Here is a 72,089-nt window from a genome sequence, read left to right on the forward strand (position 1 = left end):
CAATGAGAAACGTTATACTTTTCATGGTGGGGCAATGTTTTTAACGTTAGCAACGTAACAGAGACGCGAAAAAGTCTCACGCTAAAACTTGCAGCTGGTGTGGCCCCTTTAATGTTATCGTAAGATCTATACTGTTCTTCAGGAGGGCTCTATCTGTTAACATGGGCTGCGGGATGGTCCTGGCGGTTGGCTGGCGACGTGGGTGTCCGTCCCTTATCGTAGGGCCTTCCAACTTAACACAGTTCTGCTCTCGGCTTCTGTTCTCGTTTCTCCCCTCGGAACTGCGTCTGTTTCAAGGTGGGAAGGTATGACATGCGTTTAGGCATTCTTGTGTTAGTCTGTGGTATTCCATTTGCTCACTCGTTAATCGTATTACTTTGGTTAATTTAATGTCACGATTTATTCGGAGCTATGTGACACACTGCTGGATTTGCTTATCATGTCAGGGTTTTCATGTAAGGTATTGGATATGCCTGACACCTTACACATTTTATAACGACAGATACTGTATTGCTGTTTCATCAACAAAAATGGCTCAAATGGCTCTGAGCACTATGGGACTTAAAATCTGTGGTCATCAGGCCCCTAGAACTTAGAACTACTTAAACCTAACTAACCTAAAGACATCACACATATCCATGCCCGAGGCAGGATTCGAACCTGCGACCGTAGCAGTCGCGCGGTTCCGGACTAAGCGCCTAGAACCGCTCGGCCACCGCGGCCGACTGTTTCATCAACATCGCTTAAGCAGTACCGTCGCCACGTCTTTAAACGGGATGAGGACAGTCGTCTTTCAGGTTCCAGTTGAAATGATTGTATAAAATCGAGTAGGGAAAAAAAGAGAGAGAGAGAGGAGTATGAGCAGTTTGGAGAGGGTGATAAAATATGTGTGTGGAAGTTTTCTGTCGAATGGTAGGGCAACAGCAGATGGGGGGGGGGGGGGAGGATGCATTATTACACACGAGATCATTGGACAAATCTCTATCGTCATCCTTGGTTAATAGGAGCCGTTAGAGGGCTATAATATTATTTGAACAATTATTAAGGCTGCCGTGAATTGTTACAACGTGATTGTTTAATCTGCACAGCAGTACAGCGACAACTGAAAGTGAATGTAACTTCTAATATTGAAAGTGATCTGTTTTATTCCGCTTTCATTTTTCTCAATTTTTTTCCTCGTTGTTAAGTTTGTGAGTTACACAGATGTTTTCTGTGCTATTTGATAAAGTTCTTCGGAAGGGAATACGTATGGAGCGAACACGCTTAATTCATTTTGATAAACAGTAACCTGTTTCCATCCTCACCTTATCCCTGAATGGTATCCGCAGTTGCGAATGTGTGAGCGAACGAGTTTCAGGTATTTTGGTTATGGGGTAGAGTAGTGCCAAGTCCTTAGAGCTCCTGCACTCTGTACTGCATAACAGTGATCACTCGATCGTAAGATTTCCCGCTGTAGTCGTCTGTACAGCTCGTGAAAGAACCAGCTATGTGCGTGACGTCCTTCAGAAGGTGGCTTGGATGATTTCATTTGGGCCAGTTTAACGGTTATTTTCTGTTAGGGATTCATAAAGGTATTTCAGTCCCACGTTTGAATATGTTTTAGATTTTATTCACGGTGTGGTGTAATTCCTGAACATTTACTGTAAAATTAGTGTACGTAACATTGTCCCTTGTACTGATTTGACACAGGCAAGTGCCTCCATCACTTGTACCTGTTACCCTGAATCTCTTCGTGTGTATCTAAGAAGTAATATCTCTCAACTCGCTAGCGTTATATTCCGTTGGATCAACTATTTTAAATTGTATTTTCAGGATGTGAGTAAGTTAGTGACGTTAAGTGATGAATTCCAGTGTACGCTCGCTGTGTAAAGATTGTGATTGCTTAGTTGGGACCGGCCGCTCTGGCCGAGCGGTTCTAGGCGCTTTAGTCCGGAACCGCGGTGCTGCTACGGTCGCAGGTTCGAATTCTGCCTCGGGCATGGATGTGTGTGCTGTCCTTACCTTAGTTACGTTTAAGTAGATCAGTCAAGGGGACTGACGACCTCAGATGTTAAGTCCCATAGTGCTTAGAGCCATTTGAACCATTTGCTTAGTTGGGTAATCGCCTCGAGTGATTACAATTTTATCGTGGATTTTGTATTCGTTTCCTGTGGGTTGGTGTTTCAACCTTCATGAGACATGATCACCACGTGTGATGAATTTGCGGATTTTGAGGTTTATAGGCCACGATAATGAATAGAACAGAGTATTCTACGCAGAGAAAACCCCGTTTTTGTGGCGGGAACCCATTTTAAATGAAGTTATTCAATTTACTGACTTTCTTAGGAAAGCTCGGATGTCTAATTCTATGTCAGTATTGTTCAGACTCCTTTTTTTAATCTGTATGGTTCCATGGTATTGGAATGAGATGTTACAATTCTTAAATCCTTCGTGTGGTGTTTGATTACGAGTATGCAAGACAGAAGTGTTTAGCCTTCTATGACATACCCTAGTTTTCCTATCCACACCCTCACATATCACGTATGTCAACACTCCCACTGAGACTCGGCAGTGTATTATTATTACCATCTTAAGTGAACATTTTTCTTTCAGTGTTGAATCAATAATGTTTGATGTGCATTTTGTGGGTATTCATAATATTTTAATAAACTTCCTTTTTGATCCTAACAGATTTGTATATGTTGGAGCCAGTCACAATTTCCATATCCTAATGACCAACAACACATGCTTTTCAAGAGATAAAATAGTAAATTACCACATATTTGTCAGCATGAGTGATACAGATTACGTGATGTGTATATCGTGTCCGTGTGTTCGTACCGTATCTGTAGCGTCCCTCTGTTGCCCAATCTAAATTCAGACCATAATATAGAAGTACCAGGAAGATACGGCCTTGGACGCACGGTAGAGGGTATTGACGCAGGAAAAAGGTAAATTACTAGCTAAACACGCTTCGAGTGCAGGGATAGCAAAAAGTCCATGGGTAAACAGCAAAAAGTGGATCTTCTAAGGTGACGGCTAGTTAGACAGCTATAACTGATAGAATATATGATAGGAAAACGAATAGGCAGTTTTCACTTACCGATACTTCCCAGGACTACTTGAAATAAAAACTAGTTGACTGCCTTTAACATGAGCATGGCTGGACATAACCATCGATATGACGACTGTTACTCGAAAGCTTAATGAATGAAGTAAAAAAATGATTCAAATGGCTTTGAGCACTATGGGACTTAACAGCGGAGGTCATCAGTCCCCTAGAACTTAAAACTACTACAACCTAACTAACCTAAGGGCATCACAAACATCCATGACCGAGGCAGGATTCGAACCTGCGACTGTAGCAGTCGCACGGTTCCAGACTGAAGCGCCTAGAACCGCAGGGCCACCCTGGCCGGCGCCGGTTTCCTTGGCCCAGTATTCTTCTAAGTGACCTGTCTCCGAAGTGTTATTGGATGCAGGAGACAATAGTTATGCAGAGATGAAGAGAGGTGTAGATTATGGTCGGGAGCTATATCAAACTAATTCCGGCACTGATGACAACAACGTGACTGTATCCACCTGATTCAATACCATTATTTATATATATAATTTCCAATAGCCATAATAATCACTCGTATCACTGCACAACAAATCTGAAAGTCACATACTTACGCGTGACAGGACACGAACCAACCACCTCCACGAAACAAGGCAGCCTCGCTACGTCGACAGCACAGAAACAGACAACGTAATATTTAGGGGTAATTAGTGCTGGGGAACAAGTAGCTGTCCACCCTTCTGCGCGGTATCTTCCACTAGGGACCCAAGTGAGCGGGCAGACCGGCGGCGCTCGTGTGAATGTGAGCAGAGAGAGAGCTGGTGGTGTGGTGGTGGTGGTCGCCCGCTGCCGCCGCCGCCGCCGCTGTGCGGGCAAACAGCCGCCCGGCCGCTGTTTACTCAGCATTTCATAGTTGCGGGCCCGAATAAAGCAACTCAATTTCCGCTTGTTTTAATACATCGATTCCTGGTGCGGCCGTGCGCGGCTGGGCGCTGGATGGCCAAACAGCACGGGAGCGGCGGGCGAGCCGAGCCGCTCGTGCGTCCACTGCCCGCGGTGTGGCGTGACGGCCGCGCGCCGACGGCGAAAGAAGCGCGACGGCCCGGCGGGCCGCGGCAAGCCTGCCGCCTGCTGCCTCGCGGTGCCCGCCTCTCAAAATGCGTGGCACCACTCACACGATGCCGGATAATACCTTTAAAAACCACTGCGGTGCTACGCCCATACCCACTAGCCTCCACATACGACCTCTGTTTGATAAGTCTGGAAAAAAAGTAAGAAATAAATGTTTATTTCATAAACAACTCACCTTACTTCTCGACATAGTCTCCTTTGAGAGGTATACACTCGATTCAGGAGCATACAAGATGACTTGGACAGGTTTTGTGAGTGGTGTAAAGAATGGCAGCTAACTCTAAATACAGGGTGTCACAAAAAGGTACGGCCAAACTTTCAGGAGACATTCCTCACACACAAATAAAGAAAAGATGTTATGTCGACATGTGTCCGGAAACGCTTAATTTCCATGTTAGGGCTCATTTTGGTTTCGTCAGTATGTACTGTACTTCCTCGATTCACCGCCAGTTGGCCCAATTGAAGGAAGGTAATGTTGACTTCGGTTCTTGTGTTGAAATGCGACTCATTGCTCTACAGCACATCAGTACGTAGCATCAACAGGTTAGTGTTCATCACGAACGTGGTTTTGCAGTCAGTGCAATGTTTACAAATGCTGAGTTGGCAGATGCCCATTTGATGTATGGATTAGCACGGGGCAATAGCCGTGGCGCGGTACGTTTGTATCGAGACAGATTTCCAGAACGAAGGTGTCCCGACAGGAAGACGTTCGAAGCAATTGATCGGCGTCTTAGGGAGCACGGAACATTCCAGCCTATGACTCGCGACTGGGGAAGACCTAGAACGACGAGGACACCTGCAATGGACGAGGCAACTCTTCGTGCAGTTGACGATAACCCTAATGTCAGCGTCAGAGAAGTTGCTGCTGTACAAGGTATCGTTGACCACGTCACTGTATGGATAGTGCTACGGGAGAACACTAATACGACCTATTCTTGAGTACTGATGGCGCGTTTGGGATCCGTATCAGGTCGGATTGACGGAGGACATAGAAGCAATTCAGAGGCGGGCTGCTAGATTTGTTACTGGTAGGTTTGATCATCACGCGAGTGTTACGGAAATGCTTCAGGAACTCGGGTGGGAGTCTCTAGAGGAAAGGAGGCGTTCTTTTCGTGAATCGCTACTGAGGAAATTTAGAGAACCAGCATTTGAGGCTGACTGCAGTACAATTTTACTGCCGCCAACTTACATTTCGCGGAAAGACCGCAAAGATAAGATAAGAGAGATTAGGGCTCGTACAGAGGCATATAAGCAGTCATTTTTCCCTCGTTCTGTTTGGCACTGGAACAGGGAGAGAAGATGCTAGTTGTGGTACGTGGTACCCTCCGCCACGCACCGTACGGTGGATTGCGGAATATGTATGTAGATGTAGATGTAGATCCTACAGCTTTTTCATACCATCGGGGAAACACGTTCTGTCAAACTCTGTACAATACTCGTTCTTCCCATCAAGCCAAAGTTTCAAGTTAAGTAACAGGAAGAAGTCAGATGGCGTAAATCCGGTGAATATTGGAACCAGTTCAAAACCCAATTCCTGCGCTTTCGCTATTGTTATCGATGAAGTGTGAGATGGTGCATTATCCTCGTGAAAGAGCACTATTTTGCCAGCCAACATTGTTCTTTTATCAACCAGCACAAGTTTAAAACGATCCAAAAATGAAGCACAATAGGACCCAACAACGAAGCACAATAGGAGCCTAAGCCGTGGCAGTCTCACGTTGATGCCGTTTGTTCTTTGGCAGTTTGTCGCAATCGAGTGGTGTATTATTTCTCCCTGACTTACTACCATAACGAGTTGCTGACTTGCCTCCGTCAGCGGCAGCAGCAGCTCTTATCGATACTAGTACTGCTGTACCATCTGTGGTGTAACCGCATATTTCCATGTGGTGGTGTGTGTGGCAGTCAGTCGGTTGTGACAGAGCAGTTAGGAAGTCTCCATGGCGCGAGGTCAGGCAGGGACCGCTGGCCGGCCGCTGTGGTCCAGCGGTTCTAGGCGCTCAGGCCGGAACCGCGCGACTGCTACGGTCGCAGGTTCGAAGCCTGCCTCGGGCATGGATGTGTGTGATGTCCTTAGGTTACTTAGGTTTAAGTAGTTCTAAGTTCTAGGGGACTGATGACCACAGATGTTAAGTCCCATAGTGCTCAGAGCCATTTGAACCATTTTTGAACCGCTGGCAGGGTCGACGAGCGGTTGGATTGTGAGGCACTAGCTGCGAAAGCTACAAAGTTCATTCCCCACCGAACCTGGACACTGAAGTTGAGTGATCAGTTAACCTGTTATGAAACTTCAACTGCTGTGACATCTCTTCGTTTATTGTCGGTTGCTGCTTCCTGGGCCGTTCCGGCTAGCAGCAACGTATTGTGTGTTGTAGTCGGCGAAATTTTGCAGCCGTCTTCCTATGTGGTCTTTAACTATTACATTGGTTGTTGTATGATTATATGATAGCGGAACAAACACTGGTACCAGTTACTTCTATAAAATATCTGGGAGAATGCGTGCAGAACGATTTGAAGAATGTAAAATTAATTGTTAGTAAGGGGGGGTGCCAGGTTGAGATTCATTGGGAGAGTCCTTAGAAAATGTAGTCCATCAACAAAGGAGGTGGCTTACAAACACTCGTTCGACCTATACTTGAGTACTGCTCATCAGTGTGGGATTCGTACCAGGTCGGGTTGACAGAGGAGATAGAGAAGATCCAAAGAAGAGCGGCGCGTTTCGTCACAGGGTAATTTGGTAAGCGTGATAGCTTTACGGAGATGTTTAGCAAACTCAAGTGGCAGACTCTGCAAGAGAGGCCCTCTGCATCGCCGTGTAGCTTGCTGTCCAGGCTTCGAGAGGGTGCGTTTCTGGATGAGGTATCGAATATATTGCTTCCCCCTACTTATACCTCCCGAGAAGATCACGAATGTAAAATTATAGAGATTCGAGCGCGCACGGAGGCTTCCCGGCAGTCGTTCTTCCCGCCAACCATACGCGACTGGAACAGGAAAGGGAGATAATGTCAGTGGCACGTAAAGTGCCCTCCGCCACACACCGTTGTGTGGCTTGCGGAGTATAAATGTAGATGTAGTAGATGTAGATGTACTTACCAGTGAAGTGCACCATCGGTATTTTCTGCCTTGAGGCCGTTAACACCCCAGTTACCTGCCCTGGTCGTTAGCGTAGTTTTCCGGCAGAGTGTTTTTCCTCGCTGTGCTGATGCTGTCCGTCACAGCGTGTAGTTCGACAGCCTTTCAGTTGTTTGTTCATAATTTTTTTCTTAAGAGTGGTTATTGTGCCTTGGCTGTTTTTAGACGCCAATTGTGAATACACAGTGCGGCTGGTATCTTCGTCTTTGGCTGATATTTTCCGTTGTCGTACCATTAGTTGGGCAGAAGGGAATTTATTAGGTTGTTGATCGGTCCTTCAGCCATCTCTGGGTCGGGTTGCCATCCGATTATTTAACCTTACTGTTGGCTGCCTGTCTCACCTCACCTTACGTTACAGCTACCTCCTCAGGCTGACCCTTGCAACACTTCTGAGCACCACTGTTCTGTTGGTTTTAGATTGTGATTTTCATTTTAGTTTGATGTACTGTGTAAGGGCTTCACCCATCTATTAATCTAGTTTGTTTTAATTTTAAGATAAGGCCTTCAGCTGACTTAAAATTAAAGTTTGAAGATTGATTTGGTTAATAACTACAATTTTGAAAGTTTGTTCTATCTGAAATGCTTGTTATTCAGGCCATAAGTCCTGAGTTGTTCAGTGTCCAGTGTGTGGCTTTCAGCAGAGCTTTTATGTTAAATATTTTTAAGATAGGGCCTTCAGCCGTCTTAAATTAAAATTTTGTAAATTGATTTGTTTAAAACTAATTTTTAAAAACATTTGCACTGTCTTAAATTCTTGCTATCCTGGCCCTAAGCCCTGAGTTGTTCAATGTCTTGTGTGTAGCTTTCAGCCGAGTATTTACGTGAATTTTTTTTAAGTAAGGCCTTCAGCCGCGTGTATTCTTTAAAGCAATTTTTATGCTCAGGCCTTCAGCCATTCTAGTTTTTGGTGTGGTTTTGGGCCTTCAGCCCAGGAGGTATAGCAAGTTTTCTTAACTATACCATCAGCCGTATTGTTTTATTTTGATCCTTTTAAGGCAATGTGTAATTAAGTGGTTCTTAAGAAAATAAATGTTTGTGTGTTTTGTGCAACTAACAGTAACTGATTACAGCCCCCTCCACAACCCCAACCTGATCCGCTCTGTCCTGTAAAACCACATCTAGTTGTGGTTCTGCTTTTTTTCAATTGATGTATGACGATTATTCCTTGGGAAGCTTCCCACCCCCCCCCCCAAAAAAAAAACAATGGTCATCACTTTACCAAGTCACAAAATGGTCTTTGCCTTCTTTGGAGCACTTTCACCAGCCTTTGTCCATTGTTTTGACTGCCTATTTGGCTCTGGCAGATAATGATAGATCTAGGTTTCATCAACAGTCACATACAAGCGCAAAAAGTCTTGCGGATTGCGATGACACATCGCGAGACATTGTGTTGAAACGTTGCTCCGGCTGTGCTTTTGGTCGACTGTGAGCAATCGCGGCACCCAACTAGCACATTGCTCCTTATAGCCAATTTTTCTATGCAGCATATTATGCACTCACTCGCTTGGGATGCAAGGAGTGTTAGCAATCGAAACTAAACTCCTCCCGAACAGGCCATGAATGCCCCACGGTACCGACCGGCCACCGAGTCATCCTCAACCTATAGGCGTCACTGGATGTGGATATGGAGGGGCATGAGATCAGCACACTGCTCTCCCGGCCGTATGTCAGTTTACGAGACCGGAGCCGCTACTTCTCAGTCAAGTAGCTCCTCAGTTCGCCTCAACAGGGCTGAGTGCAGCCCGCTTGCCAACAACGCTCGGCAGACAGGATGGTCACCCATCCAAGTGATAGCCCAGCCCGACAGCGCTTAACTTCGGTGATCTGACGGGAACCGGTGTTACCACTGCGGCAAGGTGGAGTGTTAGCATTTTCACGAATTTTTGTTCTACGGTCTTGCGTTACTGTGGATTTTGTCAATAGTTCCCTTTGTGGTGCCTCAAACAAACGGAATGACCGTGCTTCATCTTCGGTGATTGTCTGCCCACGTGAAATTCATTAATTCAAATGTAAATGTTCTTCAATGAAGATGCAGATTCCGAGTAAACTTCATGCAGTTCTGTTATGATTTATGTGACAGTCCAACCCTTCAAATGAAAATGTTTATTAGCAGCACGAATTTCTCCATTTTTAATTGCGGTCGACACACTAAGCAATTCAGATGTCTGCCAACAATGAACATTGTCCAGATTCTTTATACGATCCTTGTAAGCTTATCAACCATGAAGGAGTAACACAATTCTTTCATAGAAATGTATCAGACTTGTCAAACCACCCTCGTAGTTCCATGTTCGCATTAAAAGTTATGATGTAGAATTTGTCAGTTGATATACGATTGCAGAAGCGTATACATTGCCCGACAAACCGACGAAATACCCAGAATAGAAGGAGTTAACGATATAGAACTTTACTGGTAGGGAGCATATCTTACTGTAGTGAGTACAAAAATGAGTGAAAATTACAAGGAACTTGGCATATGATCTCACATATCAGTATGATACTGAACCACTTCTGGCCTAGATGCATGGGATGATTCGGATGGCAGAGGTTTCATAAATATGTTGTATCGTCTCCCTAGGTAGCTGGTCCGTGACTGTTGTAACTGATCCTTGGTATCTTAAATACTGCCGCTGGGACACAATTAACGTCTGAGTTGGTCCTGCATGTATCCAATCACGGACAGATCAAGCGATCTTACTGGTTACAGGAGAACCATGTGTGGACGAGCATTGTCTTATTGAAAATCTATATGAATATTAAAACACTTGCAGCATCACTTTTTATACAGCAGGTTACGGTGTTCCATTACACCGTCTTCAGGCCCCTTGCGCAGCTGGTCGCATAAATAAATTAAATTCGAAGGTGATGGCTTCAAGTATTTTAATATCTATTTCATATTGAAGAGCCTAAGTCCTGGTAACCATCCATTAAAAGGATGGACGTATGAAGAATCGTTGAAAAATGGCACCTCATGAGAGGTATCACATGAAGACATAGGATGTCTGTGGCATGCCATTGTGCCGCCAGAGTTCCCTCATTCAATACTATAAATGACCTGATATCATACTCTAAGGCTGCCCTCACCATGATACCGTGAGTAACACTGTTGTGCCTCTCTAAAACATTCAAAAAATGGTCCTCTTCCCAGATCTGCAGAATACTCACCGACGATGGTCATCCAGGTAGTGCAGAACTGCGATTGATTTCTGAACATAATGTAGCACCATTCAACAGAAGACGTGGTTCCTGGTCATGGCATATCTTGGTGTTAATGGCAGTGTACGCACAAGATGGTAAATCTGTTGTCCAATTCCTGTAGTCTCTGACCAATGGTATAGGATGGCACAGAATTTTGCAGCCTTTTATTTGTTATTGGATGGCAGGCACAGATGTCAGAAGTGTGGTAAGGGCAGCACAGGTGCAATTTTAATATCAAATTGATATTCAAATTAATTAAATTGAACAATTAATTACCCCCACCCCTGAATGACATCGTGTATTTTCCCCAGCCAGCACGTGGGTCCCTGCCCACTCCCTATCTCCACCCCACCCCTACCCGCTCTCCCACCTACCCTATAGGTGGGAATTTTGAATTTAGGTGGGAATTCTGAATTTTCGTGGCAAAATCGAATTTTCCCTGTAAACTGTCAGTTCAGAGGACATAATATGAAAATTGTTGATGGAGATTGTTTATAAAATGGGAATAGTTGGTAGAAATCTAAGAAATTCAGAGGACAGGAAAACGCAGAATTATTCATTGCAGATGACATAATTTGCGTTTCGTATGACAGGTATATTCTTATTAATCTTCTGATGGCATTGTATACTGCTGTCGCTCCACAAGGTGCTGCATAGGATGCCTGTACCCGCGTATTTAAGAGGCAGCGCACTGTGCAATGCAGTCGTAGCTGTCTGGCAAGGAGTATCGCTCACACAGTGATCTGTTACTGAATGAGTAGTCATGCGCGCCATACCACGCACACCATTTGGCGTAGTATCTGCTGCTCTGCACCAGAACCAAGGCCGGGTCATCTCACAAAACATTATCAGATCACACACACTAGTCCCACCTCCCACATCTGGGCAGCACCACCTGCCTGCTCACACTAGCCAGCCTCCTTACATTCCACCACCTCTCAGCACTGCATGGGGACCTTCTTGAGATCTGTGAGATGTGTCAATGGCTCCACAACAATTCCGGCGAGGGTAAAATGCTGGAATGGGTGCGTGAGATGGCAGTTGCTGGAAGACAATGCCATCTCACCCTTTTGGATGAGGAGGAGGAAAAACTTGATTGGATGGGCGAACTAGCAGAAAGACTGACAGAGCCGCTCAATCTGGGGCTCAGGGTGTAAAAGGTGCGTCGTCATTACAGCATATTATTATTATTATTATTTTCAATTATTCCCTTTTGAGAGAGCGAAGTCATGATTTCTTCTTCTTTCTTCGTTCTTCCCAAATTCTCTCCATACGTTCACTGTGTTCTCTCTTGCGTTCTTCCGACCATCTTTTTCCCGTTATGTTCTTTGTATGTTCTTGTTTAACTATGTGTTTCTCTGTGATGTTTCTAAACTGTTCTCAGTTGTTTATGTTGTCTTGTGTGATCCCCAGTTCTTTAATGTCTTCTTCTGCTTCAGTGATCCACTTTGTCTTGGTTTTGCTCTTGTTTACTATCTCAAAGATTTGTCTAGTGAGCCTGCTTTTATTCATCCTTCTGATATGTCCATAAAATTTCATTCTTCTCTTTCTAATGGTGTCTGTTATTTTTTCTATGTCTTTGTAAATCTCTCTAGTTGGCCTCTTCATCCAAATTCCTTCCCGAAACACTGGTCCATATATTTTCCTCAGAATTTTCTTCGTATAACCATGAATCACTGTGGTTCCTGCAGCATAAAGTGCTTCTGGTAGGACTACTGTGTTATAATGACATAGTTTTGCATTGACAGAAATATATTTCTTATTATAATGATTCCAAGTGAGCTTATATGCTTTTTGTAATCTGGAGATTCTGTCTTTATTGGCTATTGAGTTCAGTCCTGATGGTTGGATATCTCTCCCTGATATCTGAAGTGGGCAATTTGTGCCACTTTCCGGTATTGAGAAGTAATGGGGACATTATCTGCAGGTTTGTTTTCCATATACTGTGTTTTCTCGTACGAGATTTGTAGCCCAGTTTTTTCCAATGCAAGTTTGGCTTCCTCTCTATTGTTCGTTACAATGGCAAGAGCGTCTGTGAAAGCCAGACACTTCACCCTAGTTCTCTGCTCTTTTTTAACCCCAAGCTGAATTGCTCTTATTTCCTTTTCCCATATCCTAACATTTTTTTCCAGAACCATGTTAAACAAAAGGGGGGACATTCCATCTCCTTGGTGAACACCAGTATGGATATGAAATGCTTCTGATGTTTCTCCCATAAATTTAACTTTGGAGGTCGTATCTGTTAATGCCTGTTGAATAAGTGATCTTGTTTTTCTGTCAATCCTGAACTCTAAAGTGTGAAATAATGTTTGTCTATCTATTGAATCGTAAGCCTTTTTAAAATCGACAAAAGTTAAAACAGTATTTCTACATCTTCTCACTTGCAAAATTGTTTTTTAGTTCCATATCTGCTCGATGCAAGATCGAACTTTGCGAAACCCTCCTGATACTCCCCTATTAACTGGTCCGCTTGTTCTTCTAGCCTGTTTAATAGGGCCTTTGAAACAATTTTGTATATTACAGGAAGTAGTGAAATTCCTCTGTAATTATTTGGATCGGTTTTTGCACCTTTTTTTCTATGTCTGAATGTGAATAACTTATTCAGGCTCGCCATGATGCAGCCACTGCCGGTTGGTGGGTTTCAACGGGTACCCAAAAAAAAGAATTACAGTTATTAGGTGAAAAAATAATGGGTCTGGTGGCTGACTCTTGTGTAGGTTTTGTGTAAGAGGAAGACCTCAGAAATGACGAGCGGCTTGCTGTTATGTCCAGAGCAACAAGTCCCATGAGTAAGAGCTATTCCTAAACTGATAACCACTGTTGGACGTAAGCAGAGGTAGCTCTCCAGCAGAGCCTCAGTTTAGGGATGGGACTAGGTAGAATCACCTGTGCTATCTCCTTCAATCAGTCCTCCTGGTTGGAGGAGTACGTTGAATTAAATGCCAAAAAGGGACTGGGCGCGACTAGTCATTTTGGAAAAGATTTTTATAACTTAATGAATAATTACATTTTCAGTAAAACCACGCATAACGTAAGAGATGAATATGATGTATTGATTGGGAGCGAATGGGATGGGTGCTGGGGTGTAAGAAAGTGCATCACCAGACCAAATTTTAAGTGGGTTACTACTTTCAGTGAGAACTTTGTTGCTGTGGGGATGTTGAAGGTTTCAGTAGAGTTTACGAAACCTACCCGTTTCGGTATGTGTATACTGGACACCTCCAAACTCTATGTGTACTGCTTCCTCTATGAGGTTGCCCAAACTCATTTTGTGGATCGTAAATTACTGTGTATGGATATAGATAGCTTCATGTATTGGGTGAAGAACTGCAATAAGCATGAAGCAATTAGATATCATGGTAATGAATTTGATGAATCAGGATATGCAGCTGTTAATACTTGCATTATTGTTCTACAGAACAACAAGGTTAACGACTTAATGAAGAATGAGGCGGATGGATTACCAATTGACGAGTTTAAGATCCAAAATGTGTGTGTCCAATAGATGGAGATACTCAGAGGCAGTCTAAGGATGTGTGACATGCGGCATCACATGTCCTCATGGTCGAAGACCACTTGCAGTGCCTATACAGTGGTGTTCATGATGATCCACCGCAATCGCCACATGTGGCACAGCAAACTAGTATTGGATAATGAGGCCATGAGGTGTACACTGTGCTGTAGCCTGAAGTCTGATTGTCACCTCGAGATGATAAGACCGTTTTGTGATGATGGGACCGAAACCCTCCCATACTCGCACTATTTACTTGAAGTGTGAGAGTGTGTGAGGACAGTGTGATTGAGAGAGAGTCACTGACTGGCTGAGTAAAGTCTTGTGTCGAGAAGTGTGATTCTTTTATCATAATGTTAACATTGTATATGTGTTATGCATGGTGTTCCTGGATGTGTGATTGCTTTGATTGCTTATGTGTCTGTGTGTATTCTTGTGAGCGCTTTTGAGTGTGGATGGCAGTGTAAATATGTATGCCTGTGTGTAAACACATACTGTTTATTTTTTTTAACAAGTAGCATACTATGAATGCATTAATTATCAGCACCATGTACTGGAAAAAATTATAAAATATATTTAAAAAGCTAAAAGTATGCAGTGTGTATACAAAAAAGCTTAAAAACTGGAGTAAAATCATCAAAAGTAAAAAAATTGTAAATAGAGAAAAATAGTTTTACCACATTTCTCTGTTTTGCATTTCACGTGTGTGTGTAACTGTGTAAGTTCTTGTGTAAATAGAGCAGTTTTTAAGTTTCACATAGCACTAGATGTCCAAGTCATACAAGTTTTAAGTGTGAGTTCCACGCAGTTGATTTTAGTGCATCTGTTTGAGATGAATGTTTTAGGGCCATCCACTTCATAATATTATTAAATTATTTCAGCTGCTCGAGTTGGAAAATGTTTAGAGTCACTCAGTTCAGTTTATGAATTAAGTCTCCTGCTTGGGTGGAATTACATTAGTAACAGTAATAATATTAGTGTAAGAAAAACTGTACCTCTGCAACAGCTGTAATCAGTACTGCAGTATAAAGTAAAAATTGTTTTCAATCAGTACTGTTAGTTGCAAAACCAAGAACAGTGAACAAAAAAAAAATCAAACAGTAACAAGAAAGCAGTATTACTTCGTATATTGTGTCTGAATAAAAAAGATTGTTATTCATTACCATATGTCATTGTTGTTATTTCTCAAATCACTACCCTTACGAATGTATATTAAATATATGCAAGATGCACAAGGCATTAGTGTGAAGCATGAGAGAGATGAGCTTTAAGATGCAGGAAAACAAAATGTTTGTAATGATTGCATGGGAATTCGTCTATAGTGCTGCTTGTGTAGGCTTCTGGGAACGGACGATGCCTGATTGTGTCTGCTTTCAAAGACATATAGCAAACATGTCTGAAATTATATCGCATGTTCTTGAACAAAGCCACAGACATAGGTTCTGTGCACATCTGTTTACTAAGTGTGAGCTGGATAGGAAGAAAGAAAAACACAGAATGTGAGATAAAAGATCCATTTATTTTCATTAATCCAACTTAAAACTAATTTTACATTTTCATAATCAGACACAGCACTATTTTCACATATCTTCTTCTTCTTGAGCTGATTGATAGCAGCGCACTCATAGAATTCCAGGTCTTGAATAGATGCAAACTTGAAGATACGCTGTATCCATGTATCTTCTCCTCGTCTTTGACGTAGATTATGGTATCAGGATGATCGAATATTCGAAGTGACGTCATCATATCTTTATAAGCTACACCAGGATCATCCCAGTGGAGTCCATGGAAGAAACATGTTAGCCACTTTGCACTCCTCTGTGACTTAGCGCTATTCACATTTCACCTCCTTGGAAAGGCCCCGGTCATGCAATGCTTGCTGAGAATGTCTCTGTTATACCAGCATCTCCTGTGTATGCTATGAATGCAATATCTTTAAATAGGAATTGTCTTCACTTATCGTTGTAGGAACCTTGCATGTCCACAACGACGTTCACACACCAAGTTGTCATTGTGAAATGCTCCGGGTATGACACAGCACTTGGTCATTTATAAAGCACGCTGTCTAACATTCTGCACTGTGTCTGTTTGTCCTAAGTCGTGTCTCCCTACCACTTTTGCGCAACGACGCTCTCGGTGTGTTTTTTAGGGAATTGACTAGTTTGAACCTGGGACCTGTTGCTGGTAAGGAGACGCCAGACCACACATGACATGTAGAGTTCAGAAGAGTTCAGTGAGACTAGCGATGATATAAACAAATACTTAATAATTTCAGCGTCAGCTCCACCGCACTCCCTGTAAAAGAATCTCGATACTAACTAAATTTAGTGGAAGGGGTTCAAGGCTTTCCTATTTTTGGTTAGTTGGTAAAATAACGTCGAAATGGCAGTTAAGTTTACCATTGGAAATTTTATTCTACTCATAAAACATTGTTTATAAATTGCGCTATTGATAAAAGGAAATATTTTATTACAGGATGATAAAAACCAACTGCGTTCAACAAAAATGTGAATGAGTATTCCTTGAATGGGTTTCCAAGTTCTACAATGGATCGAAGGATGACCTATGCCATATCATATCTATAATCTAGATTTAAGTTAAGTTTCATAAAAGAGAAAACTATCAAAATGGTCTACAGTGACCCTCAATTATCTTTAATTACTTATCTAACTTGTCATAAATTACAGTGGCTGATGTGGCTTCTCAACAATTATATAACAGAAAAATCATCGTATTTCAGATTTTTACTTCAAGTAGCAAATGTGAATACCATGAGATTTTATTGATGATCGACACTAGTATTTCGTGAAAAGGGGATGTAACAGATGAGACTTCTGCAGTTCTGAATGAAGCCTTATGCGCTCAAAAATGAGGCATCGCGTGCGTTCATTAACTTGTCGGTGTTTAGGCAGCATCAGGGGGCGGCGGGAGGCACAGCTCCTCACATCTCGCCGTCTTGGAAGCAACTCTCTCCTAACTTCTCCTTACTACAATTTACCGATGTCAGTTTAAAAAAAAGCTATCTGGCTGTGTTTTCAACTGACCAATCAGGGTCTCACTGTTAACCTTAAGCTCCGCCTACAAAATTCTGTCTATCTAATGAGAAACGTTATACTTTTCGTGGTGGGGCAATGTTTTTAACGTTTGCAACGTAACAGAAACGTGGAAAAGTCTCACGCTAAAACTTGCAGCTGGTGTGACCTTTTTAGTGGTATTGTAAGATCTATACTGTTCTTCTGGAGGGTTCTGTCTTTTAACGTGGGTTGTGGGGTGGTCCTGGCGGTTAGCTGGCAACGTGGGTGTCCGTCCATTATAGTAGGGCCTCCTAGCCTACACGATTCTGTTCTCGGCTTCTGTTCTCGTTTCTCCCCTCGAAACTGCATCTGTTTCGCGGTGGGAAGGTATGACAAATGCATTTAGGCATTCCTGTGTTAGTCTGTGGTATTCCATTTGCTCACTCGTTGATTGTATTACTTTGGTTAATTTAATGTCAGGATTTATTTGGAGCTATGTGACATACTGCCGGATTTGCTATCATGTCAGGGTGTTCATGGAAGGTGTTGGTTTTATCTGACACCTTACATTTCACCACCCTTCGAACTTAATTTTTGCACTGAAGTTAAGCAATGATTGAATTGTTGTCTAAGTCAGTAAAAAATTATTCCATTATCTAAATTTTGTCACCTACTGTTCAGCCATGTTATTCTGGTTCTATGGTAGTTTGTATTACTAATTTATATTTTTGTATTCTTCCACATTATTCTCAAAAATATGTTTACATTGACAAGAGAAGAATATTTTTATGCTATTATTATTTTCTTTCTTTATTTATGTGTGAAGTTTGTTTTTTAAGACATTTGTTATCGAAAGTAAGAAGTCTTTCACATCGATTTTCTTAGAAATATTTCTTTAATAAATGTAGTAATCAACTAAAATCTATTCCTAACACATTTTCTAAATATCATCTACAAATAAAATGTTTTTGCTTCTAGACACCCATTTCAACATTGTTACACTAACAAATAAGAATTATTTCCAAGAATTGCTTTGACAGAGAAATATGCATACACAAGTATTGAGATATTATCCTAACAAATGGTACAAATGTTAAAAAAAAGGGAAAACATCCAACAAGATAATTTTTGATCTTTGTTTTTATAAGGAGAAAATAAGTAAAATATAGTTATTCTTTTATTTTTATGAGAAGAAAATAAGTGGCATATAGTTTTAGTGTTTATTGTGCCTTACTTTTGTTCTTTATACGCTGTCCATTTCAGAACTAATGACTTATTTTTATCGATAGCCTATTTTTATTTAAGTCCATTGTCAATGACTGTTATTTTGTAGTTTATTAGCTGTCTGGTGTGCTTAACTTATTTAGTTTTTCACATGTTTCTTTTGCACAATTCCTACATCACATAATTTGATTTCACACATTCACACCATCCTATATATGTTTAAGCATGAGGTTGGTGAATGTTTTTACACAAAGGTGATGGACTTGAGCGAGATGGATGTGGGCAAGAATTCGATGTACAGCTTCATTTGTCATTCCTTGTTGGTTTTGCAACTGTGTGTTGTTGTTGTGGAGGTCCCATAATGGAATGGAGCTGAGAGTGTAGAATTTCGTGGTTTACTGGCTTTGTATGCGTGAAAGTCATCGTTATGTGTCGCTGAAAGCGGTCGTTTTTCGTTGTGATACTTCGCAGATGACTAGATTACAATAGGATAGGGATTTGGGAAGGTATGTCGTCTGTTCTTCACCCATCTTCTTTCTTAGTCTCAATCTTGCGAATCTTCAACTTCTGTTCTTCCTGCTTATTCTCTGCTTCTTACTTGATTCTTGTTTCTTCTCTGGGCAGGATATGGGAATATTTATTGATAACTAGTCGCTTTGAAGTTCTCCTCTTAGTAACAGTTTGATAAATTGTTTGGATTTGTCATTTTTACTTTGTGGAAGTTTTCTTCAGTTTCGTATTGCAGCGTGCTGTTTAATAGCAGTAGTGTGACTTTTACACATATTTTTTTGCCAGTGGTGGCTTGCCCAAGCAGTCTTCTCGTCGGGCCGTTTTTTGCTCGCTCCACTGAGTCAGGGCATCAACATGGTTCAAATGGCTCTGAGCACTATGAGACTTAACATCTATGGTCATCAGTACCCTAGAACCTAGAACTACTTAAACCTAACTAACCTAAGGACATCACATAGCACCCAGCCATCATGAGGCAGACAAAATCCGTGACCCTGCCGGTAATTGAACCCGGGAACCCTGGCACGGGAAGTGAGAACGCTACCGCACGACCACGAGCTGCGGGCAGTCAGGGCATCCCAGGACCCTCTTGGCCTTCCATGTTCTGTCCCAGCAGGGTTCCGCCACACTGGAGTTCCGCTTAGCAGCAGATTTACTGCCCACCTCGGATACTTTGTTGGTCTCGCTGTCCTTTCCCTTCTCTCGACACCTCTGCCTTGTAGGAATCATCTCTTGCTAATTACGTCCTTTTCTTTCTTGATACTTCTCTTGTTGCAACTTGTGGGTCGTTGCATCTGGTTGTTGCTGGAGATTTTACAATGGTTCTTACAAAAAGTTTTACTTATATTCATCTAACATATGTCTAGTACCTACTTCGTTTTACGCCTTTTTAAAAAGCTTTACAAATTTTGGCACACTTTCCATGTTACATTTCTAAGATATTTTGAGTCTTAACTTCCACAAGAATCCTCAAATTCGTATTTTATTTTTGTGTAGTGTTATGGTGTATAGCATTTTTGTATTTCATGCTGTTAGACTATCTACACTTTATCCGTTCACCTTAATCTATGATACTATTGGTGTTATTTTTGTTTTTGTTTTTATTGAAACTACTTTCTTTTCCCCACCTTCCTCCATCTTCATTCATCTTTCTCCTGACGATCTTATCTGCAACATAAACTTGAAATATTGTGCTAATTATTTACTTGAACTTCTTGTACTGAAAGTGTTTAATACTGCCAGTCTTAGGTAAAAGTACCTCTGCTTTATCTCGTAAAATATCGTCTAATTCTCTTTTACTGTGTTGCAAAATACCTTGAACTTCTTGCAATTTTTCGTCGATTTCTTTGTGGACTTCTAACATGAGTTGAGGCGATTCCCCCTTTTGTGCATACCATTCTAATTCTTCATCCTCTTTATCTCGCATCATTCTTAATTGTTTGTTTATAACTGGTATTTCTTCTAATTTTAGCTTTTGCTCAAAGAGAAGTGTGACATTCGCGAATGTTATGCTACCTTTCCCATATCTATTATCGCTCATCTCTCATTTAAAAAATCTGCACCTATAATCAAATCTACAGTTAGTTTAGGTATAATCACGAAGTTGGCTTCGATCTTTTGACCTTGGCATAAAAGAGTTAACCTTGTTTGTCTCGTAACTTCCGCAGCATTGTTTCTAATAGGACCTCTTACTTTAATCTTACGTGTTTTCAGAACTGGCAATTCCTCATTGGCATTACACTGCATGAATAAATTTTCTGAGATCGCGGTCAGTTCACTTCCGCTATCAATTACAATATTGACTGGGATATGCTTTACCATGGCTTGAATTTGAAAGGGTTGGTTCTGTTCTTCTTCTTGCATCAACGAATCCTCCACTGAATCATACATGAGTCTTTTCAGGAATTTCCCTTGTGAATTCGAACTTTCTGTAGAATAAGCTTCGACTGCTACTTCTCTCTCTTTTATTTCCTCTTCTCTATTTCTTCCTTCATTTACGCTATCTTCAACCTCCTCTACTTTTTCCTCATCTTCGTCTATCTTCTCCTTCTTCGTCGCTACTTCCACATAATCGCATTTAAATGCTCTAATTATCGCTTCATAATTTCCTTCATTATATACGTTGGGTTGTGTGCCCACTAGTAACTTATTTTCAACTTCTGTCGACTGCGCATTATCCTCTTTGAATTCGCTTTCCCTGTTTTCCATCTCAAATAGCTCTGCAATACTCATTACTTCGTCCTTTCCTCATACATTCGTTGTGCATGCCTCTGGTAATTCATCTTCCTCGTCAGTATTCTCTCAATTAATTTCGTCCAAACAGGATATTGTTATTTTCCTGTCTTCATTTTTATCTGGTCCCTGCGGTTTTGTTTGTTCCTTCTTCTCTTCTCGTGATAAAGTATTTACTTCTCTGTTCAAGGTGCTGCAATTATCCTGGGTCGGTGCGTCATTCTCTTTAGCATGGGCGCTTAGCTGTCAATTCGGACGTTTTTCGGGGTTTGGTGGTCTTACCTCCACCTCTTCTATCTGTATTCTCTTTTCTTGCTCCTCTTGTTGATATTGGTTTCTTTGTTGATAATTTGTCGGTCTATTGGTTCTCCAATACCTGTTCCGGTTGTCATTGTTCCCTCAGTAATAGTTGTTGCCGTTCCTGGGTGAATTATAGTTATTGCCATATTCTCTTCTAAATCCATAACCGTTTCTTTGTTGAAATCTGTTGTCGTTTCTTGGTGCGAAGTTATCACGTGGTTCGTAATTATTGTTTCTTCGTACTGTGTCTTGTGGATTCCACTGCTTTTTGCTTTCGTTTTCACGTGCGCTTCGTATTTTTCTTGCGTCATCTTATGAAAATATGAACTCTAGTTCCCTTAGAATTCCTTTAAATGCTTCGACGTCATTGCCTCCGCGACCTACTAATGATTGCTGGTATTTCAATGGTAACTTCATCGCGCATAATTTAATCAACTCTCCGTCATTGTATGGTACATCTAAGCATTGATTTTTCTTTGCCATTACTTCGAAAAATTTCACGGGACTCTTCTCTCCTGAATTTTCAAAATATGAGTTCTGTAATAATTCGTACTTTACTCTGTTCTGTGCTTCACTGGACCAATATCGTGAGAGAAACTTCTCTCTGAAATCTTCGTACGATCGGCATGTCGCTGCAACCTTCTGCATGGTTTCTGCGACTGTTCCTGACATGTGTGCACATATGAAGTCTAATTTGTGTGGTAGCGACCAGTGTTCTGGTAATCCTACTCGGAAATGATCAATAAAAGTTCGTCGATGTAATGAGTTTCCTTCTCGAAAGTGTTGAAATTTTCTGACTGTGAGGAAATGATCGTTGTCGTACTTCGTCATAGTTGCATATGAAATTCGCGATTCTTCTCCCCTTTTGTTTCTGATCATTTCTCCCGTCGTTCTTTCCGGTTATGGTAGATCCATTGGATATAGTCCACTGTAACTTTCGCCGACCCTTGCGTAGTATCGTTGGAGTGGTACGCAATAATTTTCTTCCATCGGTTGTGCACGTGTAGCTTAACGCATTGCACTGTACTCTTCGCGACCTGGCTTTCCATTGTCACGTATTGGTTCGGTATCTTGCCTGGCTAACCTTGCCGCTTCATTTCACGATCCAGACTGTCTTTAAACATACATTTGTGGTTCTGCATGTGTCTGTGGTGCCGCTTGTTTATCAAGAATTTCGAAACGTGTTTGTTGCAGTGCAGGCTGTCTGATTTCACGTATGTTACTTTCCGCCTGTGATTGGAATCGAAAATGCATAATATCTTCGTTAATTGCTTGTTTTTCTGGTTCTGTTACAGATATGGATGTGGTTGCAGACTCAGTGCTTGTTCGATCTTGTTCACTACACTGTTCAATGGTTTGCAACAACTCTGCTCGCAATTTCTGAAATTGTTGCTTCGTTTGCGCTTCTATTTTGACTATGCGGTTATCATATCTTTTCAGCGATGTTTTTGTGACACGTTTGTGTAACACACTGTTTTCAACAATTTCACGCGCTGTACCTGCTGCTTGTCTATTAATTACGTTTATCTGTTTCTCTAGTATTTTGACTTCTCCCTGGATGTTGTTACGTAATGTTTTTATCTCGTCCTGAATGTCATTACGCAATGTTTGTATGTCCACTTGTACCTTGTCAATGTCTGTTCTCAATTGATTGTGACCTGTTACTAAGTTTCCTATCACTTCTCGAGATTCTGTTGCTTCGTCTTCAATATGACTTAGGTTTAACAGAATTTTTTTGTTTTGTTCTTTAATCTCACGCATTTGTCTCGTGGTTCCTGCATTCTGAATTTGAATTTGGTTCGCTATTTCTTTATTTTGCCTTGTCATGGTTTCCGTAATTTGTTGTAATAATTCTGCCAGATTGGTGGGTCCTATTCCGTTTTCTTCCGACGTCCTACGCTCTGTGTTTTCGCCCAAGTGTTGGTTCGTAACCGATTGCATTGAACTTCGAATTCCTTGTACTCTGTGGTGAGGGAGCTCTGATTACTTGTATTATGGGTTCTACGTATTCAAGACGCAAGTTAGAATCCTCATCGGCTGTCTCTCTACTTTCCTGCTCCTCTGTCGTATGCTGACCTAGGTAATCTGTGCCTTGGCGCACATTATCCTCGTTATGGTGTGTTATCTGTCCTATTTCTCGCGATACTGCATCGACTGTTGTACTGTCCTCTACCATCTGTCCGTCTTATTGCCGGGTCTCTACCTCAATTCGGTCAATGTCTCGATCTGCCATTGCTAATCTTTCTGCTTCCCTTATTTCCTGTTTTAAAAGCAATTCACGCGCCCTACTTCGCGTCAACATGCGCTCATACGATCTCACGCGATTCATCAACTTTTTGCTCACACGACTTGACACTTATTATACCCAAGACTGACAATCCATTCACTTACTTGTTGGGTCAGAACAAACTTGTCAACGATGTATCCGCCACCTGTGTGCTTCCATTGAAGAGAAAACTTAATTCTAACAATATTAAAATTCGTAAATTAATTATGCTATTGTCTCTGCTAGAATGTTTCACTTTCTATTGAATACTTTCTATCTATCGCTGCAGCTACTGTTTTCAACTATTTATGCCTTTCAAAAAAAATTTTATTACGAAAATTTTTTTAACAGGATATTTTTCTGACCTAGTTGGGCATGTGGTCGACCTTCAATCGTGGTATTTTACCATCCTGGCAGGGTCGCCATTCTCTAACATTCTGCATGGTGTCTGTATGTTCTAAGTCGTGTCTCCCTACCACTTTTGAGCAACGACGCTCTCGGTGTGTTTTTTAGGGAATTGACTAGTTTGAACCTGGGACCTGTTGCTGGTAAGGAGACGCCAGACCACACATGACATGTAGAGTTCAGAAGAGTTCAGTGAGACTAGCGATGATATAAACAAATACTTAATGATTTCAGTGTCAGCTCCACTTCACTCCCTGTAAAAGAATCTTGATACCAACTAAATTTAGTGGAAGGGGTTCAAGGCTTTCCTATCTTTGGTTAGTTGGTGAAATAACGTCGCAAAAGCAGCTAAGTTTACCATTGGAAATTTTATTCTACTCACAAAACATTGTTTATAAATTGCACTATTGATGAAAGGAAATGTTTTAATACAGGATGATAAAAACCAACTGCGTTCAACAAAAATGTGAACGAATATTCCCTGAATGGGTTTCCAAGTTCTACAATGGATCGAAGGATGACCTATGCCATATCATATCTATAATCTAGATTTAAGTTAAGTTTCATAAAAGAGAAAACTATCAAAATGGTCTACAGTGACCCTCAATTATCTTTAATTACTTATCTAACTTGTCGTAAATTACAGTGGCTGATGTGGCTTCTCAACAATTATATAACAGAAAAATCATCGTATTTCAGATTTTTACTTCAAGTAGCAAATGTGAACACCATGAGATTTAATTGACGATCGAGACAAGTATTTCGTAAAAAGGGGGTGTAACAGATGAGACTTCTGCAGTTCTGAGTGAAGCCTTATGCGCTCAAAAATGAGGCATCGCATGCGTTCATTACCTTGTCGGTGTTTAGGCAGCGTCAAGGGGCGGCAGGCGGCGCAGCTCTTCACATCTCGCCGTCTCAGAAGCAACTCTCTCCTAACTTCTCCTTACTGCAATTTACCGAAGTTGGTTAAAAAAAAGCTATCTGGCTGTGTTTTCAACTGACCAATCAGGGTCTCAATGTTAACCTTAAGCTCCGCCTACAAAATTCTGTCTATCTAATGAGAAACGTTATACTTTTCGTGGTGGGACAATGTTTTTAACGTTTGCAACGTAACAGAGACGCGAAAAAGTCTCACGCTAAAACTTGCAGCTGGTGTGGCCCTTTTAGTGTTATCGTAATATCTATACTGTTCTTCTGGAGGGCTCTAGCTTTTAACATGGGCTGAGGGGTGGTTTTGGCGGTCAGCTGGCGACGTGGGTGTCCGTCCCTTATCGTAGGGCCTCCTAGCCTACACGATTCTGCTCTCGGCTTCTGTTCTCGTTTCTCCCCTCGGAACTGCGTCTGTTTCACGGTGGGAAGGCAGGACATGCATTTAGGCGTTCTTGTGTTAGTCTGTGGTATGCCATTTGCTCACTCGTTGATCATATCACTTGGTTAATTTAATGTTAGGATTTATTTGGAGCTATGTGACATACTGCCGGATTTGCTATCATGTCAGGGTTTTCATGGAAGGTGTTGGATTTGCCTGACACGCTACAGCTGCACAACAGCAATAAGTGGACAACAGTTAATTAAACGGTCATGTAGAACTAGAGCATTCTTTGCAGTGTGTTTTTGATGAAGACTCAGATTCTTACATCTACCGGTCCTGATATAGTTATCTCATTCCGCATAGAACAGTCTATTACAGTGATTGGTGCCTACTCCTTGTATTTCCGTGGACCGAGTAGGCATCCTTCCTCTTCAACACCTTCGCAGATAGAAGCACAGAACCTTGCAAACATGTCAAATACTTGACTCTATACATTCTGGTCCCATTTTAGCAGTAAATTGTCTTATGGACAGAATTATGAATTGAAGTAGACTCTGGCATTCGTTAAATTACAGTTGTCAAATACGGTGGAATCATTTACTAAATTCCCTCTTCTATTAGTCTGAAATGCAAGTATGATGAATCTTAGTGTTTCCAGCCGCACGGAGGTTTCAATAGTCCACGTTTGTCTGCTCACAGTCGGTATCACCGGATACTCAAAAACATGCCATGAGAGGAAAGTTAATGACAGATATGAACCGCTATTCAGTACTTTTAAAAGCTTCTAACGCTCCTCGTCTGTCCCATTGATGTGTGGCGTTTCCCATAGATATTTATTGATGATCGGATTCCCCTCTTGAACTCCATGTATGTATGAGCTGCTAGCCGTTGCACTCCATACCACAATAAGTTCCTGTTTAGCACTCGTAAAGATCCGTTGCATGTCCTCAAAGTACTCCATAAGCATTCTTAGACGTATGCCTGCAGTGAATCGGCGGTACTCTTCTGCTGTTCTGCCCCGGACAACCAACTTCATTTTAAGCCTTGCAGTAAATATGGCATATATGGTCTCAATTTCAGCTTTTTCTGAATCCTTCGTAGACTTGTTCTTGCTATTTCATAGTCCCTGGGCGCTTTTATTTGAGTCTGAGTCTCTGACTTCACAAAACATTGCGTAATAGCATTAAGATTCTCTTCTGTAGTAACAGACTTTCACCTACCTGATCGAGAAATCTCCGCTACCCACCCTCTCTTTTGAAAGCTTAAAATTAATTTGGGAATACATTGTCGCGATGGAGGTTGGACGTTTGGAAAACGCCCCACAAACAAATAATAAATATCTCCGTTATTACGGTTGTTTCTCCACCATAGGTGCAAAACAAATACGTGTTGTTCTCTAGTTATCTTTCTGTTCTTTGTTTCTCAGATAACAACAAAGGACATAACCTCAAAGTGCTAGCGTCATCTGACTTATGGATATTAGGTACCAAGTTTGCAAGTGACTACTACTGCCCTACGGGAAACAAAGTCTAAGAATTGCTAGTGACAACTAACGTATGGTGCATACAATATACATTGTGACGCTCTAATTAACATTGCCTGTCTGAAAAGATGCCTGCAAGAATGTATGTGAACTACACATGTAATTCTAATTTCTTCTTTTTGTGGTAGAAACACTTTTTGTAATAGTTTCTCCACTATGTTATCGCACAGGACGTGTGTGAATGGAAATAAGCAAGATATGTTAAATACGCAAGATATGTTAACTTACTGATTTCTGTGCCCCAAATTTGGCATTTATTGTTATGGCAGAAGTAGATGAAACTAAGTCAAGCAAGTCTGTTTTATGTTGTTTTTTTTCCTAATATAAGTTTTCATCAGTATGCACACTATACACTCAGAAGAACTTAGAAATTTCTGCCACGTTTATTATTCCTTGTTGTTGTAATCGGATTAGCGGTGTTCTTGTTTCAAGTTTGAAACTAGTCTATTTGTGTAAAGCTAGCAAATAACCTTAACAGAAACATCGTGCTTCTGGTTGGCTTCTTTGATCGATTTGATAGTAATGCTTACATAATAGCAAAAAGTCTAATTTTGGCTTCTGATTAAAATAAAATGGTAGATCATTAACAAAGACCAACAACAGTAATTTGCCCACTTTCGGAACATGCGGCACACAGGAAGATGATATGGCTGCTCTGTTTGCGTTACACAAATATCGTAGTGTTGCTTTCTGCGCCTCATTTTCTTAAATTAGAAATAAACGGTTGAAATGTCTCTGTGGAGTCGTTTCATAGACGCTTGTCTCACTGGATTCTGTGCATACTATTCTGTCCACCGCCTGATTGCGGTTTAATTTATTAACTCTCCCAGAGAGAGAAAACAATCAAAGTAAGGCTTATTAAATGATATTATGTTTGATTTTTTTGTGTTCCATAGGAAATTATGACCTGTATTTATTATGTCTTTCTCTTCACCCTACCCTATGTGTGCGTGAATGTGACTGAATGAGTGGTTTTACGAGTGGTTTCGGGTTTCTTCTGTGGGGAACGCTGAGTTGGTTGTCGTCTGCTAGGTGTAGATGATGTTTGCTTCTCGTTTGGAGGGTAGCACAGGATGACCAACTTAGGATCCCAGTACCTGGACAGAGAGGTTTACCCCTTTTAGTCTGAGGTTGGTTTGTCTGTCAGGTTAGGGGCAGAAGCCTACCCCTCTGGTAGCTTCCGTTGCACCGGTAGTTAGGCGAAGCTCGGTGGAGAAAAGACACTCTGCAGCTAGCGGTTGGTGAGCACACTTCGTAGCTCCTAGAGAAGGTTTCTGCTGATAGGAAGTAGGTCGAATTAGAACTTCTCTATGCTAAATTCATGGCTTATTTAAGTACTTCAGCTTAAATGAAGCGTGTGTAGTTACGTATTTTCGGAATGTGGCATAATTATTTTGTTAAAAATCGGCGATGTCGAAGTTGCTTTGTTCCTTTCGGACAGTCGTGGGTATGTAGATGGACTGATTGAATTATTGTGTTCCACTTCCCTTTTGTGTGCTTCCCTTTTGTGTGTTTTTCCTGCCCGCATCTCGTGGTCGTGCGGTAGCGTTCTCACTTCCCACGCCCGGGTTCCCGGGTTCGATTCCCGGCGGGGTCAGGGATTTTCTCTGCCTCGTGATGGCTGGGTGTTGTGTGCTGTCCTTAGGTTAGTTAGGTTTAAGTAGTTCTAAGTTCTAGGGGACTTATGACCACAGCAGTTGAGTCCCATAGTGCTCAGAGCCATTTGAACCATTTTTTGTGTTTTTCCTTTTTAATTGCGGGATTCTACAATTTTTTGTGAATTTCTTAGTTGAACTTTTTTATTCAGGCACCAGTCATGTATTCGTAAGATGTGCATCAAATTCAGTAATGAAATAAATGTGCTACGTAAAAGATAAATTCTGCGTCCTTTATCACTGATGCCAGTTTTCAAATTAATTTTCTATTACCTGACCTTTTTTTTATATTCGACATAAAATGCTGTTCATCTTGTTAGTTTATTATATAAAAATTGCTTTCTTATAATTAAATTCTAAATTTAATTAAACTGATAATTTCCAGTTCGGTCTTTTCTTAATTGTTAGGAAGGGCTTGGGCTAGTGGCGACCCTGTAATTTTTAAATTTGTAATTGTCCTTGTGAGGTGGCTTAACCAGAAATTGTGCACAAGGGTTACATCTCCATTATTCATGGTACGTAACATATGTCGAGCCTTGGCTAGGATCCGTTTACAGTTCTACATACATGCTTTACACGGTACACAGTAAAATATACATAGTAAAATATACTAACACAGGTGAATTTGGCACATTGTCATAATCAGGTACGCAGTCTGCTCTCCATACGGAAAGGTGTAACCAGAATGTGACATTGCGCTAAGATTGTATCTGGCAGGTTGGAACGAAACTTTTTTTGGACCCTCCTGTATGCTACTATCCGTATAAGCTGTTCCGGTCGCCTCGGGCTGTAGGAGGAAGGGGCTTTTCCTTCGGCCTGAAGGTGATAGGCCAGTGTGCTCCTGTTCCTCCTGAATGGATAGAAGTCTGAGCGTAACAGACCGGCTCAAGGTCAAATGATTTACCCACGACGACGGTTTTTTTAACTCCAGTTGCAGAGAAACTTGTAAAAGTCCTCTCAGTAAGCAGCAACTCACACAAGCGCTATCGCCGCCAATAGGAACTGCTCAATGAAATTGCCTTCATGCTGCTACTGAATCTGACTGACCGAAAAGCCTAAATACGAGTATTAAACATGAGGGTGAGTCGGATGAAAAAAGAACATTTTTCACAATGAGACCATGGAATGATTCCATTCAAAAGTAATCACCACACATGTTAAGACATTTATCCCACTGGGTGACGAGACGATCAAATTCTGTTTCGTAGAAAGCGGTCGGCCGCTGACAGATTCGCAACCGCATCCACTCTTGCACTTCACCCTCCGACTGAAACCGACGTCCATGCACGTCTTTCTGCAGGTCGCCAAAGATGCGAAATTCCACTCGGTGAAAGATCCGGGCTGTACGGAGGATGTTGCAGAGTTTCCCAACCAAATCGGTGAAGCGTAGTCTTCCTCCGATCTGCAGTATGTGGACCGGCGTTAACGTAAAACAGGTGCAACAAGTGTAAGTTCACTTAGCAATGAGGTGAGTTTGTAGCACTCTCGAAAGAACAGGCACATTTTTGTGTTTTACGTAACGTTGGTCGATCAGGCTTTATACAGTGATCTCTTGGCCATGACTTCGTCTTTGGACTACTTAAATATTGAATAAAATATCAATTAAAAGCTTTAAAATAACTGTACAAATGATGTATACTCAGTGTGCCCTCTGTGGGCTAAGGTGGTACTACCACAATGGTTTCAAAGTTAACGTTGTTGTGAAGGTCTTTGGCATTGCGGCATCCTATCGGTATGTGAGTTGTGACTCGACTGCAAGTATACACCTATCCTAGATTCAGTCTGTCTGTCTTATATTAACTTTATTTGCCACTGGTGATATATGTAATATCATAGCACTCTGAAGCTGATCATTCCATGGTTGTAAAGAGATATTTTATACATAACTATTTTTATATTATTATTGTATTATTTTTACGTTTTGACGATTATGTGAACCCGTTTTACACTGATTGGTTGACGTGAGGTAGAGGGAGAAGAGGTAGGTGGAGCATCTTCGCATTTAAGCGTATGCCCGTCATTTGCAGGCACCGGTTGGCATCACAGCAGCTGAAAAGAGTGCTCCACCTACTATTTCGAAGGATGCCATGGGTATAACCAGTCTTATTGTATTTTATCCTTATAAGCATTTTGTCATATTTGATTGTAAATCTAGTAAGGTTTCTATTACTTTCTAAATTAAAATACAGGTCTGATGATGGTCATGTGATATGACCGAAACCGGTCACCTATGTTCTTGTAGCATACGTGGTGCGATCAAGACTGAATTTTAAACAGAATTTTTTTTTATTTAATACTCTATTCCCAGTTACGTAAGGGTGTCGGATACTTCTGATCAGATGTTGGCAGACTAAACATTATACACATGCCACCAGACTGGACACTGTAGACAAACCACTCTTTCCAACCACGATAGGAGGGACTGTGCTGTGTTCTGAACCTCACTGAAAACGGAGCTTAGTTTCACCTCTATTGCACTTAACGATTTGCTGTGGTCCAAAGAGTGATCGGAAAAAGGTTTTAAATTAACGAATAACAAAGACCAATCGACTCGTGAGGATGATGTGAAACTATTTTTAGCAGTTTAGGTGAATCTTATTTTCTACTATTCGACTTATGTCATTGGATTACATGCTCACATCACAACTTACTAAGTCGTACAGCGAGGCCGCGCGGCGTAGCCGTGCAGTCTATGGCTCGTTGCCACGGTTAGCGCGGCTACGCACGTCGGACGTTAGAGTCCTCCTTGGGGCATGGGTGTGCGTGTGTTGTCCTTAGCGTAAGTTCGTTTAAGTTAGATTAAGTAGTGTTTATGTCTAGAGACCGATGACATCAGCAGTTTGGTCCCATAGAACTTACCACACATTTCCATTTTCCTACAGCGAGTATAAGGATTTTGCCAGGAGAAAATCCTTTATCTTGCATTTAGTAACCTGTCATGAACTGATACGGTAGCCTAATGGGAGATGCGTGCACAGGTAGGAAAATGTTTGTGATGAAAGCTCTGCTAACATCCGTGGCTGTAGTGTTGACGACTGCAGCGAGCACCACAGTTTTAATATGCTGACAAACTAGTTCTTAAAATTTTACGTGAATTGAGAAACTGGTAGAGGAAAAAGGAGCTCGAAAAAAGGAGCTGTCAGTTACAATTTCTTTTTCTTTTTGGTTTGAAGAATTATAAGTTCTCCTTTGATAAGCTTTTCTTAACTCACTTGTTCACTGATCCTATTGTAATAAGGAATTCTAAACAAATCTGCGATTACAGACTGAAATCAGATCCAGCCATAAGGGGTCTGTAAATACGAGCTGTCTGTGCCGCCAGATGCCGTGTTGTAACAGAGTCAGGTGGCAGCGCTGTGTTTGGGAACAAGCCAAACACGTGTATAGGAGGCAGAGTTTGCCGGGGCGTTATCAGCCCAGACGTAAATAACGGCGCGGCGCGTTAACCTGCTGTGCGGTCGCGCATGTAAGGCGCTGCTAAATAATGCACGGCCGAGGGTGGCGTGCAGCCATCGCAGCACACGCGAGGAGCGAGCCGACCACGTGGTCGCCGAGGGGCGCTTCGTGTTCCACGGCTGCACTCGTTTACACGCCAGCAGGTCCGCGCAAAGCCCTTGGCAAAATGTAGGCCCAGGCGCTGATCCGAGGGCTGGTCACGGGGTCTCCCCCACCCCCACATATCCACAACAATTGTCCAGGTGGAGTGTTCTGTACCAACCCCGAAATCGAGAATCACGACAATTTCCGCTGTTATCGACACTGAAACTGGCAAGATATCAGTCCCGCGAATTGTAAGACCATCGACAATTCTTTGATTTGAAGTCGGAACTTGTGGTCGAGCGGTTCTAGGCGCTTCAGTCCAGAACCACGAGGCTGCTACGATCGCAGGTTCGAATCCTGCCTCGGGTATGGATGAGTGTGATGTCCTTAGGTTAGTTAGGTTTAAGTAGTTCTAAGTCTAGGGGACTGATGACCTCAGATGTTCAGTCCCATAGTGCTTAGAGCCATTTGAACCATTTGAAGTTTGAACTCGGAAAAGAAACGACAAAACAAATAAATTTTTTCGTGTGACGTAATTACAAATTAAGAATATTATGACTGTTTCCTTTAGCTTGTACCGTAAAACCTTGCTTTTCGCAAAAATTTCGCAATTTTAGGCCAACGAGAAGTACCCTACAGTTTCTGATGAGTGAATTTAGGAATAGTAAAGTACGTGACATAAACAGCCGTATCTTTTCATTGCATTAACTTAGAAGCTAACATTTATTACACTGGCAAGGTACCACACGCCTAAATATGTGACATAAATCTCAACTTGATGAATCTGCTCATTCCTGGGAAAGAGGAATCTTTAACAGACGGACAGACAGTCGGAAGAAAAAAAGGTTGATTTCGTATGCCACAGTATAATTACAGAATAACACTTTTCGCGTTTTTTTCCTTTCGTTATACTGTGAAACCTTGCTTCTACAAGATTTTATGATTCTAGGCGAGTGGGAAGTAGCCTGTAAGTTTCGAAAAGTTTGCTAGTATCAAAATATATCAAAATATGTGATATTAATGGCCGTGTCTTCTGATAGCATTTAGTTAAACGCTATCGTTTATTGCAGTGGCAAGGGATCATAGATGTTAGTACGTAACATAAATTTCAGCTTGATACGCCTACTTGTTCTTGAGGACAAAGGACTTTAACAAATGGACGGACAGACAGATATATAATTACAGATACATAATTACAATTTAATAATTTTCGGATCTTTTCCTTTAGTTGTGTTGCGGAACCTTGCTTTTTGCGAAATTTCGTGATTCTTCGTCAAATACAACTACCCTAGAGTTTTTAATGAGTAACTTTGTGAGTATCAAAATATTTGACATTTAAGGCGGTAATTTTGAGTGCATTGGTTTAGGTGCTTCAACGTTTTACTCCGCCACTCGACCGTAGACCTTAGTATCTGGCACAAATTTCAACTTGATATGCCTTCACGTTCCTGAGAAAAAGGATTTTTAACAGTCGCAGCAGATAAACAGAAAGACAGACGGGCAATGAAGTGATCCTATGAGGGTTCCGTTTTTACCGCCTGATGTGCGGAACCCTAAAAGTAGTACAAACCTTTATATCTGTAAATATATAAATTTCCAAATTTTAATAATTACCTCCGGACAGTGCACTAGCACAGAAACTCATGGTAAATGGGTGTAAACCAAGTGCAGCTAGATACTGTGGATGTGTGTTCATAAATGGTTCAAATGGCTCTAAGCACAATGGGATTTAACATCTGAGGTCATCAGTCCCCTAGACTTAGAACTACTTAAACCTAACTAACCTAAGGACATCACACACATCCATGCCCGAGGCAGGATTCGAACCTGCGACCATAGCAGCAGCGCGGTTCAAGACTGAAGTGCCTAGAACCGCTCGGCCACAACGGCCGGCACGTCCAAAGGGCCTAGCTCCACGTGGTTCAGATAATGTTTCTGTAACACCTGATGATGAGCCTGCCGTGGCGTGAAAACTAGTTATTCGAAAATAAATAATTACTAAAGAACTGCTAAAAGTGTTTTTAAGATTACATCTGTGACAACTGGTATTTAAGTTCTAATTGTTGAATTTGTGAAGGAAAAAGCATTTCAGGAATGGAAATTAGAATATCTGGAATGGATTGCAGACCGCACATTTTAAATCTATTTGACTGCACACTGCCCTCAGTAAGACACTGCAAGGTGAGAAACGAATTATTTCTGATATTATGAGATGCTTTTACAAAGGAAATTCGCATTGCAGAAGGGACAAGTTGAAAAATGCAGTCCAATTCTCATAGTTCCCTTGCAGTAAACAAAACTAGAAGTTTGAAGAATTCATTGTGGCATTGAAAGAATTATAAGAATTGCACTCTAACCTTTTCTAAGACACTGGCGATCTTACAGCTGTTGCCTAGACCGTTTGCCTTTTCAGTTGAATGTGCCCCTGTATTTGTGCAGATGCAACTGTCTGATCCGCAGTGTAATTTTCGTTTTATAAAGACAAACCGTTTTACATTAAAACTGTCCAGAACACCTACATTGCTTTCCTCAAGTAGAGTTCCCACGTCTCCATAATGAAGCTGTTAAAGTTCTACAATATTTGAATCAACATATGTCTGTTAAGGAACTTTTTCTATTATGAAACTGAATAAGTCAATGTTATGTAACAACCTTAGTGCGATAATCTGTGAAATAGTCTGCCTCTATCCTTAGGCCGACAGTTCGTAACAGATAAAAACTATGTTTCAGTGCACCAAAAATAATTAAATAACACTGAAAATATTTTTTTTTTAATCTGCGTTGTTGAGAAATATGAAACTAAGTTGTACGCAGCGCGACTGCATAGCCATTTAAATATAGAGCATTTGCAGTTGCCTGCTCTTCCCCCTCCTCCTGCAAAGGGTGGCGAAGCAGAGGGAGAAGTGTGTAGCCAGGCTGAGAGCTGTGGCACGTGAGCCAAGGCACGGATCGCATTCCAAATTCTTGACTGCCCCTGCTGCAGATGAATTCTCTATATACATGCCGGAGCTGTTGGTTTAGAGGAGCCAGCGTGGTATTTCAGCGTCTTCGATCAGGGAACTGACTGCCTATGCAATGACACTGAAGCGCCAAAGAAACTGGCATAGGCATGCGTATTCAAATACAGAAATATGTAAACAGGCAGATTACGGCCCTGCGGTCGGCAACGCCTACATAAGACAACAAGTGATCTGGCGCAGGTGTTAGGTGGGTTACTGCTGCTACAATGGCAGGGTATCAAGATTTAAGTGAGTTTGAGCGTGGTGTTGCAGTCGGAGCACGAGCGATGGGACACAGCATATCCGAAGTAGAGATGAAGTGGGGATTTTCCAGTACTACCATTTCACGAGTGTACCATGAAAATCAGGTATCCGGTAAAACATCAAATCTCCGACATCACTGAGGCCGGAAAAAGAACCTGCAAGAACGGGACCAACGACGACTGAAGAGAATCGTTCAACCTGACAGAAGTGCAAGCCTTCCGCAAATTGCTACAGATTTCAATGCTGGGCCGTCAACGAGTGTCAGCGTGCGAACCAGTCAAAGAAGCATCATCGATATGGACTTTCTGAGCAGAAGGCCCACTCGTGCACCCTTGATGACTGCACGACAGCCGCGCGGGATTAGCCGAGCGGTCTTAGGCGCTGCAGTCATGGACTGTGCGGCTAGTCCCGGCGGAGGTTCGAGTCCTCCCTCGGGCATGGGTGTGTGTGTTTGTCCTTAGGATAATTTAGGTTAAGTAGCGTATAAGCTTAGGGACTGATGACCTTAGCAGTTAAGTCCCATCAGATTTCACACACATTTGAACATTTTTGACTGCACGACACAAAGCTTTACACCTCGCCTGTGCCCGTCAACACCGACATTGGATTTTTGATGACTGAAAACATGTTGCCTGGTCGGACAAGTCTCGTTTCAAATTTTATCGAGCGGATGGACGTGTACGGGTACTGAGACAACCTCATGAATCCATGGACCCTGCATGTCAGCAGGGGACTGTTCAAGCTGGTGGAGGCTCTGTAATGGTATGGGGCGTGTGTACAGTAGTGAGAGTGTTTTGAGACGCCTGATGCGTCTAGATACGACAGTGGCAGGTGGCACGTATGTACGCGTCCTGTCTGACCACCTTCATCCATTCATGCCCATTGTGCATGCCGACGGACTTGGGCAATTCCAGCAGATCAATGCGACACTCCACACGTTCAGATCTGCTACAGAGTGGCTCCAGGAACACTCTTTCAAGTTTAAACACTTAACTCCTCAGACATGAACATTATTGAGCATATCTGGGATCCCTTGCAAGGTGTTGTTCAGAAGTGATCTCCACCTCCTCGTAGTCATACAGGATTCATGGTGTCAGTTTCCTCCAGCACTAACTGTAGTAGGTTAGGGACACGCAAGTCGCCGAAGTGGCGTCCAATAGAATGTGCCCTATGTCATTGAGCTACACGAAATTATTATTATTATTATTATTATTGTTACCTGTATACATAATTAAGTTTGTAAGGAGCCCTGAGGGCGCAAGTCCTACTCGTACGTGTTAGTTTTCTGTCTAGTCTTATTGGTATTCATTTTTCAGGCCTACCTTGAAACTTGCTCTGATAATGTTTGCATTTGTGTTCGAAGATATCTGCAATACAGACAAATGGAAGAGCGCAGACAGCAAAACGTGAAGCAGACATGTCACATTAACACGTATTCTTTTTCGTTTCCCCCAGTTTAAGGACCCGAATACTTCTTACGGGACTGCTGAGATAATTTTGACGATATGGAATCTCCTTGTCTGACACCTCATTCAATTATGAATTTCATTGTGTCCTCCTGAAAAGTAATTAAAGCTGTACCATTGGCATATAAATACATACGTATATTAACATAGATTCAATCGTTGCCAACAGTAAGTACAAATTCTACTGCAATTGAGTCAAATGCTTACTCGAGAACTATGAATAGTTAAGTAATTGGTAATTCGTAGTCGCTGTTCATTTCGATACTTTCGTTCAATATTTTCAGAAATGATTATAATCCTGTTTTTCCCATGTTTTTGGCAATAATGTTAGTGAATGTTCGGTAGGTCACCGATAGGATTCTTTTTCTAATACCTTCTCTGTTCATTTTTCTGAATGACAATGACTTCAACAGTGTTCCTGTTTTGAGGAATTCTCTTTATTCGCAAGCATTCTATAACTAGTTCTGAAATTTCATTCTGCCTAGCGTTCCTCTCAGATTAAACTTTTCTTTCCCAATATCAACATCTCCCGGTGCGTTCCCTTTCTTCACAGCATGGATGGCTTCATACACCTGACACCACATCTGCAAGTCATTATTTTTTATGCTTCTGGTTCTTCCTTTGACCTATACAGACGTTTGAAGAAATGTCGCCATGCTTCTCTCTGTTTTTAGTTACTGTAACATCAACTATGTTAAGTGATGAGTTATGGCGGACATACTATAATGGCAGTTTCCCTGGGAATGGATGTGAGGTCGAACTATGGTTGCTTAAAATATCGCTAGAGGTCAGATCTGAAGTACCACGTTTACGGCTCTGCCAGCCTCAGCAAATACACTCCTGGAAATGGAAAAAAGAACACATTGACACCGGTGTGTCAGACCCACCATACTTGCTCCGGACACTGTGAGAGGGCTGTACAAGCAATGATCACACGCACGGCACAGCGGACACACCAGGAACCGCGGTGTTGGCCGTCGAATGGCGCTAGCTGCGCAGCATTTGTGCACCGCCGCCGTCAGTGTCAGCCAGTTTGCCGTGGCATACGGAGCTCCATCGCAGTCTTTAAAACTGGTAGCATGCCGCGACAGCGTGGACGTGAACCGTATGTGCAGTTGACGGACGTTGAGCGAGGGCGTATAGTGGGCATGCGGGAGGCCGGGTGGACGTACCGCCGAATTGCTCAACACGTGGGGCGTGAGGTCTCCACAGTACATCGATGTTGTCGCCAGTGGTCGGCGGAAGGTGCACGTGCCCGTCGACCTGGGACCGGACCGCAGCGACGCACGGATGCACGCCAAGACCGTAGGATCCTACGCAGTGCCGTAGGGGACCGCACCGCCACTTCCCAGCAAATTAGGGACACTGTTGCTCCTGGGGTATCGGCGAGGACCATTCGCAACCGTCTCCATGAAGCTGGGCTACGGTCCCGCACACCGTTAGGCCGTCTTCCGCTCACGCCCCAACATCGTGCAGCCCGCCTCCAGTGGTGTCGCGACAGGCGTGAATGGAGGGGCGAATGGAGACGTGTCGTCTTCAGCGATGAGAGTCGCTTCTGCCTTGGTGCCAATGATGGTCGTATGCGTGTTTGGCGCCGTGCAGGTGAGCGCCACAATCAGGACTGCATACGACTGAAGCACACAGGGCCAACACCCGGCATCATGGTGTGGGGAGCGATCTCCTACACTGGCCGTACACCACTGGTGATCGTCGAGGGGACACTGAATAGTGCACGGTACATCCAAACCGTCATCGAACCCATCGTTCTACCATTCCTAGACCGGCAAGGGAACTTGCTGTTCCAACAGGACAATGCACGTCCGCATGTATCCCGTGCCACCCAACGTGCTCTAGAAGGTGTAAGTCAACTACCCTGGCCAGCAAGATCTCCGGATCTGTCCCCCATTGAGCATGTTTGGGACTGGATGAAGCGTCGTCTCACGCGGTCTGCACGTCCAGCACGAACGCTGGTCCAGCTGAGGCGCCAGGTGGAAATGGCATGGCAAGCCGTTCCACAGGACTACATCCAGCATCTCTACGATCGTCTCCATGGGAGAATAGCAGCCTGCATTGCTGCGAAAGGTGGATATACACTGTACTAGTGCCGACATTGTGCATGCTCTGTTGCCTGTGTCTATGTGCCTGTGGTTCTGTCAGTGTGATCATGTGATGTATCTGACCCCCAGGAATGTGTCAATAAAGTTTCCCCTTCCTGGGACAATGAATTCACGGTGTTCTTATTTCAATTTCCAGGAGTGTAATTGCGCAGTAAAAGTTACCGAATGCTTTGCCAACTGCACTCTGCTTTTTGTTCTGGGTTTCTCGTTGTTTTCATTTCTTATTTTTAAGTTAGTGAACGGACTATTCCTAATTCATGAAGGAATTTGAGTGCGACCCTGATAACACTAGAATGAATCGGTGATCCCTACGACCATCATGCCAGTTCGCAGGAGCACAGAACACGGACGCAGGCTGCCGGTCCAGTGAGAGGGAGGCAGGGCTTGTTTCCCTGCTTCTCTCCTAGCCCTTCGTCCGGTCTTAGTTCTCGTTTCTTCAGGTTAGCGGCCGACTGCCAGGTTATAGGCTTCGCACTCTTCATATTATATGTTTCTGTTTTATTTTTTCATGATTTTACTATTTCAATTTATTTCTAGTAGCAAATTTTCATTGCATCTTCTGGCGCCCTCTTGGCGACATTCTCACAAATACACTGGATGTAAAAACCTAGCACACAAAATTCCAGATTGTTTAGAGGAGATTAAAATAATACTTTCTTATGCGACAAAAGTGTCACATGTGCACCGCTTCCAGACCAAGGGTCAACGGAGACTGAGAATGGTTAAACCTATTTTAGTATACGTAGGTATGAACCATATACCTTGCCACTGGTGGAGAGGCTTGCGTGCCTCAGCGACACAGATAGCCGTACCGTAGGTACAACCAGAACGGAGGGGTATCTGTTGAGAGGCCAGACATATGTGTGGTTATTGAAGAGGTGCAGTAGCCTTTTCAGTAGTTGCAAGGGCAACAGTCTGGATGATTGACTGCTCTGACCTTGTAGCACTAAACAAAACGGCCTTACTGTGCTGGTACTGCGAACGGCTGAAAGCAAGGCGAAACAACAGCCGTAATTTTTCCCGAGGGTATGCAGCTTTACTATATAGTTAAATGATGATGGCGTCCTCTTGGGTAAAATATTCGCAGGTAAAATAGTCCCACATTCGTATCTCCGGGCGGGGACTACTTAGGAGGACATCGTTATCAGGAGAAAGAAAACTGACGTCCTACGGATCGGAGCATGGAATGTCAGATCCCTTAATCGGGCAGGTAGGTTAGAACATTTAAGAAGGGAAATGGACAGGATAAAGTTACATATAGTGGGAATTAGTGAAGTTCGGTGGCAGGAGGAACAAGACTTCTGGTCAGGTGAATACAGGGTTATAAATACAAAATCAAAAAGGGGTAATGCAGGAGTCGGTTTAATAATGAATAAAGAAATAGGAGTGCGGGTAAGCTACTACAAACAGCATAGTGAACGCATTATTGCGGCCAAGATAGGCACGAAGCCCACGCCTACCACAGTAGTACACGTTTATACGCCAACTAGCTCCGCAGATGACGAAGAGATTGACGAAATGTATGATAAGATAAAAGAAATTATTCAGATAGTGAAGGGAGACGAAAATTTAAGTAATGGGTGACTGGAATTCTATAGCAGGAAAAGGAAGAGAAGGAAACGAAGTAGGTGAATATGGAATGGCGATAAGAAATGAAAGAGGAAGCCGCCTGGTAGAATTTTGCACAGAGCATAACTTAATCATAGGTAACACTTGGTTCAAGAATAATGAAAGAAAGCTATATACATGAGAGAGGCCTTGAGATATTGGAAGGTTTCAGATAGATTATATAATGGTAAGACAGATATTTAGGAACCAGGTTTTAAATTGTAAGACATTTCCAGGGGCAGATGCGGACACTGACCACAATCTATTGGTTATGAACTGTATCTTAAAACTGCAGAAACTGCAAAAAGATGGGAATTTAAGGAGATGGAGCCTGGATAAACTTAAAGAACCAGAGGTTGTAGGCCGTAGGGTTCTATGCGCTACAGTCTGGAACCGCATGTCCGTTACGGTCGCAGGTTCGAATCCTGCCTCGGGCATGGATGTGTGTGATGTCCTTGGGTTAGTTAGGTTGAAGTAGTTCTAAGTTCTAGGGGACTGATGACCAGAGCAGTTAAGTCCCATAGTGCTCAGAGCCATTTGAACCATTTTTGAAGCCAGAGGTTGTAGAGAGTTTCAGGGAGAGCAGTAGGGAACGATTGACAAGAATGGGGGAAAGAAACACAGTAGAAGAAGAATGGTAACTTTGAGGGATGAAATAGTGAAGAAAGCAGAGGATCAAGTAGGTAAAAAGACGAGTGCTAATAGAAATCCTTGGGTAACAGAAGAGATACTGAATTTAATTGATGAAAGGAGAAAATATAAAAACGCCGTAAATGAAACAGGCAAAAAGGAATACAAACGTCTCAAAACGAGACCTTCAGGAAGTGCAAAATGGCTAAGCAGGGATGGCTAGAGGACAAATGTAGGGATACAGAGGCATATCTCACTAGGGGTAAGATAGATACTGTCTACAGGAAAATTAAAGTGACCTTTGGAGAAAAGAGAACCGCTTGTACGGATATCAAAAGCTCAGATGGAAACCCAGTTCTAAGCAAAGAAGCGAATGCAGGAAGGTGGAAGGAGTATATAGAGGGTCTATACAAGGGCAGTGTACTTGAGGACAATATTATGGAAATGGATGAGAATGTAGATGAAGAAGAAATGAGAGATATGATACTGCGCGAAGAGTTTCACAGAGCACTGAAAGACCTAAGTCGAAACAAGGTCCCGGGAGAAGACTACATACCATTAGAACTACTGACAGCCTTGGGGGAGCCAGCCCTGACAAAACTCTACCATCTGGTGAGTAAGATGTATGAGACAGGCGAAATACCCGACAGACTTCAAGAAGAATATAATAATTCCAATCCCAAAGAAAGCAGGTGTTGGCAGATGTGAAAATTACCGAACTATCAGTTTAATAAGTCACGGCTGCAAAATATTAACGCGAATCCTTTACAGACGAATGGGAAAACTGGTAGAAGCCGACCTCATGGGAAATCAGTTTCGATTCAGTAGAAATGCTGGAACACGAGAGGCAATACTGACCCTACGACTTACCTTATAAGTTAGATTAAGGAAAGGCTAACCTACGTTTCTAGCATTTGAAGACTTAGAGAAAGCTTTTGACAATGTTGACTGGAATACTGTCTTTCAAATTCTGAAGGTGGCAGGGGTAAAATGCAGGGATCGAAAGGCTATTTACAATTTGTGCAGAAACCAGATGGCAGTTATAAGAGTCGAGGGCATGAAAGGGAAGCAGTGATTGGGAAGGGAGTGAGACAGGGTTGTAGCCTCTCCCCGATGTTATGCAATCTGTATATTGAGCAAGCAGTAAAGCAAACAAAAGAAAAATTCGGAGTAGGAATTAAAATCCATGGAGAAGAAATAATAGCTTTGAGGCTCCCCGATGACATTGTAATTCTATCAGAGACAGCAAAGGACCTGGAAGAGTAGTTGAATGGAATGGACAGTGTCTTGGAAGGAGGATATAAGATAAACAACAACAAAAGCAAAACGAAGATAATGGAATGTAGTAGAATTACGTCGGGTGATGCTAAGGAAATTAGATTAGGTAATGAGACACTTAAAGTAGTGAATGAATTTTTGCTAGTTGGGTAGCAAAATAACTGATGATGGTCAAAGTAGAGGGGATATAAAATGCAGGTTGGCAGTGGCAATGAAAGCGTTTCTGAAGAAGAGAAATTTGTTAAATTGAGTATAGATTTAAGTGTCAGGAAATCGTTTCTGAAAGTATTTGTATGGAGTGTAACCGTGTATGGAAGTGAAACATGGACGATCAATAGTTTGGGCAAGAAGAGAATAGAGGCTTTCGAAACGTGGTGCTACAGGAGAATGCTGAAGATTAGTTGGGTAGATCACATAACTAATGAGGAGGTACTGAATAGAATTGTGGAGAAGAGAAATTTGTGGCACAACCTGAGTAGAAGAAGGGATCGGTTGGTGGGACATGTTCTGAGGCATCAAGGGATCACAAATTTAGTATTAGAGAGCAGCACAAAGAGCAAAAATCGTAGAGGGAGACCAAAAATTGAATACACTAATCAGATTCAGGAGGATGCAGGTTGCAGTAGGTACTGGGAGATGAAGAAGCTTGCACAGGATAGAGTAGCATGGAGAGCTTCATCAAACAAGTCTCTGGACTGAAGACCACAACAACAATAAGTATTTTTTACATGCCCATGCTACAGCTTTCATTATAATTGAGGAGCATAGTAAGTAATTCGAAATTGAAAGACGATTCGGAGAAGAAGAATCCATATCGCCAAAATTATCTCAGCAGTCCTATGAAATGTTTTCAGATCCTTAAACTGGGGAAACGAGAAATAGCACGCGTTAACACAACGTGTCTGCGTCACCTTTCGCTATCTACACTGTCCCGTTTACCTGTACAGGGGTAGAAGGTTCAAAACGGCAAGTTTAAAGATAGACGTGAAAATCAATAGCAATAAGACTAGAAAAACTACATAGTATATTCAAAAATCGGACGTTTTGACACTAGTGATGTTCAGAGACGGTGTTGGAACTGCCGTGTGATGAATATTGCTTTAGAGGTGTTGTTGAAAACGGCGCCCGTTTACATAAATGCGCAAATGGTATCCGCGTGCAACTGCTCAAAATAATGGTTTTTACGAATAATGGCTGCACCTTCAGCCAAACATGCAACCAGCTCTTCTGGAGTACCTATCGATGTCTGGCACACCAAACATTTCATCTCCTCCCATCCTAGTCGTTATATACTATATCACTTGTATATACTGTGAGCAGTAACGGTCCAATAATAGTGCCTTGAGGTACACCCAAAACTAGTTGTACGTTTGAAAATTTCTGGTCATTAAAAACATGCCATCTATGTCTAAATTTTAGGAAGTTTTCACTCCAGTCACGAATTGGTTCCTAAAAGACGCACACTATTTCTTGACTAACTAAAACGTCTAAAAATTGTTAGTTGATTATATGTGGGACGATCTTTTGCCCTATAACAGGTACTTTACACAGTCGAGAGCTTACTGTCGAGCAAGCTCAGTGCTTAACATACTCTGTCTCCTCGTGAGTGCGGAATCACCTGATGTCCCAGAAATTAGTCCTAGGTTCTATCACAAAGGAAACGTTCACACAGTCTTTTGAATTTAATAACTTAAACATATAACACATATAAAACCTCAATACTATGGTTCAATCATCACTATTTAGTGAACATTAGGCCGGGTCAGGAACGCAACAGACACACAAAGACAAATATTCTCAGAGAAACCAAAGGTAAAGTTCACCATTTTCCAGTAGTCTTTGTGCCGACAAAACTGTCTTGTGCCTCGCAGTGAAAAGAGAACGAAACTCAGTCGAAATCATGATGCTTGCAGTAAATCATGAGCGAGTAAAGAGCAAGTTCTACCGCAGTGTGCTCCCTGCCGCCGTTGGATAAGCAGCTGCAGCAGCAAGTCGTATACTCCTAGCTCACTCATTTGTTACATAGTTTAATTCTTAATTTCTTTGCGTGTTTTTGGTACTTTCATTGTCTAATTCATAAATTTCGGGCGTATTATAGTATTTGAGAGTTGTAGCATCGCGTTTTAGTACCTGAATAGTGTAAAATCGCGTAGTCTCCTTCCGCCGCCGAGCAGTGTGTCAGCAGTGCGCAAGTAGCAGCATTACTGCATTTACTAGGCAATCTTGTATTTTAATAACCGTTTAAATTTTGTGTCGATTTGTTTGCGCTCTCTGTAGATCAGTTCAGACGTTCTTTGCACAACAGTTTTTAGCATGGATAGGGACTGCAACTGCTGTGTTCGGATGCAGGCTGAGTTGGCATCCCTTCGCTCCCAGCTTCAGGCAGTGTTGGCTTTGGTCACACAGCTTGAGGCTGTTGCCAATGGGCATCACTGTGGGGGTCCGAATGGGGGTTTGTCGGGGACGGCCAGCTCGTCCCACGATCGAACTACGACTCTGGTTGCCCGAGATACTGCCCGCATTGAGGCTGATCTCTCACCTGTGGTAGAGTGGGAGGTCGTCTCAAGATGTGGCAGGGGGCGAAAGACATTCCGGAGGGCTGAACGGAAGGCCTCTCCAGTTTGTCTGACGAACCGGTTTCAGGCTCTGTCTCAGGCTGAAACTGATCTTCGGCCTGACATGGCTGCTTGTCCTGTTCCAGAGGTTGCCCCTCAGTCTGCAAGATCCGGGCGGTCGCAGAGGGTGGGCTTACTGGTAGTTGGGAGCTCCAACGTGAGGCGCGTAATGGGGCCCCTTAGGAATATGACAGCAAGAGAGGGGAAGAAAACCAATGTGCACTCCGTGTGCATACCGGGGGGAGTCATTCCAGATGTGGAAAGGGTCCTTCCGGATGCCATGAAGGGTACAGGGTGCACCCATCTGCAGGTGGTCGCTCATGTCGGCACCAATGATTTGTGTCGCTATGGATCGGAGGAAATCCTCTCTGGCTTCCGGCGGCTATCTGATTTGGTGAAGACTGCCAGTCCCCCTAGCGGGATGAAAGCAGAGCTCACCATCTGCAGCATCGTCGACAGGACTGACTGTGGACCTTTGGTACAGAGCCGAGTGGAGGGTCTGAATCAGAGGCTGAGACGGTTCTGCGACAGTGTGGGCTGCAGATTCCTCGACTTGCGCCATAGGGTGGTGGGATTTCGGGTTCCGCTGGATAGGTCAGGAGTCCACTACACGCAACAAGCGACTACACGGGTAGCAGGGGTTGTGTGGCGTGGGCTGGGCGGTTTTTTAGGTTAGATGGCCTTGGGCAAGTACAGAAAGGGCAACAACCTCAACGGGTGCGGGGCAAAGTCAGGACATGCGGGGACCAAGCAGCAATCGGTATTGTAATTGTGAACTGTCGAAGCTGCGTTGGTAAAGTACCGGAATTTCAAGCGCTGATAGAAAGCACCGAAGCTGAAATCGTTATAGATACAGAAAGCTGGCTGAAGCCAGAGATAAATTCTGCTGAAATTTTTACAAAGGTACAGACGGTGTGTAGAAAGGATGGATTGCATTCAACCGGTGGTGGAGTGTTCGTCGCTGTTAGTAGTAGTTTATCCTGTAGTGAAGTAGGAGTGGATAGTTCCTGTGAATTATTATGGGTGGAGATTACACTCAACAACCGAGCTACGTTAATAATTGGCTCCTTTTACCGACCTCCCGACTCAGCAGCATTAGTGGCAGAACAACTGAGAGAAAATTTGGAATACATTTCACATAAATTTTCTCAGCATGTTATAGTCTTAGGTGGAGATTTCAATTTACCAGATATAGACTGGGACACTCAGATGTTTAGAACGGGTGGTAGGGACAGAGCATCGAGTGACATTATACTGAGTGCACTATCCGAAAATTACCTCGAGCAATTAAACAGAGCTGGAGATAACATCGTGGACCTACTAATAACAAACAGACGCGAACTTTTCGACTCTGTATGTGCAGAACAGGGAATCAGTGATCATAAGGCCGTTGCAGCATCCCTGAATATGGAAGTTAATAGGAATATAAAAAAAGGGAGGAAGGTTTATCTGTTTAGCAAGAGTAATAGAAGGCAGATTTCAGACTACCTAACAGATCAAAACGAAAATTTCTGTTCCGACACTGACAATGTTGAGTGTTTATGGAAAAAGTTCAAGGCAATCGTAAAATGCGTTTTAGACAGGTACGTGCCGAGTAAAACTGTGAGGGACGGGAAAAACCCACCGTGGTACAACAACAAAGTTAGGAAACTACTGCGAAAGCAAAGAGAGCTTCACTCCAAGTTTAAACGCAGCCAAAACCTCTCAGACAAACAGAAGCTAAACGATGTCAAAGTTAGCGTAAGGAGGGCTATGCGTGAAGCGTTCAGTGAATTCGAAAGTAAAATTCTATGTACCGACTTGACAGAAAATCCTAGGAAGTTCTGGTCTTACGTTAAATCAGTAAGTGGCTCGAAACAGCATATCCAGACACTCCGGGATGATGATGGCATTGAAACAGAGGATGACACGCGTAAAGCTGAAATACTAAACACCTTTTTCCAAAGCTGTTTCACAGAGGAAGACCGCACTGCAGTTCCTTCTCTAAATCCTCGCACAAACGAAAAAATGGCTGACATCGAAATAAGTGTCCAAGGAATAGAAAAGCAACTGGAATCACTCAACAGAGGAAAGTCCACTGGACCTGACGGGATACCAATTCGATTCTACACAGAGAACGCGAAAGAACTTGCCCCCCTTCTAACAGCCGTGTACCGCAAGTCACTAGAGGAACGGAAGGTTCCAAATGATTGGAAAAGAGCACAGGTAGTCCCAGTCTTCAAGAAGGGTCGTCGAACAGATGCGCAAAACTATAGAACTATATCCCTGACGTCGATCTGTTGTAGAATTTTAGAACATGTTTTTTGCTCGCGTATCATGTCGTTTTTGGAAACCCTGAATCCACTATGTAGGAATCAACATGGATTCCGGAAACAGCGATCGTGTGAGACCCAACTCGCTTTATTTGTTCATGAGACCCAGAAAATATTAGATACAGGCTCCCAGGTAGATGCTATTTTTCTTGACTTCCGGAAGGCGTTCGATACAGTTCCGCACTGTCGCCTGATAAACAAAGTAAGAGCGTACGGAATATCAGACCAGCTGTGTGGCTGGATTAAGAGTTTTTAGCAAACAGAACACAGCATGTTGTTATCAATGGAGAGACGTCTACAGACGTTAAAGTAACCTCTGGCGTGCCACAGGGGAGTGTTATGGGACCATTGCTTTTCACAATATATATAAATGACCTAGTAGATAGTGTCGGAAGTTCCATGCGGCTTTTCGCGGATGATGCTGTAGTATACAGAGAAGTTGCAGCATTAGAAAATTGTAGCGAAATAAAGGAAGATCTGCAGCGGATAGGCACTTGGTGCAGGGAGTGGCAACTGACCCTTAACATAGACAAATGTAATGTATTGCGAATACATAGAAAGAAGGATCCATTATTGTATGATTATATGATAGCGGAACAAACACTGGTAGCAGTTACTTCTGTAAAATATCTGGGAATATGCGTGCGGAACGACTTGAAGTGGAATGATTATATAAAATTAATTGTTGGTAAGGCGAGTACCAGGTTGAGGGTTGAGATTCATTGGGAGAGTCCTTAGAAAATGTAGTCCATCAACAAAGGAGGTGGCTTACAAAACACTCGTTCGACCTATACTTGAGTATTGCTCATCAGTGTGGGATCCGTACCAGATCAGGTTGACGGAGGAGATAGAGAAGAGCCAAAGAAGAGCGGCGCGTTTCGTCACAGGGTTATTTGGTAACCGTGATAGCGTTACGGAGATGTTTAACAAACTCAAGTGGCAGACACTGCAAGAGAGGCGCTGTGCATCGCGGTGTAGCTTGCTGTCCAGGTTTCGAGAGGGTGCGTTTCTGGATGAGGTATCGAATATATTGCTTCCCCCTACTTATGCCTCCCGAGGAGATCACGAATGTAAAATTAGAGAGATTAGAGCGCGCACGGAGGCTTTCAGACAGTCGTTCTTCCCGCGAACCATACGTGACTGGAACAGGAAAGGGAGGTAATGACAGTGGCACGTAAAGTGCCCTCCGCCACACACTGTTGGGTGGCTTGCGGAGTATAAATGTAGATGTAGATGTAGATTTCAATTTCGTTAAATGAGAGCACAATTTACCACTTGCCAGACCCTCATAACGCTTCTATGAAATGGCTTTACACGTACAGAAAGTTTCTAACTCGATAAATCTGAACTAACTCAAATCCAAAATCGCCGTCTATGTGCGCACAGGAGCGGCACATCACACTCAGAGCCCAGCTGAGCGAGTCCTGTAAGAATAGACTCTACTGCGTGTGATTAACTTCTGTACAAAATGCAACTTGGCTCGTCTCCGTGCTCATAGACCGGAAAAACTTGGAAGACGCGAAATGGTCCGTCAGGAAGAGGAAGTTTTGAGTGGAGCTGGACGCCTCCTCCAGTAAGAAGACAGGAGAGACAACGCTTGTTTACTTGACCTCAAAATTTTCCATCCGTTCAACGTCTAAAGTTTGAACAAACTTGCCCCTCGCTTGGGTCTGAAGTAGCCAATCGCGAGGGCGCCCATACCAAAAATCTGAGCAGATAACGCGCGAACGCTCTGCGTGAGTGACGCCTCAAGCCAACTCTGAAAGATAAACCAAACAGCCGTTCCCAGACTACCGCTACAAAGCTGAATCAAGAAAGTCCACCTGAATTCTCCGTACCACATTGGTTGCAATTACCCCATATTCACTCGATCCAGCGATCGACCATGTTTATGGCAAGTTGTTATAGGTAGATAGACTGTTGAATATCAAATGCAATAACAAATGAGAATAAAACACATTCAATTTCGATTCCGAGCGTGACCTTCGCCTGTGAGATGCAAAAAGTGTGAGAGAAAAGACATTCTGCAGAACTTGATAAAACCATGAAAATATATGAAATCTGGACTGATTGGCACCTTTCAATTTGATTTTCCATACAGTACTATCTCGTTCGCTATGGGACAGCGTCGAGTGTCTACCGGAAGTCTCAGTCTCCTCCTGCCATGTACCTATCCACAAGTGCTGATAACCCTAGCATTACTGGGGGGTTACTTTCTGCCTACCTTCTAAAATGTGATCTAGTCAGAATACTTTTTAATGAATTCTTCTATCGAATTCCAAAACGTTTAAATTTTTACTTATACCTAATCCAAAAATTTAAGTTTTTTTAGTAGATGTCTGTATTTTCAGTTTCAGGACGTTACTTACACATCAATATCTCTTTACGAAGTATGTTGTGGCTAAAAGTCAACAACAATTAACGAAATTTGAAATTTCATAGCTTTTCTGCTTTTTCTCTTTTTTTTTTTTGAGGTGGAGGTAAAGTGGTAAAGTACCCCCCGCTCATACCCTTCCCCCCATCCTACACTGCCTTCTCCCGCTCCACTGTAGAGTTCTTTGATTTTGGGTTGGGTTGAGTTGTTTGGGGAAGGAGACCAACAGCGAGGTCATCGATCTCATTGGATTAGGCAAAGAAGGGGAAGGAAGTCGGCCGTGCCCTTTCAAAGGAACCATTCCGGCATTTGGCTGGAGTGATTTAGGGAAATCACGGAAAACCTGAATCAGGATGGCCGGATGCGGGATTGAACCGCCGTCCTCCCGAATGCGAGTCCAGTGTTTAACCACTGCGCCACCACGCTCGGTCTTTGATTTTGTTAAGATTGTGCTAAAACATACTACTTACCTCTTTAGAAAGTATGATCTTACTATTAGCAAACAACAGTGAACCAAATTTGATGTTTAAAATTTTTTTCGAGGGTGGGCAAGAAGTCCCCCCCCCCCCCCACCCTGGTAATATACTTTATGCACAATGGGTTGGTATTGCTAGGGTTAAGGAGGATAGAGCACCAAACCGGAAACTCACGCATATAGGACAATAGCTGGAAAGAAGAGGACATTCAACATTCTACCAAAGAGATGGACCTGGTGTGACAATACGAAAAGCGCTTTGTGCAGTCTATTGGCGGAACAGACAATCGTCCCCATGGACACTGACAACAAATGTAGGTACGTGCGACGTCAGGCCACGAAATGCTATCAAAACGCGGGCGGGCGCCTGAAAGCAGCGCACTCCGCCTCTGGCAAATTTAAACAGCGAATCCGGGCCGCCCAAATGGCCCGCAGCGCCGCGCCGCCGACACGCGCGCGCCGCGATTGTCATCGGCATTTCGGCACACGCCGAACCAGATGCATAATTTATGCGCGGCACTGTTTTTTGAGAGGCCCCGCGCGCCACACGCAGCCGGTAATTGGTAAACAATTAAATATTAATAAGGCAGGACCGCGGCGCGACCCCAAAGCGACAAAGGACGCAGCAGCGCGAACCGAGCGAATTTGCAAACGCCATCTCGCCAGAGCAGCTCCTAATGCGATTTGAATTTCGGACCGCCGTAATGTGTGTGCGTATTACTTCGCTAAAAAAAAAAAAAAAACCACCTGGCGGACAGTCGGCGAGACAAAAAGAATAAATTAGCGGCCGGGAATGCGCGAGGAGAGGAGAGGAGAGGAGGCCCGAGCCCTTTGATGTGTGCCGCCACCTGCAGTTGTCGCTGACCGGCAGCAGCGGCGCAGCAAACAGCCTAATGCGCATTTGCGTGCGTAAATGAGTTAGCGACGGCCGAGTGCAAACCACCAATCGATAGGCGGCACCGGGCACCGAGCGCCGACCGGCCGGCGGCTAGCGGCTGGAGGTTAGCGGCTGGCAGCCGCATGCGGGCGCGGACAACACCGGCTGCCTGCGCGCCGTGTGACGCAGCGCCACGGGGCGACCTGCAGAGCCGCCGCGAAGCCGCCAGATTCCCACGCAACAGCGGCCCACAGGGTGCGACGCCGACACCCCGCTTCCCAGCTGACGACACGGCGTTCTCCGTCTAGATTTCCAGAAGCGTTTCCACACCGTTCCTCACAAGCGTCTTCTAATCAAACTGCGTGCCTACGGAGTATCGCCTCAGTTGTGCGACTGGATCCGTGATTTCCTGTCAGAAAGATCACAGTTCGTAGTACTAGATGGAAAGTCATCCGGGGTTCCCAAAGGAAGTGTTATAGGCCCTCTAATGTTCCTGATCTATCGGGTGATCAAAAAGTCAGTATAAATTTGGAAACTTAATAAACCACGGAATAATGTAGACAGAGAGGTAAAAATTGACACACGTACTTGGAATGACATGGCGTTATATTAGAACAAAAAGAAAAGTTCACAAAATGTCCGACAGATGGCGCTAGACAGCAAAACTGCTACGGTGGCGAGTGAGAGGTACGCCGATATGTTACAGAATCGCATTCTCCCCAGCCTGGCTGATAAACACCTGCTGGAACGTACGATGTTTATGCAGGATGGCGCTCCACCCCATATTGCTAGATGCGTGAAAGATCTCTTGCGCGCGTCGTTTGGTGATGATCGTGTGCTCAGCCGCCACTTTCGTCATGCTTGGCCTCCCACGTCCCCAGACCTCAGTCCGTGTGATTATTGGCTTTGGGGTTACCTGAAGTCGCAAGCGTATCGTGATCGACCGACATCTCTTGGGATGCTGAAAGACAACATCCAACGCCAATGCCTCACCATAACTCCGGACATGCTTTACAGTGCTGTTCACGACATTATTCCTCGACTACAGCTATTGTTGAGGAATGATGATGCACATATTGAGCATTTCCTGTTGAAACGTCCCCTTATAAAAATTATACACGACTGTGCTTAAACTGACACAACGTTTTTAGCGCAACGCAATCTGACTTTCAAAAATCCCTACAAAAGAATGGCCCTGACTAACATTAACCTATACGTTTCACAAATCACTTACCTCACCAAAAATCATCCTTACTCGAACTACTGCAATACAGCGAGCGCCACTACTGCCAGCTAAATAAAAGATTCAAACTACGGAAGGCACTAACTACTGATAGGGATAGTTAGCAAATGAAAGATTTTAATAGAGAACAAACAATGTATTTACCTTAATATCATCAACAGTCATAATATATGTAATTTCAAAACTCCGCCATCTCTCTCCCCACATCCACCACTACTGGCGGCTCACCTCCAACTGCGCAATGCTATGCGCTGTTCACATCCAGCTGCCGCTGCCCAACACTACAATGGCAGACAACAATGCAAACTAGCCACAGACTGCACACAGCACAGCCAGTGATTTTCATACAGAGCGCTACGTAACGTTGCCAATAAGAAAATATAAACAGCCTACTTACATAGCCCCCATGCTCCCCACAAAAAATTTTACAAATTGTTTTGGGCAGTGGCCAATAATGATTTGAGAAAAAAATTTCATAATTACAATAACAAAGATATCAAATGCACACACTTATTTATACAATGTTGGTCGAAAGCTAAAATTTTCTCACAGTGCATAAAGACAGTCCAGATTGTTCATCGCAGTAAAATTTCAATGTTTTTTTTTTCAAAGTCTGAGCAGTAAAAGACAATGCACACGGAAGTAGTGGATTTCCATGCAGTCTTGAAGAAGTAGTGTTGTCCTTCCAATGGAAAGACAGTGATGACTCTTGACATGCAGACAGGTAATGGGCCACAACAGAGAAAACCCACAGCAGAGTCATTCGACGTTTTGAAGAATATTGGTAGGTATGTCATCACAGAGTAGACCCACTGTAGTCCTGGTAGAGATTACGGTATTGGTGTGCCACCAGAGGTGCAGACCCACTGTAGTCCATGTAGAGATGGCCAGCAGCCATTTGCTGTCACTGTGCAGGTGCACAATCACCATCGAAGAGTCTTGCAGAGAAGATAGCAAGTCCATAAACCACCACTTGTGCATGCACAAAGTTTTTGGAATTGTCCTTAGATATCTTGCAGACAATATAGCAACCCCATAAACCACCACTTGTCCACTCAGGAAATTTTTGGAATTGTCCTTAGAACCAGCAATGCTGGTATCCAGTCCCTTGCTGAATTATCAACACACGTGCAAACACTAACAGTCCCAACTTCTCACATATTGTCCATATACTATGACCAACAGAAACGTGTGCAGTGAAATGTAACTTACAAGTTACTTAATTTGATGAACTGGTGTCAATTACAATTTTATAACATAAGAATACAATAAGAAAGGTACAAAATACATCATTAAAGAACATAACAATACAGATAACATTTGTAGTACAGGCTTTACAACAGAACAGAAATAAACATATACATCGGTGTTACAGGAATTATGACATATAAGTAAATACATAAAAGATCAGAATAACTTTTGAAACATCAACTTTACACATGAGCATTAAAATAAAACAGAATAAATAATGTCTAAGCATCCTTACAAGGTAAATAACATATTATTAATGCAAATTATATTTGAGGAGAACAGTATTCCTCATCGTAGTGAATGTAGCTTAGTATTAGAAGAAGAAAAAATTCTATGAAACTACACAGAGACAGGAAGAAAACAAATACACAAGGGTACACAAACACATAGTGGGATAACACAAAAGGAAAGGACAGGGTTTGTTTCCAGTGTAACATTTGGTACTGCAGTCCAACCCAAAACTTCATTCCATAGATCGTTCGTCTTATTTCAACCTTTGCTTCCACCAAAAAAATCCTATCTAAACATGCTTTCTGTATTTTTCTCGTATAACCTCTCAGTGCATTTCTTCAAATTCATCGCAACTCATTGTCTTATAGGCTACCCCCCTCTTAAGCTAACTTAAATCTACTGAGCTCAGATGCTAAACTAAGGGACGACGCAATGCAGCAGCACAAAACAATTAACGCAAACAGCAATGACAAAAAAAATTGAAAATTGCAAAGCAAGCTACAGTAAATCTAAATTACCAAGCAATGCAACATTACAACTAATATGAGCCAATGTGCTGCAACAAGAAAAATAAATCAGTAGTAAAACTAGCTTAACAGAGTAACACAAAGTCAATTCAGTAACACTATGCCTGGCAAACAGCAGTAACTTATACCTAAACATGACAAAGCTCAAGCAGAAAAAAACATTACACTAAAGACAACAATGCAGATAAGGGAAATGTCTATTCACATCTTAATGTCTATGTAATTAAAGTGGTGCACCACAAAAACTAATTCTACAAAAAATTACCAAGTACTTGAAAAGAAAATTATATATGCAGTTATTGTTATCAGTCCCTTCTTATTGTTCTTTCCATTCCAAGAGCTCCTTTTTCGAAGAATGTGGATCATAAAATAATTATTTAATAGATCTGTTGACAGAAAGTGTTCACATTAGCAAATGCATCTAAGTTTATTTTATAAAACTAATGCTGCAACACAGCTGGAAACCAGATATTAAACAAAATGAGCAATCTCTCAACTACAAAGACAATAGATGTAAAATGTTTCTAATCATTTCATTAGGCATTTTAGTAAATATCATAAATTACGAGCTCCACAGTATACTTTCAACAAGAAAATGTCAATAGCGAGGAAATGGCCTCCCCTTTCTTTTTTTCTACCTGTGCCTCTGACGAGGCACTCACTAATGACTTGTTCTCCAGGCGTCTGACACAGCTGGGTGCCCACGACGTATTACGTGCAGGTGGTCACTTAACTTTCTTACGGAAATATTTACGACAGCAGTTTCCGCTACAGTAACAGTCTCATATACAGAATTTCACGGGTCGAGAATTTGCATTGCAAATGTGTAGAAACAAAATCTTATGAATATAACAGTGTCCAAAAAATTTTCGCCAGCATTGTGATACCTTCACATATTTACACACATTTCATAACTCTTAAAGTACGATTCTTGGTTTCCAACATCCTTCTTCACAAATCAGAGTGCCTAACCGCTACTCCTTATTCCTTACGTTGTTACACATATACATATTCGTCGACATTCTTCAATATTTCATCATTATAAATATGTAGCATAATCAAATAACTCATATAGCCTCAGCCTATTAATCATAAACATACCTCAGCAGCATAATACACATCGTCGTCGTAATAATAACATCATAACACCTCAGTCAAATCTCAAAATCGTCGTAGCTTCCTCCAATAATTAAAAAAAATTCTCTGCTCATGTTAAAAGTGTCATCTGCCTCAAACGTACTTTAAAAATCGTGATCCCATACCAAATATACCATTCAAAGCTCTCATAATATCACAATGGTTCCAAAAAAATATGAAGAGTTCACACAGTACAGACAAAATACAATTTTGTAAGTGTGAAGTTATCCAACTGTGTATTTGTGTAAACATGTGTCACTGATGTAGAAAAAAAAATGTTTATCTCTCAGTTAAATGATCAGATAGCTGTGTAATTTGTGTGTTAGGGAAATATGGTACCGATGTGTGAAGTTGTATAAGCAAATACCATATTAGCTAGGGCTCCTTGTGTATGCCAAACACATGGTACACAAAGTAGGCGTGTACCCCCCTGAGGATTAATGTAATTATACCTTCAGGTGTTACAGGTTACAGCAATGGAATGAAATGTATCACGGAAAACCTTTGTACCATTGTACTTCAAATATCTTTAAAAATAAATGTTTTAAGTACAAAATTAATCACTCAAATACGTGTACTGTAGCGCTAAACTGTGCATCTTGTTGTAGGATAATCTCTGTGGAAGTGTCGTAGTTATCGTCCTCCGAAAGCTAAGTTCTGCAGAAGTCAATGTACTTACCTCATGATACACAAAAGTGAAATGCTTTGCGTATAGATATCTTAGTTATTACGCTTATTGTTGTGATGAAGAAATTACTGTGCTGTAACGTATTGTTGTGCTATAGAAAAGGCTGTCTCATTGTAGCTATACCACAAAAGTTACTATTAAACATGTTTTACTTTCCAGAAGAATTCAGAAAAACTGTGCAGATATAAAACAGATACACCGCAAAAGCAACATTGTAAATTGTCACTCATTAGTAACGTCGTGATATAATCGTGTAGCTGTCACATAAACTAACCACTGTGTCATCTGGTATCTCTCAGAAAGTACTTTAAATCCAGAATTTATTTTCAAGTAAACCAAAATGTTTCATTAAAATCTCATTGGCAGTATATGTTCTAAGTATGTAAGCCTGATAGTCGTTACGTAATCGTGCAACTAACGAGCAAGAATGTACACACACAATAACAGTGTGATGTCTGTTCACAATAACAATGCATTCGTAATTACTTGTCTAAGTTCCCTAGGTTCTTGACTGGACATTTAACTTCAAACATTGTTGCATGGTAACAGTTTCTAAAGCATACTAGTAACGTGAAGTGAAATGTTTTATGGCAAAGACAAAGTTAAAAATCAGATTATCTTCCAATAAACGGTTTTACATGTGAAATGTGGTGTAACCCTTTGCTCTTCCTAGTATGCAGAGTGTCAACTTTAACGCAATTATCATGTGGTATACATCGGTAAGGAATGCTGAAATTTTTTTTCAAGGTTAGCGTGTATGCTATATTTTCCTGAGTCAGCCGGCGCAGGTGGCTGCCTGCGGTGCGAGTCATTGTCTGCTATCTCATTGTTGGCGCGCGTCGTTATTGGGATTTGGAGACCTAACTTCTACAAATTCGCCTTGCCGAGAGGGCCCTGCTCTGTTTGAATCTCGTGAGTTCTGACGAAATTCAGGTCTGTCGTTTTGTCGGTAGTTTACATAGTTTCCTGTTTGTCGGTCATGTGGTGGAGAATTTCTCCCGGAATCGTAACTGCGTGTTGAACTGTTGCGTCTGAAGTCTCCTGTGATAATAATTGTTCTGGTTGCCAAATTGTCTGTTTCTATGAGTGTCTCTGTCATATTCATTACTACGGAAATGCGATCTCTCTCTGTAACTATTACTCTGCCAGTGGTTGTCATACGGGTGGTGTCTCTTTTGGTCACGATTTACGTTGTAAGAATAGAATTTTCGTGTCCAGTTAGTGTTTCTGTCGTCACGGAATTGTGACGGATGTGACCTGTAGTGATTGTTTTCCTGTTTTCGCATCCCGCGACTGTCTGTGTCAATTTCTAATTCTTGTAAGAGTCCCTGAAAAGCTTCAATGTCGTCTTTGCAACGTCCTGCTAAAATAATATGTCTCAAATGTTCAGGCAGTTTGATTAAGCAAATGCGGATGAGTTCTGAGGGGCTGCATGGGTTTGAAAGATACTGATTCTTATGCAACATGTCTTGAAAATATTTCACAAGACTGGAAAATTCAGATTGTTCGAAACGTTTCATCATTATGATGCTATGTTTTACTCGGTCTTGTGTAAAATTCTCCTTCACTGTGACAATCGTGAATGACCGATCGCATTCTTACAGCTGGTTCATTCTCCAAGTAGCCACACATAAATTCTAACCTGTGCTCCACTGACCAGTTGGGACGAAAACAATGAGAGAATTGATGGAGCCACGCTTGTGGATGAATGTCGTTGCCAGAATTCTTAAATGTTTTGAATTTACGTGTAGTAATGAACAGCTTATAGTCGAAATCATCGTGTCGGCGAGTCGCACATCGCTCATTGTTACTTCGTTTCGGCGGTTCCATCTCAAAATCCAATGCGCCTTGCCAATTTCTTTCATAATTTTCGAAGTGTCCTGTGTTATTATTTTGTGGTTGTTCCGTATTTCTATGTCCCTCTTCCCGTACTGGAGCGCGATTGTCCTCTGAAATATGTAATTCTTGTATTACCTGCGTCAACTGATCTTGTACTTCACGGATTTCTCTTTTGTACTGTGTATTGATTTGATTTTGATTTTGTTTGAATTTTCTAATTTGCTCATACTCTTCTGTGTCAGTGAAGACTACCGGTTTTGTGTCATTCAGATTATCATCTACCTTCGTAGATAAATTATTTAGCTGATCCGAAAGTTCAACTACTTTCTCTGATAATGAACTAATGTCCTCCATGTGTCTTTCTGAACCAATTTTCAGAGTATCTACTGTGTCCTTTAAGTTTTCTTGAGTTTTTGCAAGTTGCGTAACCGAATTGGTAGATGCAACTGAGTCAATTTTAGCTCACAAGGTCTCATGATTTTCATGAACAATGGTTTGCAGTTCTTTTATGGCTGCTTCGTGATTCTGTAATGCATTTTCATGACGCGAAAAAAATAGGTTGAAAATGCTCACAAATTTGTGTTTTTACGTCATTACAGACTTTTTGACATTTCGATTCAATGTTATGTATCTCAGTAGTTAAATCTTCACGTGTTTGTTCAAGTGTGGTGTCTAACTTTTGAAGTTTTTGCTGTGTTTGTCTCTGATTTTGTTCCATTGTGTCTAACTGTTGCTGTGTTTGTCTCTGATTTTGTTCCATTGTGTTTAACTTTTGAAGATTTTGTTCCATTGTGTCTAACTTTTGAAGATTTTGTCCCATTTGTTGCATTAATTGTAATAACAATGCATTAGTGTCTGGAATCTGTTCCTCTACGCTTTTCGGCAGTGCATTTGCACCAGCAACATTCACATTTTGACAAGCAGAAAATGTATCTTGACTTATTTGAGAAAACGGTGAGGACGCAAAACGTGAATCTACAGTATTTGCAAAATTGTGTCCTATCATTTCGGATTCCTGAGGCGAGCTGTTGCCGAGCGATCGATCGATTATGCTTCCCTGTTCACTAATTGTTTCACTACCTACGCCATTGTTTGCCGCCCGCTCCATTTCCCTATGCACAGTTACCAAATTACTATGTTGAACTTTAGTTAATTCATTACATGGTGGCGCTAACACACTACTTTCGTCTTCACTGTCATTTCTCTGTTTACTTTGGAGCCTAGTATTACGTTTTTCACACGCCATTATTGTCACAATATTTCACATGACAACACAGAAAAGCACAATTCGAAGAGCAAAAATAAGAGAACACATTAACATAGCACTGAAAAAAATATGTAGTTAATTGCAGCTGCGAAATACTTGGTGCAAATTTACATGCGTGCCACACCTGTTTTACTCTACAACAATGAAAGGCTGCAACTACAAAGGAGTTTCTCTCTACAACTACGCGCTAGCAATAAACAAAATCTACACTAATTACACAAATTACAAGAAAAAATCAGAATATTCCAGAGAGATATCCTTGGCTAAGGGTCGACATATGAAACGTCCCCTTAGAACAATTTATACAGGACTTAAACTGACACAATATTTTTAGCGCAACGCAATCTGACTTTCAAAAATCCCTACAAAAGAATGGCCCTGACTAACATTAACCTATACGTTTCACAAATCACTTACCTCACCAAAAATCTTCCTTACTCGAACTGCTGCAATACAGCGAGCGCCACTACTGCCAGCTAAATAAAAGATTCAAACTATGGAAGGCACTAACTACTGATAGGGATAGTTAGCAAATGAAAGATTTTAATAGAGAACAAACAATGTATTTACCTTAATATCATCAACAGTCATAATATATGTAATTTCAAAACTCCGCCATCTCTCTCCCCACATCCACCACTGCTGGCGGCTCACCTCCAACTGCGCAACGCTACGCGCTGTTCACATCCAGCTGCCGCTGCCCAACACTACAATGGCAGACAACAATGCAAACGAGCCACAGACTGCACACAGCACAGTCAGTGATTTTCATACAGAGCGCTACGTAACGTTGCCAATAAGAAAATATAAACAGCCTACTTACACTGTAAAGAACATCATCTTTGCTTTGTCTTACTTTGTTATGCTAATTATTGCTATTCTGATCAGATGAAGCGCCATCTGTCGGACATTTTTTATTTTTTGAACTTTTGTATTTTTTTTTGTTATAATAAAACCCCATGTCATTCCAAGCATGTGTGTCAATTTGTACCTCTCTATCTACATTATTCCGTGATTTATTCAGCTTTCAAATTTATACTGACTTTTTGATCACCCGGTATATTAACGACATAGGAGACAATCTGAGTAGGCGTCTTAGATTGTTTGCAGATGATGCTGTCATTTATCGTCTTGTAAAGTCATCAGATGATCAAAACGACTTGCCAAATTGTTTAGATAAGACATTGTATGGTGCGAAAAGTGGCAATTGACCCTGAATAAAGAAAAGTGTCAAGTTATTCACATGAGTACTATAAGAAATCAGCTAAATTTCGATTACGCGATAAGTCACACAAATCTGAGTGCTCTAAATTCAACTAAATGCTTAGGGATTACAATTACAAATAACCTAAACTGGAACGATCATATAGATAATATTGTGGGTAGAGCAAATCAGAGACTGCGATTCATTGGCAGAACACTTAGAAGGTGCAACAGGTCTACTAAAGAGACTGCTTACACTACGCTTGTCCGCCATATTCTGGAGTATTGCTGTGTAGTGCGGGATCCGCATCAGATGGGGCTGACGGATGACATCGAAAAAGTACAAAGAAGGACAGCTCGTTTTGTATTATCGCGAAATAGGGGAGATAGTGTCACAGACATGATACGTGAATTGGAGTGGCAATCATTAAAACAAAGGCGTTTTTAGTTGCGACGGCATCTTCTCATGAAATTTCAATCACCAGTTTTCTCCTCCGATTGCGAAAACATTCTGTTGGTACCCACCTACGTACGGAGAAATGATCATCACGATAAAATAAGAGAAATCAGGGCTCGTACGGAAATATTGAAGTGCTCGTTTTTCGCGCGTGCCGTTAGAGAGTGGAATGGTATAGAGACAGCATGAAGGTGGTTCATTGAACCCTCTGCCAGGCACTTCATTGTGAATAGCAGACTAATCATGTAGATGTAGATGTAGACAGGGCATAGGCAAAGTACTGTGAACAGTGGTAGTAATGGAATGGTTGTGTTTAACGGTCAACAACGCAGGTAAGCACCTGTCTCATTGGACAGTGCGTGTTAAGTACGACCTAGACATCAGCGCACTTTGTTTACGAGTAATGTACACTTCGTGTCTGCATTCAGAGCCCGAAGTCGACGTGCAATGAAAGACCTAACAGAGTTCCAAAGAGGGCAGATTGTGGGGACCCGATTAGCTGCAGCATCAGTAACCAAGACAGCAAACTTATTGAATATTTCAAGAGCAACTGTTTCAACAGTCATGGTAGCCTACACAAAACAGGAAAAGATATCATCGTGTAAACGTAATAGTGGGCGCCAATCAAAACTGACAGAGATCGTCGTTCGCTATGACGAATTGCGTCAAAACAACACGAAACTGCTTCGGCTAAAGTGACTGCAGAGTTCAATAGCCATCTCCGACGTCCCGTATCTATCGACACTGTCCGCCAAGAATTCCATAAAGCGAATATTGATGGACAAGCTGCTATACCGAAACCATTAGTGACGACAAACAACGTTCAAATGGTTCAAATGGCTCTGAGCACTATGGGACTTAACTTCTGAGGTCATCAGTCCCCTACAACTTAGAACTACTTAAACCTAACTAACCTAAGGACATCACACACATCCATGACCGAGGCCGGATCCGAACCCGACCGCAGTGGTCGCGCGGTTCCGGACTGTAGCGCCTAGAACCGCTCGGCCACCACGGCCGGCCGACAACCATCGCAAAGAAGGGTAAAACATGGTGTCAGGAGCATAAATCCTGGACAGCTGATCAATGGAAACACGTCATGTGGTCCGACGAGTCAACATTTTCGTTATTTCTAGCATCGAGCCGGGTTTACGACTGGAGAAGGCCAAAAGAAGCCTACAATCTTGATTGCTTGATTCCAACGGCGGAACATGGAGACGGAAGCGTGATGGTGTGGGCAGCCATATCATGGTATTCTGCTTGTCCCGTCATTACTCTCAAAGGCCGTGTTACAGCCAACGGTTACGTGAACATTTTATGTGATCAGGTGCATCCCATGATTCAAATGTTGTTTCGCAACAATCATGCCGTATTTCAAGACGATAATGCACCCATTCACACGGCCAACACAGTACAAACGTGGTATGAGGAGCATGCAACTGAACTGCAGCGTCTTATCTGGTCAGCACTGTCCCCGGACTTGAACATTACCGAACCCTTGTGGGCAGTACTGGAGCACAGACTCCGGAGCAGATTTCCGCCTCCCTCGTCACTACAGGAGTTAGAAGAGTTTCTGATCGAAGAGTGGCATAACGTTCCACTGTAGACTATACAATCATTTAATGTCAGTATTCCAAGAATAATCGCAGCTGTATTCCCGTCAAATGGAGGTCCAGCACCTTATTAATTAACAATTCCCAAGTAAGTACAGGTGTTCACATTATTTTGCCTTTCCCCTGTAATTCTACGTACATACTCCCCAAGTCAACGTACGGTGCTTGCCGGAGGCTACTCTATACCGCTAATATTCATTTACTTTTCTGTTCCACTCGCAAATATACTGAAGTGACAAAAGTCATGTTATATCTCCTGATGTCACATGTCAGACATCCTTTGCCCGGTATAGTGCGACAGATCGACGTGGTATGGGCTCAGCAAGTCGTCGGTAGTCCCCTGCAAAAATATTGAGCCATGCTGCTTCTACAGCCGTCCATAACTGCGGAAGTGTTGCCAGTACAGGACTTTTTGCACGAACTCATATCTCGATAGTGTCATGTCGTGATCTGGGTGGCCAAAGCATTCGTGTAAATTGTCCCAGGTGACTCTTCTATATGAGAAGAGTAAAAGGCCAATATGCTTAACATCGGTTCGCTGCAGAATTGTAGAACATATTCTCGGTTCGAATGTAATACATTTCCTAGAGACCGAAAAGCTCCTATCCACGAATCAGCACGGCTTTAGAAAGCCCCGCGCTTACCAAACCCAGCTTGTTCCTTTCTCATATGATATACTGGTAACTATGGATGAAGGGTAATAGATAAAGTCCGTATTTCTAGATTCCGAAAAGAGTTCGACGTGGTACCCCAATGCAGACTATAAACGAAGGTACTTGCATAGGCTCCCAGATATTCGACTGGCTCGAATGCTTCTTAAGTCATAGAACCCAGTTTGCTGTCCTCGACGGTGAGTGTTCATCTGGGACAGGGGTAACATCAGGGTGGTCCACAGCTCGTGGTCTAATGGCTAGCGTTGTTACCTCTGGATCGCGGGGACCAGGGTTCGATTCCTGGCCGCGTTGCGGATTTTCTCTGCCCGGGGACTGGGTGTTTGTGTTGTCCTCATCATTTCATCATCATCCTCTTCATTCGTGACTGTGGCTAGATTTAACTGTGAAAAAAATTGGACTGTGAAAAAGTTGGGACTTCGTACGTGAGCTGATGACAGTGCGGTTGAGCGCCCCACAAACGAAACATCAATATCAACATCAGGGGGCCCCAGGGAAGTGTGATAGAACTGTTGCTATTTTCCATATACATAAATGATCTGGCTGACAGGGTGAACAGCAATCTGCGGATGTTCGCTGATGATGCTGTGGTGTACAGGAAAGTGTCGAAGACAAGTGACTGTAGGTTGATGGCAGATGACCTGGATAAAATTTTTAGTTGGTATGATGAATGGCAGCAGGCACTTAATGCAGAAAAATGTAAGTTAATGTACATGAGTAGGAAAGGCAAACCTATAACTTTCGGATACAGCATTAGTAGTGTCTTGTTTGTCACAGTCGCGTCTTTCAAATATCTGGGCGGAACGTTCCAAAGCTATATGAAATGGAGCAAGCACCTGAGGATTATGGTAGGGAAGGCGAATGGTCTGCTTCGGTTTACTGGGAGAATTATAGAAAAGTATGCTTCATCTCTAAAGGAGACAGCATATATGATGCTAGTGCGACCTATTCTTGAGTACTGCTCGAGTGTTTGGTATCCACACGAGGTCAGATTGAAAGAAGACATCCAAGTAATTCAGAGGCGAGCTGCTAGATTTGTCACCAGTAAGTTCGTCCAGCATGCGAGTGTTACGGATGTGCTTCGTGAGCTCAAATGGGAATTCCTGGCGGGAAGAAGGCATTCATTTTGGATAACACTAGAGAGAAAGTCTAAAGAATGGCATTTGAAGCTGACTGTAGAATTTCCCCACTGTCGCCAACATATGTTTCACGTATGGACGACGAAGGTAAGCGACGAGAAATTAGGGCTCATACTGAAACATATAGACCCTCGTTTTTCCCTCGCTCTTCCTCCGAGTAGAGCAGGAAAGGAACCAACTAGTTGTGGTGCTAGATTTGTCACCAGTAAGTTCGTCCAGCATGCGAGTGTTACGGATGTGCTTCGTGAGCTCAAATGGGAATTCCTGGCGGGAAGAAGACATTCATTTTGGATAACACTAGAGAGAAAGTCTAAAGAATGGCATTTGAAGCTGACTGTAGAATTTCCCCACTGTCGCCAACATATGTTTCACGTATGGACGACGAAGGTAAGCGACGAGAAATTAGGGCTCATACTGAAACATATAGACCCTCGTTTTTCCCTCGCTCTTCCTCCGAGTAGAGCAGGAAAGGAACCAACTAGTTGTGGTACAGGATACCCTCCTCACGCACATTACGCTGGCTTGCAAAGTATGTATGTCAATTTAGAACGTTCTTCAAACCAACTGCGAACAATTGTGGTCCGATGACGTGGTGCATTGTCATCCACCGTTGTTTGGGAACACCAAGTCCATGAATGGTTGCAAATTATCTCCAAATAACCGAACGTAACCACTGCCCGTCAATGATCGTTTCAGTTGGACAAGAGGATCCAGTTCATTCCATGTAGCCGGCCGGAGTGGCCGAGCGGTTCTAGGCGCTACAGTCTGGAGCCGCGTGACCGCTACGGTCGCAGGTTCGAATCCTGCCTCGGGCAGGGATGTGTGTGATCTTAGGTTAGTTAGGTTTAAGTAGTTCTAAGTTCTAGGGGACTGATGACCTCAGAAGTTAAGTCCCATACTGCTCAGAGCCATTTGAACCATTTTTGAACCATTCCATGTAAACATAGCCTACACCATAATGGAGCGACTACCAGCTTGCACAGTGCATTGTCATCAACTTACATCCATGGCTTCCTAGGGTCTGCGCCACGCTATAATGTTATCGTCAGTTCTTACCAACCGAAAACGGGATTCATCTGACCGGGCGAAGGATTCTCGGTCGTCTAGGGTCCAATCGATATGACCACGAGCCAGGGAGAGTCGCTGCAGGCGATATCGTGCTGTTAGCAAAGACACTCACGTCGGCTGTCGCTTTCAGGTTGCAGATCAAGAGGAGTACCGATCCACGTTTTGGACGAGAAACAATTGGCCTAAGCTCAGTAACGAATCGAAAGACGCGCGTGGTTATTATATACACGAATACAGCTTGTAAATTTTTTTGAGCATAAATAAGCAAAAGTTTCTTATTCAGAAGTTGGAAGGAAAAATTGTAACACACAAGTCGATTAGAGAGGCAAGCGCAAGATGAACCAAGAGCTAACTGCAAAGTACTCAAGCGAATAGAGCATTGTGTAACATTCCAAAGAGCATCCCTCTACATCCGATGCTAATTACGGAAGCGCCACAAAACCGACACAGTCAGTGTGAAGCGAGCCACAAATTGCGTCTACTACTAAGGCGGTGAGTATAAAAACGGAAAGCAGAAGCCGAAGAAGAAGAATAAAGATGTAGAATGTTAATAAAGTTTTTTTTATTAAAAATGCCTTAAGAGTTTTCACATAAAAAATTCGGAGCCATTATCTTTCAGAATGCCCTCGTATTTGTTTTATCCGAATAGAACAATCATACTGCATGTACTTGAAACATCTTATTTATGATGTTTTACTAAAACTTTGCTCCGCAGTTGCTCAAAACTACCAAGTTGTCCCTTAATTTTGTCAATAGACGAGGTCTTCAGATTCGTTAAATTTCTCATAAAATTAGCTGGCATTCATCCACTTTGTAACTCACACAACTCTACTGTTTCATATTTGTGCTAATTGTACTTCGATAACAGGAACCTTTTTTCTGCCACCATTTTTACATAAATATTAACAATTTCAGGCAAAAACGTTTCTGTTTCTCCAGCTCTACGCACTCATTTTCTTTTCTCTACCGCAAAAAACCCTTAACTTTCTCATTCTACGAACAGTTGTTCTACCTAGTAATTTTATGAAGTTACGAAGGACAAAAATGTCAAGAAAGAGGCTAGGATAGTAAGAGGTGTCCGATAACGCTGTCTCCGTCTCTCCATAGTAGTTTAATTTTTTAAAAGAAAGTGTGATGCAAACAACAAAATACGCCACATTGATTACAATGATAAAGACAAGAAAAACTAACCTAATCCGACACATAATTCTACATAACAGCTTCATAAACAACGTCTTAGAAGGAAAAATCCTGGGGAGGAACTGTACATTCACAACTCCCACATTAAAAAGTGTTATCAGTGGGAAGAACCACAGTAACTACAACCAAAAGGTACAGATGGTGAAGTGCAGAGAAAGATGGTTACATGAACGTGACACTATTGTATGATGATGATACTGATGATTATGATGAGGCTGATGATAAAGACCAAAGAGGAGCAGCATACTATATACACCCTAAGACTTCGTGATATTCCTGGCTTTGGAACCTTAAGATTCAATCCCGAGCTTCAATCCTCAGTTTTGATTGAGATTGTAGCAGATGAGGCATGACAAAAGAAATTGTGTGAGAGGAAGACAACAGATGGAACAGTGAGTGCAAATTCTGTGAGAAATTGCGCCGGTTTAGTAGGAGAATAATTTGTCGACGCAGGGAACAGCACGCCATTTTGTCAGATTGACTGATTAATATATAATAATTCAGATTTATTGTCTGTCATGCTGAATAAACACTGAGAAGCAGCCTTTTAGCATCTTATTTCAATATTATTTTTATAAGAATTGTTATTAACATTAGAATAACGATACTCAGACGAAGCAATTCGTGCACTTTTAGCTCCTACCAAAAGTGCGCTACGAAGCGGAGTAATTCGGCTGTCTAGTCAGTCTGGAGCGATGGTTCAACATTATGGTACGCGTTACGGGCTGCACAATTAAGGTCTCGGTTGCGCGCAACATGATATTGTATTCAAATAACGCGACTCTGCGGGTAAATAACAGCTGACCCGAGTAACATCGGATATAAATTTTGTGACGTACCTACGAGGTATAAGACTTACTGTAATAGGATTACAAAACTATTACATCTGGCGAGTAATATAGCTCGTCAGGAAGGATCTAATTATTCCAATCCCAGTTTAAGATATTTGTTAACAAATGAGAATATTAGCGAACCATCATTTAATAAGTGATGGTTGCAAAATACTGACACGAATTATTTAAAGGAAGACGTAAAATTTTTGGGTTCGACCTGGGGAATATCGCTCTGGATTCCGAAGATATGCAGTAACAGCGAGGCCATACTCTTATCATTTATAGATGTATATAAAACTTTTGTCAGTGGTGACTGGAACAGGGTTTTCGAAATTCTGGAGGTAGCAGAGATACAATATGGAAATGCAAATTATCTACAACTCCTACAAAAACCACACTTTCAGTTATAAGAATCAAAGTATACGAAAGGGAAGCTTTAGTTGATAAGGGAATGAGACAGATTTATAGCCTGTGCTCCAAGCTATTCGATCTGTATGCGTTGAGAAAGCAGTAAAGGAAACCTAGGAGAAGTTTAGGAAAGGAATTAGTGCCCAGGGAGCAGAGATAAAAACTTTGCGGTTTACCGCTGACATTGGAATTCCGTCAGAGACGGCAAAGGACTTGGAAGAGCAGTTGAACGGTATGATCAGTTTCTTGAAAAGAGATTATACCATGAAAAACCTCAAAAGTGAAAAATGGTAGGTGATACTGATGGAATTAGATTAAGAAATGAGACACTTAAACTGGGAGATCAGTTAAGGAATCGGGGCAGCAAAGTAGGTGAAGATGGTCAAAATAAGGATATAAGAAAAGCATTTCTAAGAAAGGAGAATTCGTTAACTTCTAATATAAATTTAGTTCCTTAAAAGTATTTTCTGTAGGCATTTGTCTGGAGTGTATCCTTGTACGGATGTGAAACTTAGAAAAGAACCGTCTAGTCTTTGGACTGAAGACTATAAAAACAATATTATGCATGTATTTATAAGAATCTCACCCCCCATCGTACGACGATCTTTGTTCGCGATGGCGTGAATTTCATCATTTACTTCGTCAGAAGGTGCCTCTGACAATAATTTAGGAGGGAAAAGCAAGTTTTGCAGTCCATGTATAAATATGACTGCTTATAAATGGCTGATGAGGCATTTCTGTGGTCAGAGCATGGGAGAGGAGTTGATGTTGTTGATGGTGCTAGTAACTACTGTAATCGCTACTTATAGTTGCAGATAAGACACCCTTTTTTTTACATTTAAACATTCATGGTATATGGTATCCCTAAACACAGAATGGCGCAAGACAAGGAAAGCACGGAAGGGCGAACCCAGAATAGTAGCATCATTTGTCGTTTGGATGGTTACATTTAATTAAACACAGCACAATAGCATGAAAAAATAAATACAATAATCACGAATAATTATGAACGATGCGTTGAGGCTAATTAGTTGCTTACAGCAATAACCACCTTTAACAGATGATTTTACCTCAACAAGTTACAAAATACAGTGCCAGAATAAATATAAAACAGTAAATTAAAAAAAAAAATCTTCTTTCTCTATAGAACAGAAGCTGCTCAAAGAGCATCAACAAAGATACCTTCAAGACAATTTAAGAGAACGCTTACGGCCTTCAAAGAACCTTCGGAAAACTAATTATTTTTTAACAAATAGGCCTTAAAACACAACAGAAGAACACTGCTAAAATCAGCATAAAATCTACAGAAAATTTTATAAAGTACCAAAAACGCAAAATAGATTAAGGTTGCCCACACATGAAGCAAGTATAATCCCAATTTAGACTCAAACCTGTAATTATGGTTAAAATCCCACGAGCTTTCAACCGACCTCTCCTCATCCATTGTCAAGTGGTAAGACTGACTGCTGTACCGCCGTGGCCGCGTCGTTACATAGCCGCACTGCTGGCTGTCACGTCATTTGTGCTCTCTTCCTCGCCATATATGGTAATGTTTTCATCCCGCCTCCATCGCGCCCGTTTTAACTTCGCGATGGCCGGATTCCAGGCTGCGCTGAGCTGCAAACCGCCGTCCTTGTTGGTGGTGTTTTCAGAGCTTTCTACTTCAATAGCTTCTTTTATGACGCTATCTCAAAATCCCTTCGTCCTCATAACGACAGATGTTTCGTCGAATAATTTTATTAATTCATATCGCTGCGAAACCATGCATTAATATATGGTTGAATGGTTTGGAAATATTTGCGTAAGATAATAATTAGTCAGTACTTTGAGCTTAAGCAAGTTTAGAAAAAACTTAGCTGTCCGAAATTCATAACATGGGCAACACCAGCACATTCCAAACGAAATGTACGACTTCAAGTAAAACTTTAAATAAGGTTCCATAGATCAGGACATTAAGTAACATAGCCATTACTTAAGATTTATTAGCAGGCAGCGCGTACCAGCAGGCTAAGGCAATCGCCACCTCAAAGGCAGCCAATAAACACCAAGGCGGTGCGTGACAGCAACGAGCCCCCGCGGCCTCCCGCCGCTGGAGAAACCGGCCGCAGTATCCAGAAGACTAAGTAGGGCTGCTAACAAACACCACTGAGGTGAAACATAGGCCAAACAAACAAATTAACCAAATATTAATGGCCACTATCTCCAGAAATGGTCAGCCTAAGGTCCCTTAGCATGCTAACAAATTCCAAAATTTTCTCTTTAACTCAATATATAAAATACCAAGAATGCGTGACCAACGTAATGCCTCCTAAACCGTTTAGCTGTATAAAATTTAATGTAGGTAAAATAATAAATGCCCAGAGAATGAGATCTGACAGTAATTTAACCAAACCACACAGCAAGAAACTTGCGTGAACGAAACAGCTACGTAAGGAAAATGACGACCTTACTTCTATGAGGTGGTACTTAATAATCAGATCTAACAAACAATGCCTCCATCTGTAGTATTTAGACATAGATATCCATAACTCAATTTTAAGACGTTTATTAAATACAGGAAACTTCTCTTAAAGCAAACGAAATGTAAAATAAAAGATTAAATGCAAAATCCTTGAAAACACTAAGATCACAATTTAACTTGAAAAATTTTTGCAATGGGTTATTGCCAAAACACGTTTCCAGAATCTTATGGCACACGAAAGCCGCCACGCTATCCTCCAGTGCTAAATTGGTTATCCCTTGATGTCTCAGAATGTATCTTACCAACCGATCCCTTCTTGTCATCAGGTTATACCACAAATTTCTTCTCTCCCAGTTCCAGTCAGTACCTCCCCGTTAGTTACGTGATCTACCCATCTAATCTTCAGTATTCTTCTGTAATACAACATTTCAAAAGCTTCTAGTCTCTTCTTTTTTAAACTGATTATTGTCCAAGTTTCACTTCCGTACATGGTTACACTCAATAGAAATAAATACCTTCAGAGAAAATTTTCTGATACTTAAATTTATACTCGACTCGATCTTAACAAATTTGTCTTCTTCAGAAACTCTTATCTTCCCATCGCCAGTCTACATTTTATACCCCCTCTACTTCGATCATCATTAGTTACTTTGCTGTTCAAATAGCAAAACTCATCTGCCACTTTCAATGTCTCATTTCCTAATCTAATTCCTTCAGCGTCACCTGAGTTAATTCTACTACATTCCATTATTTTCGTTTTCCTTTTGTTGATGCTCATCTTATATCCTGCCTTCAAGAAACTGCCCATTCTGTTCAAGTGCTCTTCCAAGCTGTCTTTGACAGAATTACAATGTTATCGGCAAGCCTCAAAGTCTTTATTTCTTCTCCTTGGACTTTAATTTTTAATCCAATTTTTTTGTTGCTTTTATTGCTTGCTCAACATACGGATTGAATAATATCGGGGATAGGCACAGCCCTGTCTCATTCCCTTCTCAACCATTGCTTCCCTTTGATGCCCCTCGACTCTTATAACTGCCATATGGTTTCTGTACAAATTGTAAATAGCCTTTCACTCCCTGCATTTTACCCCTTCTACCTTTAAAAGTTGAGAGATTCCAGTCAACATTGTCAAATGCCATTTCCAAGCCCACAAATGATATAAATTGAGGTTTGCCTTTCGTTAACCTATCTTGTGTGAGAAAACGTAGGGTCAGTATTGCCTCGCGTGTTCCTGCATTTCCCCAGAATCCAAACTGATCTTCCCCAAGGTCGGTTTCTACCAGTTTTTACATTCTTCTATAAAGAATTTGTGTTAGTAAATTTGCAACCGTGAGTTGTTAAACTGAAAGTTCGATAATTTTCACTCCTGTTAGAACCTGCTTTATTTGGAATTGGAATTATTACATTCTTCTTGAAGTCTGAGGGTAGTTAGCCTGTCTCATACATCTTGCTCATCAGATGGAAGAGTTTTGTCATAGCTGGCTCTCCCAAGGCCTTCAGTAGTTCTAATGGAATGTTGTCTGCTCCCGGGGACTTGTTTCGAATTCGCTCATTCAGTGCTCTGTAAAATTCTTCATACCTCTCATCTCATATTCATCTACGACATCTTTCATTTCCATAATATTGCCCTCAAGTACTACTCCCTTGTATAGACCCTCTATGTACGATACTCCTTCCACCTTTCTGCTTTCCCTTTTTGCTTAGGACTGGTTTTCCGTCTGAGCACTTGATATTCATAAACGTGGCTCTTTTTTCCCCGAAGGTCTGTTTAATTTCCTTGTAGGCGACATTTATCTTTCCTCTGGTGATATACCCTCTAAATCCGTAC

The sequence above is a fragment of the Schistocerca cancellata genome, chromosome 1 (assembly GCF_023864275.1).
Source record: "Schistocerca cancellata isolate TAMUIC-IGC-003103 chromosome 1, iqSchCanc2.1, whole genome shotgun sequence".
In the NCBI taxonomy this organism is placed as follows: Eukaryota; Metazoa; Arthropoda; class Insecta; order Orthoptera; family Acrididae; genus Schistocerca; species Schistocerca cancellata.